Here is a 69,629-nt window from a genome sequence, read left to right on the forward strand (position 1 = left end):
CTGGGCTGGGAGCCCCGGTTTTCGGAGCACCTCCAAGCACCGAGCTGTCACACCACAGAAATGGTGCCCTCTCCTGGTCCACAGCTCCCTCCCCAAACACCCCCATGCTGGGCAGAATCGGGGTGAAACCACGCTCTCCAGCCAGCCCCCTCGAGGACACGCAGGGCTCACCCACCTCCCTGCATTGGCCACTGACCTGGGGCCCCGTGTGCATTCTTTCACGTGCTTGGAGAACACGCCTTCCCCACGTCCAGCAGAACAGACACCACAGAGAGCAGCGTGCTCAGGAGGGCTGGGTGGGCGGTGGGGAACTCGATCAGGTGCAGACCCCCACCAGCCCAGAAGAAACTCCACACACCCCTCTCACCCACCCCCAAAGGCCACACCGACCCTTGGCCCTTTAAAGGAGGTGCCGAGTGTGCCAGAGAAGCTGCCCGGGCCCAGCGCCCGCCTCCAACAGGATGGCTTGAGGTGACCCTGCCGGCTCTGAAGAACATTCCGGCCTTCACCCTCCTCCTGGACTGTTTCCTGGGGTGAGGTCAGCCACCTACAGCCCATGGGCTTCCAGAGTCCAGCCCCCCATGGGGCAGGGGGCAGGCATCTGCCCAGAGGACGCCTGGGAGAGGTTCTGCCCCACCGAGGGCCATCACCACCCACTGGGGATGGGGTGGGGGGCACTCAAGGTGGCAGACGGGCGGCCTTTGGCAGGCCGCCTCCTGTCCTCCAGTGCAAGAGGGACCCGGCAGCATCTCCTGCCTCCGGCTCCTCCCAGCCCCCCACGGGTCTGCTCTACCAGGTGGGAAATTGCTTCGGGGCCCAAAGAGCAGGGGTCAAGCCAGGGGCCAGCCCCCCAAGAATCCCAGCAACCTGAGGGGCCCCCCAGCTCTCCGGCAATCCCCGGGCCCTTCTGCCAGGTGGGACAGAGAGAGACCGGAACAGGAGGCCCAAGGCTGGAACCCCCAACTCCTGGCCAGGCCTGCCCAAGGACAGGGGCCCCCGGCATGGTAGTCACAAGCTCAGGGGTGGAGCAGACAAGATTTATTGCCCCCTCTCCGCATCCCCACAGCCACCCCTGGCAAAAGATTCTGAACAGACATACAAGAGGCCACTCTGCGCCTGAGGTGAGGGGGAGGTAAATCTGATGCAGACGCCACCCCGGCCGGGCTGGACCCACGGCCTCTGCGAGAAGGTCAGCCTTGGAGTGGACAGCGGGGTGGACAGTGGCCCACTGACCCCTGCATGTGAGGCTGGCCGTGCGCGTGGGACACGCCGTGTGAGGTGCTGCCAACCCGGCTGCCCGAGGACGGAGTTGTGCTGTGGGCCTGGCCAGGCAGGGGCCTGGGGGGGCTGGTCCAACAGACAGTTGGGGATGCCAAAGTGAGCAAGCCCGGTGGCAAGACCACCAGGGCAGGACAGAGTAAAAAAGTCTCCCGCACATTCCGACACGCACACGCGGGGCTGTGAGGAGGCCGGGGCTGCCGCTGCCCCTCACACCACACTCTGCTGGGTCAGCCGCTGCCCCTCACACCACGCTCTGCCGGCCCCCAGGCCCCACGAACTCGGCTGCGCCTGAGCCGTTGCCCCGGCCAAAGTCAATGAAGATACCTTCAGAGCCCGAGTCCGCCGACCCCAGGATCTGGTCCACCAGGTTCTCAGGGCTGGGGGTGGCCGGGGAGCCGTGGGCCGCACCTGGGCCCGGCTCGGTGGGCTGGGCAGGGGGATACAGTCTGTCAGACCACGGCCCCGAGTGGGGGGCTGGGGCGGTTCTGAAGGCCACGGTGGGGCCCGGACCCGGGGCCTCGGGGCAGGACGTCATCTCGGAGACGGAGTGCCTGCGGATGCCCGGGCCCCCGGCGGCCACGGCCTCGGCCTCGTGCTCCTCCACGGGGTTCAGCAGTGGCGTGTTGTAGCTCTTGGAGCGCACCACGGGGTTCTTGGTGAGGGTGTCCCCCACGCGGGAGCGGCGCAGGAGACGCTTCTCTGCAGGGTGGGGGTGGGGAGAGAGGGAGAGAAGGGGCGTCAGCCCTGGGGCCTGGGGGCCTGGCTGCCTCTGCCGCGGGCCACTGGGAGGTTTGCTCCTGCGCCCTCAGCAACCCCAGGGCCCCTGCGTGTTCCAGGAGCTTCCTGTGGCCGGATGCTGTCAAGCACTTCCATGCACCCAGCTCAGCAGGAAGGCCAAGCCCCCCAGGAAAGGCCCTAAAGGCCCCCTAATGTGGAGTCCCCTCAGCACCTGCTGGGGAAGCTTGGTGTGTGTGGGGGGGTGGCACTAGGAGAGGGAAGGAGGGGGGACAGGGGACAGTTTCGGCCCAGCTCTGGCCCCATGTGGCCCTGAACAAGTCCCTTCTGTCTCAGCCTGGACGGGGGGTGATCAGGGCAGTGGTCAGTGCGAGAGCCCCAAGCCCATGGCCTGGGCTCACGCCTCCCTGCCAGTTACCACCTGTGTGACCCTGGGAAGGTTATCAAACCACACCATGCCTCGGTTTCCCCACCTGTGGAAGTCGGCAAATATTAGTGCTCACTGGAGGCAGGCACGACCCCTGGCCTCATGGGGGGAGGGGCCCACACAGGTGAGTCAGTGTCAGGAGCTGCAAGGAGAGCAGGCAGGTGACTTGGGGCCACCCATTTACAACGAGTGAGGCCTGTGGAATTCTGGGTGTGGTAGGAGCCCTGGAAGGCAGAGCAGGGAAGGACCGTGGCCTGTCGGGAACGGCCTCCTGGGCCCCGGGGTGGAGGGCTGAGGGCAGAAGAGGGGGCCCGGCTCAGGCCCTGCAGTTCCGGAAGTGGCCGCCAGGTGGCAGGCGCAGCGTGGCGAGCAGCTCGGGGCTCTCCTAGGCTGGGAGGAGGGGTCCGGCGCCCTCCTTGCTGGGGCTGGGGTCCTGCATGGGGGACACACGGGGCTGGGCTGGGTGACACAGAGCTCTCCTTGGGCTGCCGGGCCGTTCCTGAGCTGATAGGCCCCGCGGGCAGACGTGTGGGTACCCAGGCGCCCCTCTGGATGAGGCTGCCCATCCATTCACTGACAGGCTTCAGCCCCCCAACTTAGCACCGGCCGTCCTCTCCCCAGGATGCCCCTCGCCCTTCAGCTCGGCGGTCACCTGTGTCACCTGGGGAACTTGTCCTGCCACAAACCATTCCAGGGGATCATCTGGGGACCGTGTGCTCATTGGCTGCCTCCCGTCAGACCCCCAGGAGGGGGCAGGCAGCCTTCTCCCACGGCAGGGTGGGCACTCAGCAGGTGCTCAGAGGATGAACTGAAGGGGCCATCCCCCGAATGAGCAGTGCTGGCTGGTTGCTGCAGACCCACTGGACAGCCTGGGGCGGGGTGGGGTGGGGTGCGACACCTACCCAGGATACAGGGGTGTGTGGGGGGCCCCTCGCTGGACGAGAGCCCGTAGGTGCCCAGGTAGGGCGACACCACCTTCTGGACGAGCGCCTCCAGCCGCAGGTAGTCCTCGCTCACGCCCCGTGACTCGTGCACCCCCTGTGAGGGAGGGAGGGAGGGTCAGCATCTCAGCCCCCCTCACCAGGCCCCCTGGCCCAGCTCCGAGACCACCACGAACCTCCTCTCCATTCCCACGGGGTCTTGGCCCCCCTGATGGTCCCACTGTGACCCCCTGGCATCCTGATCCCCCCTTCCCAGTGTCTCTCAGAGCCCACGGGCTCTGGGTCACTCCCCTGCTCCAACACCCATGCCCAGCAGCCTTTGTGGTTCTGGGGGACCCCGACGGCCTGTGGGAAAGGGCCCGGGCCGGATGGGGTGGGGACTCCGCGCTCTGCCCTGGGGAGGCCCCCGAGCCCTGGCTTCCACAGGCTCTGAGCAGCCCCGCGGGAGACGCCGGCTGACCCTGGCGACTTTGGCTTTCTCGCCCAGCGAGGGTCGGGGACATGGCCTGGAGCCCCTGCGCTCACCTGCTTGTCCTGCAGAGGCGGCCAGCGGGACGGCCCGGGGCGTGCTCCCCAGGGCAAAGCTCCCGTCCACCCAGCGCCATGCCCCCAGCCCCTCCCCTGCAACCCCACTCAGGGTTCCCGCTGAGTGCTTGCTGGGTGAATGAATGATGGATGAACAAATGAATGGGTGGAAGACAGCGCTCCTCCATCAGGGGAAAGACGCACTGGGGCAGAAGTTAAACGGGGGGACGACAGATTCTCGGCACCCACCCGGGCCTCGGCAGGTGGGGGTGTGGGACCCAGGGGAGGGGGGCCCCCCAGCACTTCCCCGGGGTCTCCTGAGCCCCAGTCTGCACTCAGCTCGGTGGCGGGATTCTGTGGGTTCCTTGAGAAGGTCTCCCCAAAAGCCCCAAAGAGGGTCCCTCCTCTCCCTGGAACAGTCTCTGCCCAAAGTGAGGTGACAGCCAAGGAAACCAGGGCCCAGCTCCCATCGGCCGTGCCGTGCAGGTGTTTTGTAGACATGGCGTCACTTTGTTCCTCAACCTTCCTCCTGAAGTCCTGTCCCTCCTCCCCATGGCTTGGGGAGGCCTGGGGCTGGGGAGCTGCGTGGCTGTTAAGCGAGGTCAGGACTCCAGACAGTGACCCCCAGAGAATGGAGCTGAGGGGGGGACCCTGGGGGCACAGCCGTGACTGTGGAGCCAGGGTCTGAGGGCAGCGGGGGCTGCAGGGGGCACCCAAATTCCAGCCCCAAAACCTGACATCTGCTTCCTCCACACTCATCCCCACACCCACCCCCCAGGTAAAATCGAGGCCCCTCGGCTGTGACTCCACCTAAAATCCCTCTAAGCGCCACCAAATCAGACCCGGCGGCCCGAGTTTGGTCCTCGAATGTCAGGACAACCACCTGCCCCCGCCCCCAGCCCTTCAAACTCCACACTCGTCACCGGTGGTACCTTCCCCGGCTACCTGTCCCCAGGGCCAACTCACAGACCCTAATTTTAAAAGGATTTTTGCAGAGGAGGGCAATTCAGAACAACAAATCGGACCCCGTGGCCTTGTCTGCTCTGGGCAAGTGTGGACTCTTCTTCCTGGCCAGTGAAATGGGGCAGCGGACGGCACCCGCCCCCTATCAGGCCTGGGGCAATGACCTGTGCCGGCCAACTGGGGGGCGCTCTGCCCACCACAGGGCTGGGGAATGGCCGGGTGCAGAAATGGCCAGTGTGCGGTGGGCGCTGCTGGAGGCCTGCGGGGTTCCTTGCCCTGGGCAGGTGCCTTCTCCCCAGACGGCTGAGTGTGGCTGTCCCTTCCCCAGAGCTGCCTGAAATGTGGTCAGAAATGGGGGTGGGGTGGGGTTGGGGCTCCCAGCCCCAGTGGCACCTGACCTACCCAGGGTACGAAAGCCCAGCCCCTGGCCCTCAAGGAGTGTTCTGGGGGGCCCTTCACACTGCTTGAGCTCCCTCTGGCATGAGGCGGAGGCTTGTTTTCTCCTGAATCCCATCTTTGTCTGGCTCCTTCCCTGGACCCCTTCTGCTTAGAGGCTTCTGAACGTCCCCCTCGATAAACCACGCGGACCCCAATCTTTGGCAAGGGCTCTCCCTCTGGGGTGTCCATCCTTGCATCCAGACACCGGGGTCAAGTGGCTCCTGCCCTTGGCCCTGGAGGCGACCCCTGCCCCCTCGGTCTCACCTGCGGCCCCGCCCTGCCCCCACTCACCTGTAGCACCAGCAGCATTTGCACGATGGCGGGCGGCACGCGGGCGTGGGTGCGGGCCAGAGCGTCCTCCAGCTTCACGCTGAGGGTGATGGTGTTCCGGAAGTGCAGCAGGGCCAGCTGACGCACCGAGGGCTCCTTGCCCTGCAGACACGGCGTCGCATGTGATCCTCACCCCCCTGCCCACCTCCCTGACAGCCCTGCACCCAGCTCCCCTCTGCGGGGCAGCACCGCGGTGGCCTCGCACCTGCACTGGGTAGAAGATGGCCTGCAGCATGGGCAGCACGTCGCTGAAGAAGAAGTCCCACGTCTCAGCCAGCGAGTCCAGCAGCTTCTGTCCTGTGGGCACAGAGAGCCCGTCACCGCTGTCGGGCTCCAGCAGACGCTTCTAGATCACCCAGGACACAGAAGCAACCTCCTCCCAGTGGGACCGGGCGTTCTGGTGGTTTGGAACTGTATGTACCCCAGAAAACCATGTTCTTAAATTTAACCCGTTCCTGTGCGTGTGGGCCCACTGTAAGGAGGGCCTTTTCAAGAGGATACTTCAGTTAAGGCGTGGCCCAGGGTGGCTCTTAATCCTCTTACTGGAGTCCTTTATAAAGGGGATGAGCACAGAAAGAGAGCAAGCCGGGGGAGGGGGCAAGAAGCTAAAGCAAGGAAACCCGGAAAAGGGAGACACCAGCAGACACCGCCATGTGCCTGGCCATTGGCAGAGCCAAGGATCACCAGCAGCCGGTCTTCAGGAAGAAAGCATCGCCTTGACGATGTCATGATTTGGACATTTTCCCAGCCTCAAAACTGTAGGCTCGTAAGCTAGTAAATTCCCATCGCTAAAAGCTAACCCATTTTATGGTATCTGCTTTGAGCAGCTTTACAGACTAAAAGGAGGGCGGAGGGCTCCGAGCCCTAGAGGGCAACCCCCAGTGCCACTCCTTAGGGCTCCTAACCTCCCCGTGCCCCGGCCTCCCCGTCTGTGCTGACCTCCCATGGGATGAAATGAAAATGGACCACATGAGGTGCCGAGTGCCTGGTAAATACCAGCTGCCAGTTTCAGTTCCCTCGCCACACGCCAGACCCCCAGATACACCCAACGAGACCTTCAGCTCACGACCTTGTCTCATCCAGCCCTCCTGACAGCCCTGGTGAGCAACTGGTTAGTCCACTCACCAGCCATCCACACCCCCACGCCGCTGTCAGTCCATCCAGCCACACACCCATCCATCCACCTATCTGTCCTTCTGCCCATCTACCAAATATTTCCAGAGCACTGTGCCAGACCCGATGGCTGGGACCCGGCAAAGCCCCAGCCAGCTGCTGTCCCATCCCATGAGGAGGAGGGAGGAGACTGAACGGCAATTACAAGATATGCCACATGGCCACTGGCTGGAGGCCACCGTGATAGCCAGGCAGAGCACTGAAGACACCTACAAGGTGTAAGGGGAGAGAAGAGAAGGTGGGGAGGGTCAGGCGGGAAGGCTTCCTGGTGGAGGCGCTAATCCGAGCTACACTGGGAAGGATGTGGTTTCTAGACATTTTCTGGCAACTACAAAAAGGAGGTACCCCTTGGGAAGACTGTTGCTGCAAAGGAGAGGTGAGGCCTCCCTATAATTGTGCCTAAGAGCCTCCTCCCGAATGCCTCTTTGTTGCTCAGATGTGGCCCTCTCTCTCTGGCTAAGCCAACTTGAAAGGTGAAATCACTGCCCTCCCCCCTACGTGGGATCAGACACCCAGGGGAGTGAATCTCCCTGGCAACGTGGAATATGACTCCCGGGGAGGAATGTAGACCTGGCATCGGGGGATGGAGAACATCTTCTTGACCAAAAGGGGGATGTGAAAGGAAATGAAATAAGCTTCAGTGGCAGAGAGATTCCAAAAGGAGCCTAGAGGTCACTCTGGTGGGCACTCTTATCCACAATATAGACAACCCTTTTTAGGTTCTAATGAATTGGAATACCTAGCAGTAAATACCTGAAACTATCAAACTACAACCCAGAACCCAAGAATCTCGAAGACAGTTGTATAAAAATGTAGCTTATGAGGGGTGACAATGGGATTGGGAATGCCATAAGGACCAAACTCCACTTTGTCTAGTTTATGGATGGATGAGTAGAAAAATAGGGGAAGGAAACAAACAGACAAAGGTACCCAGTGTTCTTTTTTACTTCAATTGCTCTTTTTCACTCTAATTATTATTCTTGTTATTTTTGTGTGTGTGCTAATGAAGGTGTCAGGGATTGATTTGGGTGATGAATGTACCACTATGTAATGGTACTCTGAACAATCGAAAGTACGATTTGTTTTGTATGACTGCGTGGTATGTGAATATATCTCAATAAAATGAAGATAAAAAAATAGCACTATTAACTGAAAAAAAAAAAAAAGAATACTTAGAAGGTGAGTTATCGCAGGAAACAAAAACATTTTAAATAACATTTACTTGAACTGAAGAAAACCTTGCGTGTACGGAAACAACAAAATGAGACAAAACGGGGGCTTAAGAGTTAAGTGAAGAATGTAAGTGAACGATGCAACAGCAGGATTTAGACAGCATTAGAAGCAATGAAGTGCAAAATTGACACTGTAGAAAATTGAATCAGTGACACGGAATTCAAAGAAATAAAAACACTTAAAAAAAAAAAAAAAAAGAAAAAAAAAAAAGGCGGTACCAGGCAAGCTCTGGGAGCACCACGACCCGCCCCACGGTGGACTGGAGCTGCCCCTGGGGAGACAGTGAGGCTGAGGCAACCCCAGGACGAAGGCCTGAGGCGCCCAGGGCCGAGCAGGCCCGGGCACAGGCCCTCACGGCCTCTGCTGCTGGGCGGGACCCCACCTGGGAGCCCCACTGACCTCCGGCTGGAGAAGCACTGGGCGCTGGAGGTGTCTGAGGGCCAAGAGGGAAAAACCCGCTCAATGGAAACCGCACGCTGGCCTGAGTCCCGGCACGGCACAGCTCAGGCCTGGGGCCCACCCCGAGGTTTCCATGGGAATGCAAGGCCGGCAAGGGCCTTCGTCTCTGTCTTCCTCACTCTCCTTGGGCTGCCCCCCACCCTGTGTGGGCGTGAAGGCACTGGGGGGTGGACTGGCTGCCAGCAGCCTGGGAAAGCCCCGTCCAGCCTGTCCCACCCCTACACCCCGGCCCAAGGTGGGGCCGTCCGGCCTCTGTGTGCGGCACGTCCATGGCCAGGCGGCTCCGTGCCCAGCTCTCTGCACCCTGGGTGCCCACACCTGCCTCGCGGGCATCAGAGGCCGCAGGAGTGCTGGGGACAGCCAGGCCCGCAGCCGGCCGCTCACCGGCTGTCTCGGGGTCGGATGACACTGGGTCGGGGCCCGGTGCTGCTCCTGGCTTGGGGGCGCTGGGAGGGGGTGCATGCCCTGCAGCTCAGCGTCACCCTCCGTGAAATGTGTCCCACGACAGAAGCACCCAGGAGATGGTGGCCGCTGCCACGAGGCTGCCGCGTATGCATGTGGCCGCATCTTGGCCCACATTCAGGAAATGGCAGCTGCCCACCCTCCACGGACCCCCAGCCCAGGCAGAAGGCCACCCCACCATGTCGGGCCTTGCCCCAGGAACGGGTCAGTGTCTGTCTGTCTGTCTTCCTTCAGCCTGTGAGTGCTGGGGACTGACTGCACAGGCCCTGGAGATACCAGACGGCACCGGGCCTGAGGCAGCTCTGCACCTTAGAGACAAGGCCAGGGGAGACCCCAGCAAGGACAGCAGCCAGTGGCAAAGCCACAGGCGGGCTAGGGGACAGGGCAGGGGGCCCAGCACAAGTGCAAAGGTGAGCACGTGGGGGCCTTCAGCACAGCAGGGCTCCCTCGGACCCAGCAGGATGCTGGGAGGGAAGGCAGGTCCCAGGATCCAGGGCTGGCAGACCCCTGGCCTTTTCCTCCAAGCTCCCAAGTCCCTGGCTGCTGGAGGCCAACAGCCAGAGACCACAGAGGGCTGGCTTTCCCCGGAGGGAGCCACCCTTCCTCAGGGCTGCTCCTCTCCCGGGAAAAGCTCTGCGTGGGAGTGGAAGCCCAAGGCCTCCCTGGAGCCTGGAAGAGGAGGGCCAGGCAGCAAGGTCCTGGGGCCACCCCGCCGCCACCCGTGTCCTCTCCAGTCACGGCTGAGGATGTGGATGGCTGCAGGAAGCAGCCTGAAGTGGGAGAAGCCTGGGGCTGTCAGTGGGACCCAAACCTGGGTGGGGAGGAGGGGGGAGGCACTGAGGCCCCCTGAGGGTGTGGGGTGGCCACGGTCCCCAAGCATGGGGCCTGAAGTGGGCCAGACGTCCTCCTCAGCAGGCCACGTCTTGAGGCCCTCCTCAAGGGTCACCTCTTTCGGGCAGCCCTCCCTGATTGCAAGGTGGGGTTAACCCTCTCCTCCCCAGGGCGGCCCTCCACCCTGTCATTTATCAGGCTGTCCTGTCACCATCTGGTCCCTGTGTCCCAACTGGGCTGTGAGTCCCTCCAGGGAAGAGCCTGGCTCTCCCCCATCTCTGGGTCCCTGCAGCCACCCCGGGCCTGACGTGTTGTGAGCACCCCATAAATCCTTGCTGAGTGCACGGGTGGGGGCGTCCAACCCCACAGTGCTAAGATGGGGATGCGGAGGCCAGAGAGGGGAGTGGTGCACCTGTGGCTATATGGGAACTGGACCCCCAGCCTCTGACTCCCTCCCGGTTCCCGAGGCCTCGGGCAACGCTGGGCCCCCAGGTGGGGCTGCCCCGGGCTGCCCTCTGCACCCCGCCGTCGGGCAGCACACCCCACTGGGAGGCCAGGCGCACACCACCGCTGTGGGCAGAGCTTGGCCAGGCCACACAAAGCTCCCCTTCTCCAGCAAGCCCAGTGCCCTGACTGGAGCTGTGGGGGGTGGAAGGTGTAGGCAGTGCCAGAATGTGCCGAGTCAAGAGACAGGCATGGGTGGCAGCTCTGCCAGGCGCCAAACCCTCACCGCATCCTGCCTGGCCCGATGCTGCCTCCTCCAAGCTGGGTCCCAGACCCCTGGGTGCCCGTGACCCCCCCACCCGCCACTACTGGCCGTGCTCGGGGCCCTTCTCCGGCTCCTGCCTTGGCTGGCCCACCTACCACATGCAGCAGCTGCCAGGACGGAACGTGGCCATGCAGCTCTGAGTTCATGAACTCATCCAGAACATTCTGGGACCTTCTTCAGGCCTCGGTTTCCTCCTCTGTGCATGGGCAAACACCCCCCTCTTCACAGGGTCAGAGTGGGGATGTGAGAAGGAAAGAGAAGGTGGAGAGGGCATCTCGGGAGCCAGGCTGCTGTGCCATGTAACACAGTGTGGCCTGGGCAAGGGACTTAACCACTCCATGCCTCAGTTTCCCTGTATGACAATAAAGGCATCTCCTTCAGAGAGTGGACGTAAAACACTCAGCACAGGGGCTCCTGGTGGTGCCTTGCACATGGTTGGGGCTGCAGATGTTCATGAACCTGAACCTGGCACATGGCTTGACACACAGTAGGCCCATAGCAAAGAGCGTGGGTGAGCGCGGGGCCCTCCCGTAATCTGACCGCCCCCTGGGCTGATCCACTCTGGTGAGGAAGTGTGCACTTCATTTGTCCCCACGCTCCTCGGGTGCCGGGACCCGGCAGTGTCAGCCAAGGCTCAGGGTGGGGGGAGGGAGAGGTCGGTGGGCTCAGGCCTCACACCCCTGCCAGGTCCAGGGCCTGCTGGTCACGGCCGAGCTGGCTGTCCCCCACCCGCTGAGGCCCGAGCCGGGCAGGGAGGCCAGCCAGGACCTCCTGGGCCTTGAAAGGGCAAAGTGCATGTGCTCCGGAATCAGGCAGACTGGGGTTTGAATCCCACCTCAACCCCTACCTGCAGTGTGATCAGGGACAAGTCACTTGACATCACCATGATGGATCCTATGGCTCACGGGGTGGGGGGCACAGCGCCCAGCCTGCTGGTCCCAGACCCCGCCAGGCCAGCCCAGGGCAGCAGCTCCCACACAGGTCATGGCTCCCAACCCTGCACCTTCCTGCGTTCCCCCAGGGCCACCTGCCACCTCTCCGCGGCTCCTTGGGAGGCTCACCCAGCTGGACAAAGCTCCTTCTGGGCTCACGGGAGGCTATTCTGGATCTTGGTTTTATGACACCCAAAATGTCACCGATGAGCCGTGATGCTGCCATCCAGGACTCCGAGAAACTCCCTCTAGAGCCCGTCCCCTGGACTGCCTCTGACACCGAGGTGCTCTAAGTGTCATCAAGGGCTTTCCAGGGGGTCCACAAGATGAGAACGATTTCCATTTGCATTTCCACTCTTATTCTCTCCTGAGTGCACAGCAGAGCTTTCCCGAGGCTATGTATGTGCTATTTTATTGCTCCGACAGCTAGTCGAATGCTTGCTTGTGTATTCTTGGGTTCTAGGATTTTCTAAGGCAAGAGTCTTAGTTTCCCAGCTGGTAAACAAATACCGTACAGTGGGTTGGCTTCAAAAACAGGAATTCATTGGCTCACAGTTTTGAGGCCAGGAAAAGTCCAAAGTCGAGGCGTCAGTGAAGCGACACTTTCTCCCCGAAGACTGTGGCGTCTGGGGCTGGCTGCCACCGATCCTTGGTCCTCGGCCTTTCCATCACCTGGCACTGCACACAGTGGCTCCCTCTCCTCTCTCCCGGTTCCCTTGACTTCCAGCTTCTCCTGCTACCTGTGGCTTCTCTTCCTCGACTTCCACTCTGCCCACCAGGGACTCCAGTCATCGGCTGAAAGCCCCACCTGAGTCCTTGGGGCAGCCCCTTAACTATAGTCACACCTTGAAGAGCTCTTACATACAACGTGCCCACATCCACCAGGATGCACACAGAACACGTCCAAACTGGGGTCACAATCTGATTCAGCACGGGAAGCTCTTTGGGGTCCTCAGCACTTCTAAGGATACAGTGGGATCCTGGAACCAAAATAGTTCAGAACTGCTGCTTTCACAGGGCAGGGCCCTGCCTCAGGCCAGGTGGCCGCACTCTGCTCCACAGGAAATCCCTTCCGGAACCTCTCCCTGCACAGCCCCGGGGGCTGGCCCAGCTTGGCTCCTGTCCGATTCCGGGCCTGGCTCTCCAGCGGCCGGGGAACTGGAGCGCTGTGATTCTGCCAACACTTACCTTTTGGCTTAGTTTACCAGACACCAGAGAGCCCTGATGGGTGCACCTTGCAGGCCAGGAAGGAGGCGTCTGGGCAGGGCGTGGTCCGGGGAACCCATGGGCTCCTGGACCTTGCTGCTACCCTCCTCCGAGGGCAAAGGCAGTGTCCTGCCAGCAAACCCTTCCAGAAACTGGGCTCCCACCCACCGCAGTCATTGGACCCTTCCTTCCTCCCCAGCCTGAGCCCAGGGCAATCTCTGCCCTAAGCCAGCTCTCCCGGGTCTTTGGAGACATTGATGGAACTCTCCCAAGTTGCAGGGACAGGATTTGCCTGGGCTAGAGACCCCCGCTGGGCAGCAAGGGGAAGCAGGGGCTCTCACACCACCTTGCAGTCCTCCTGGGCGCTGACAAGATGGCAGTGCAGACGCCCACCCCCAGCGAGGTCCCGAGTACGTGTCTCGGTCCTGCCTGCCCCGAGGCAGCACTTTGGTCCCCTCCAAGCCCTCCTGACTGGAGAGCCTCACCCCCAGGCAGAGCCCCGGGGCACCAGCAGGCACATCTGCTGGCCCTGTCCCCAGTACCCCGTGAGCCCCCAATGTGGGTGGCGGCCACATCCGGCCATGGGCGCCAGACTCACCCTCGTAGAAGTGGATCTTGTCACGCAGAATCACCATGCCTTTCGTCAGCAGCTGGTTCTGAAAGGTAGACGGAGAAACCCATGGGGGTCCCTGTGGGTGCTCCAGGCTGTGCTGGTGGGCGGGGCCTCCAGGAGCTCCAGAGGGGAAAGGACTCGCCTGGGGACCCCAACAACCGACCCAACCGTGGGGTCAGGGGTCAGGAGGTGGCCACATGGACATTTCCTGAGAAACAGGCTGATTCTGGAGCCTCGTCCCACAGGCTGAGCTGGGGCGGGTGGGCTGCCTGGGGCCTCCCACGGAAGAGGGGGCTTCAGACGGAGACAGGCCTAATGAGCGGAGGCCTGGCCTGTTGATCACGTCGCTGACCGAGGCTCGTCCGGCATGGACCCTGCGGGCACTAGGACGCCGTGTGGCCCCTGCACTCTTCACGACAGCCAAAACAGGGAGACAACCCAAGTGTCCCTTGACAGAAGAACTGACAAACAAATGGGGCACATGCCCGCCATGGGATATCAGGCCCTAAAAAGGAATGAAGTGCTGCTACACGCGGCAGCACACGTGAGCCTTGGAAACGTGATGCGCAGTGAAAGCAGCCAGATTCCACCGACATGAGATGTCCAGGTTAAGCAAACCCAGAGAAAGGCAAGGTCAGCAGTTGCCAGGGGCCGGGGGAGGTGGGCATGGGGAGTGACTGCTAAGGTGTACGAGGTCTCTTTATGGGGTGATGAGAATGTTCTGGAATGAGAGAGCGGTGACGGTGGCACACTCGGTGAATACATTAACCCACTGAACTGTACACTTAAGACAGGCAAGTTTTATGGTATGCGAATTCTACTTCTAAAAAGCTACTACCTTAAGACGAACAAACCAACAGAAAACTGTGCCGGCCAGGGACCCCAGCTCATCCAGCCTGTGCCCCACATTGCTGAGAGAGTGTATCCTCTAACCTCCGCAACAACCCGCCAGCTGAGGAAACCGAGCCACAGCGAGGACGCCCCCTCTGAGCCCAGGCAGATGGTGGCAGAGCTGGGGCTCTGTCACTACCGCTGAGGGCCTGTCCCCTCTGGCCAGCTCAGGAAGCAAAGCCAACATGGCTGGAGTGCAAAGGCCACCCACCTGCAGGTACTCGGTGAAGAAAGACCCCAGCTCCGTCTTCAGCAGCTGCCTGTTGTGGGGGGAGAGCAAATGAGAGCCGGAGTCAGAGATCCCACACACTGAAGGTGAGGGGTGGGCACGTCTGTGCTCCCCAATGGAGGCGCAGCATGTCTGTCCCCTCACCTATTTCACAGAAAAGGACACTGAGCGTTCCCAGGTGGCAAGTGAGGGTCTCCTCGTCATATGGCTTTCTTGGGGAGAACCCGCCAGGGCTGGGCCTCCAACACCCAGCTCAGCCCCTTCTTCGCCTGCCCAAACCCCACAGACCCAGGCAGCATCCCATAGTACTCTCTCCCCTGCAGTGTTTTCATGTGTGTTTCCTCCTTGACTTCACTCCAGAGAACCTCGAGCAATCTTCAGGGCAGGCATTGTGGGTGCAGGAGAGGCTCCGAGAGGTCAAGTGACTTGTCTAAGGCCACACAGGACAGTTCGGAGCTGGGATATGAACTGCATCCTTTGTATTGCAAGCTGAGACCTCCCCCCACCGCACCCCTCCAGGGGCTGGGGGATGGTGTGTGTTCTCTCCCACACCAGCCACAGACCAAAAACACGTGGGGCCCAAGACATCCCACCAACAGCCTCTATGTTCTGAGTTAAACAGATCAGAAACCTTAAGTTTTACGTTGCTATTTCCGTTAGGAAAACACGAACTGATCCGGAATTAGGCAGGCCTTTCTGCACGGCCATAGTACAACCGAGTTTCCTTTTCCACGGGTTTGTTAACTAACCGCTCCCCCAACAACATGGTTCAAATTTCAGTCTCCATGACATACAGCAGAGTAATTGCACTAAGAACCAGCTGGCCAATCATCAGTGGCCAATCATGTGGTTTCTTTCAAAGCTGGACTGTGATTTGTTGCTGCACACGTCACTCAGTTCATGCACAGACAGTAAAGCATGTAGTTGTGTCACCTCCTCATCTCCCACGGCTAACCGTATTTTACAAAAATGGATAATCGTGGAGGGACCTGGCCAACCACTGAGAGTGCACCAAAGAAATGAGAAGTTGTAATGCATCAAACAGGCTTTGAATGGGCAAAGACTGCCCAAACAATTTTTGGTACATTTTGACAAAGAAATAAAACATGTCTCAATGTTTCTAATGTTTTGAGTGTTCTAAATCAATACTCACTTGCTAGTCTCTTCCACTTCCCTATAGGTTTTAACCAACCCTGATGGAGCTTTTCAGGTTTGGCAAAAATTTGACAAAAGTAGTAAATTTTGCCCATCAATTATTAAGATCGCTTTGCCCGGTTTCTGTTTGCCTGGACGTTTTTAAGGTCCCAGCTTGCATTGTCAGGCCAAGACTGCTGGGGTTTCAAAAGCAACACACGGAAAGAAAACCCCAAATATGGTTTGCTCTCTGCACCTCGCCACGGTGCCCCCAGGGGCTGGAGGGTGACAAAGCCACACTCTCCTGCCACCAATCAGCTCTCTTGACCTTGGAGTTGGGGGTGGGGGTGGCAGTAAATTTCCATTTCCCCCACACTCAGCCCAAGCGTGCTCCGTTCCTCACAGGTCTTTTGGGGAAAGCTACGCTTTTATCTTCCTGGCAGAGGTGCAGGCTGAACCCCAGCTCTGGACTGGCTGCCCCCCACCAGCCCTGTGGGGACAGGGTCCTGGGGGCAAAAGGGAGCACAGAGAGGTCAGGGGGCCTGGGCTGAGGTGACCAGCACACTGGAGGGTGTGGGGGTGAAGAGCTGACCTGGGTAAAAGCTGGTGACGCCCCAACTGACCCTCCCAGGCCAGACGCCACCCAGCAGTCCCTCTACCCACCCGGGCTGTCCCCTGGGACCTGCCACCTGGATTTCCAAAGCTTTGGGCTGGTGTGTGACGCCTGGGAACAGAGTGAAGCCATCTGCTCCTTCAAGAACCCCACCATGACCTTGACCCCAGTGGAGCCCAGGCACAGGGTTGTCTAAAGGTCACCATATAGACAAGGTCTGAGAGGGGACGGTCTTCCTGAAGGCCCAAGGGTGGGCTTAGGGAGACCCCTCAGCAAAGTCAGGGGCCGAGGGCAGGGTTGGCACGCCGGGTGATCTCAGTCAAGACCCCCTCTCCTTTGTCCTGAGATGCACCTGCAGATAGGGTAGGAGGGTCCTGGGGTCCCCAGTGAGTGAGTGTGTGTCGGTGAGTGTGGGTGCCGGAGTGAGTGAATGAATGAATGTGGCCTTCAGGGCCGAGTGGATCCTCAGCTCACTGCGGCTGAAGGGCTGGAGCGGTTCTACCCGAGCCTGCCGTGGTGGGTGGCCCTGTCCCACAGCTGGCTGCCTGGGAACTCGGGGGGACGGGAGGGCCTTTGGCACCCCAGCAGCTGGCTCCCCCTGTCCTCAGGCTGCGCCTCCCAGCTGCCGACCAGGGGAACCAACATGCCTTCCAGCAGACGGGGGGCCCCCAGGAAGTGGCCTCCGATCTGCTTAGTGCGAGGGGCTGTGGGGAGTGGCCAGGTCAGGCCCCTTTGGCTGGGGATACCACCAGCCGCCTCCAGTCCCTCTCCAAAACCCCCACACAACAGGTGACGCCCACATTTGCTACGTGGACATGTGGGTGATTCCCTCAGATCCCATCCAGCAGCTGAAGCGCCTTGGAACCCCTTTCTGGGAGACGCCTGATCCCAGCCACGAGCACCCACGTAGCAGGCAAGGGAAGGTGTCACACACACTAACCCCAAATACCCAGAGCCCTTCATTAGACAGATGGGGAAACTGAGGCTCTGGGAGGGCTACTGATGAGGTCAAAGGCCAGGCTGGGACCCCAGAGCTGGCTCCTAACCCACGTGGATTAAAGGCAGACATCAATGCTATGGGATTTTATGGGGGGGGGGTTTGCCCAGGACAGCAGGGGACAACTGGCCCTTGTGAGAAATTTAAAAGTGGGGTGAGTTGGAACTTAAACCGACCAGCACCTCTGCCCCACAGCAGGGCCTGCTGACCAGCGGCTACGTGGCCATCCAGCCTGGACTGGGCTGACCCTGGGCTGCTGGGGCGGGGTGGGGGTTTGAAGGGACAGTCCCAAGCCAGCCCCCTGCATGCTGGGAATAAAGGGGACCCACAGATGGCCAGTCCAAAGGGTACGGCCTGTGGCCTAATTCCAGGCCCCCAGTCACCGCCAGAGGAGGGCTGCAGTGGCAATATCCTGGGGTGTCACTGCAGATGTCAGGGCAAAGAAACTGGGGGTCCCCCAGGGAGGGTCTGGTGGACACCCGGCCATGTTGCCCCGTCCAGGCCTGAGGGTTCCTGGGAGCTGCGGCAGGGCCTCCAGGCCCATGGGCAGGAGCTGGGGCCAGGGATGGACAATCTGCAGGAGCCTCTGGGCGGCCGAGGGCCTGCACACAAGCTCCGTCCCGGAAGGGCCCTGCGGCCTCCAGAGCCTACGGGCTCATCTGTGCTCCTCGCACAGGCCGAGGCAGATTCGGAGCAGACAAACTGGGGCTGGGGGAGAGGCCGCCGCAGGCAGATGTCGGGGCAGCCTCCTGCAGGGACAGGCAACACAGGGAAGGAGTGACACAAACAGCCACAGGCACCGGACGCAGCGTGCACGGCCGCCCGGGCTGCTAGCACAGGGCCACAGGCCTCGCACGGCCAGGCTCCCCGGCAGCGCCAACCGGGCGAGCGGGGCCCAGGTCCCGTGGGAGAAGGTGGGACGCTGACATGTCCTTCGGGGGCAGTCACCCAAGACAACCGAGGTTAAAAGAGGCTGCCCCATAACCAGGGGGCCCTCTGCAACCCGGCGTGACCTAGACAGACAGACTGGACGTCGTCAATGAAAACCTCGTGCGTCAAGACGGTAAAAAGACAACTCATGGAATGGGGGAAAAATTTGCAAATCATATATCTGATATGAGTGAAGGGTCCAGAATGTGTAAAGAACTCATACAACTCAACAATATAAAGACAAATGACCCAGTTTAAAGAGTGTGTCTGGATAGACTCCAAAAAGGATTTGAATAGACATTTTTTGGCATATAAATGGCAATAAGCACGTAAAAAGAGGCATGAAATAAGCCAGATATAACAGAACAAATGTTGTATGATCATGAATAAATGAAATAATCAGGTTATGCAAATTTAGAGAGAGAAAGTATATCATAGGGACCAGGGGCTGAAGGCAAGGGTTGCTTAATGAGTTTCGGGGTTTCTGTTTGGGATGATGGAAACATTCTGATGATGCCTGGTGGTGATGGAAACAAAACACTGAATATAATTAACACCACTAATTGTATACTTGAAAGTGGTTAAAACGGGAAGGTTGTGCAGCGTATATGTTACCACAATAACAAACAAGCAAGCAGAACATCACAAGAGATTGCTTCAGACTCACAAAGATGGCTAGAATTTTAAGAAACGGAAAATAAGTGTGGGTCAGGACGATGTGGAGAAACTGGGACTCTCATGCCCCGCTGGCGGGAATGTAAAATGTTGCAGCCTCTTTGGAAAATAGTCTGGTGATTCCTCAAAAAGCTAAACTCGGAGTTTCGACAAGACCCAGCAGTCTGGGTGGACGCGGGATCCTAGTGTCCCTCGACAGACGAGGGGAGGAACAAAATGTTGTCTGGCTACGCAATGGAATACTATGCAGCCATCAAAAGGAACAAAGTCCTGACACCTGCCACAACACGGATGGCCCATGAAGCAGCACGTTGCGTGAAATAAGCCAGGTGCAAAAGGACGGCTGAGGTCTGATTCCATCTATAGGGCAGGTGCAGAATGGGTAAACCCATCGAGGCAGAAAGTGGACTGGTGGTTGCCAGGGGCTGGGGGAGGGGAGCCTGCTAAAACTACGGGGGTTTTGGGAGGGCAACAGAAATGTTCTGGAATTAGACAGTGTCAATAGTGCCATAATCTTGTGAATATACTAAAACCCCCTGAATTGCACACTTCAAGGGGATGGATTTTCTGGTATGTGAATTACACTGCAACAACGACAAATATGTCTATAAAATGGGTAAAAACAAGAGTGCTGGCGGCCGTCTGAGTGCTGCTAGCATCCGCCACCCTGCCCCTGCCTGGGCATAGCGACGGCCCCCTGTGAACCTCGCTAACCAGCCTCATGAGCCAGTGTTGCCACGTGGCGGAGAAGAGCTGGGTGGGGGCTGCTCTGACAGGTCCACCAGCCCGGGGGGCAGGGACCCGAGTCCCAGCTCTATTTACTAGCTCCGTGAGCATGAGTGATTCTCTCTGGCCTTCTGTGCCTCAGTTTCCTGCCTGCAGCCGCCTTGGGCTGTAGTGGAAAGGGCATGACTTCAAGGCTTGGGAAGCCCTCGCATGCGGCTGGCACAGAGCAAGCTACAACAAAAAGACTTTGGGGTTACTCCCAAAAGATTCATTTTGTGCTGGCTAAAAAGAAATGGCCCTACATAACCTAACGCCCCAGAATCCCGAAATTTCCCTTTACCCCGGACTTCCACACATTTTCTTGGTTAAGTATGTGGGCTGCTGAGGGGGGAGGGCTGGGCCCCAGGGAAGTGTCTCTGCTCCCCCCACGCCCCCCAGCACATGCTCTGTGTCACCCCCAGGGTTGAGTCAGGCCCAGGCCCCCCTTTGGGGACAGGGACACATGGTCTGGGGTTGTGGTCCGTGGAAAGGAGGAGGGCGCTGAGAACCAGACCACCTCTGACTCTTTGCATTGCTGGAAAGGGACGGACAGATGGACGGATTGCTGGGTGTGTGTGTGTGCCTGCTGCTTTGCTCATGAATCATCAAATATTTCCTTTTTGTTTTTGGTTTCAACACCCAGAAGATTCTTTAGGCTTGCTACAAACTCCTATATCCCTAAGCTGAGGGCTACTAGGAGAACGGGGTGGCCCTATGGAGACCACTGTTGGCTCTGGGACCCAACCTCTTGGGGGGACAGATGAGCCGGAGGGAAGCAGGCCACGGTGACCGGGTTGTGTATTTGGGGCCTGCTCTTGTGGGACTTTGGCCTGGGCCTTCCACTCCCTGGGCCTCAGTTTACCCTTCTGTAAGGGCCTGTTCAGCTCCCACACTGGGGTGGGGTATGAAGAGCTGATGTATGAAAATCTGACCTTTATCCCAAATGCCTCGTTTTGAAAATTGTGGGAACATATACGTATAAAGAATTTGCCATTTTCACCATTTATAAGTCCAATTTGGTGGCATCAATTATATTGACAATGCTGTGTCACTGTCACCGGCACCCATGGCCAAGACCCTTTCCTCACCCCAAACGGAAACCGCCCCCATTAAACGATAACTCCCTCTGTCCCCCTCTCCACAGCCCCTGGTAATCGCTAATCCACTTCCTGTCTCCATGGATTCCCGTGTTCTAGAAACTTCATGTAGGAGGAATCAGACAACATCTGTCCTTCCGGGTCTGGCTTAGCTCACGCAGCACCATGTTCTCCGGGTTTAACCACATTGCAGTCTTTTTCTTCCCATCCTGCATCCCGATGAGGGGAAGGATTTACAGTCTATTTCCCCCGGATATTCTTGGACTCAGGGACAGGGTAATTCAGGTGAGGTTGGAGGGAAACAGTGGCGCTGGGGAACGCCTCTCAGCCTGTGTGGCTGCTGTGTGACCCTGGGCAAGTCTCTTGACCTCTCTGAGCTTTGGCCGCCCCTGCCACCAAGCCTTGCGGACAGTGCCGGGCTCCCGGCGGGGGCTCTGTGGGGGCTCGTCTGCCCAGCTCTCCTTCACCAGCGCTCACTTCTCAGCTGGTCACAGGAAAGGAGGATGCTTGGCAGGGCTGGGATCGCTTTTCCTGGAATGACACGCCCGTCATCAGGCAGGTGGGTCCTTCCTTTCTAACAGAATAAATATCCTCCGCGATGCTCTGAGCTGGCAGGGAACATGGGGTTATCTTGAGCCAGTGTCAAAATTCCACCGTTTCCTCGAAAGGGGTGGGGGCAGAAGGCCCACCAGGTCAGAAAGCCTGGACCTGGGATGGCAGGGCAGGCCACGGCCACGGGGCAGCTGGGGAAACTGAGTCCCGGGCGGTCACTGCCTCATCTGGCCTCACTTTCCTGCTGACTGCTTGTCCTGGCAGATCAGAGCCCGGCTCGGGCCACCCGACCTGGACACAGCCTCCCTGCCACTCGCAGCCCAGCCCAGGGTCGGGCACTCACCGCACGCCCTCGTTGAGGCTGAACAGCTCCTGGTCAGGCAGCCCTTTGCCCCGGAAGATGGCGATCACCCCGTTGTGGATGCTGCAGGCAGAGGGGAGAGGAGCGTTGCTGCCCGGAGGCCCCAAGCCACTCCCCAACCCCAGCCCCCCACACTCTGCTCAAGGAGCAAAAATGGGCCATCGGCCGGAGCAGGGCACAGCCGACCCCACCTGGCCCCATCCACGCCCAGAGTGTCAGATCCCGTCTAACCCCCAGGTCCTGCGATCCCAGCCCCTGAGGCCCAGGCCCGTGTCACCAGGCACCACCTGGTCACCTCTCTAGGACATCCTGGGTACCTGCACACGCCCTGTGGACAGACCTGGACGCGTCTGTTGCTTTCCCTATTAATTCTGCTTCCCTTCCCGTGTTCTTGAGCTCTCCCCTTGCAGGCCAGGAACCAGGGACCCCTCCACTTGTCTCTCCCAACATATCAGTCCGCAGCATCTCTTGCCCCTTGCCACTTTCCACTTGCACCGCCACCCCCTAATTCAGGCCCCATCACATCCTCCCTAGATGTCACCCATGTTTCCAGGCTGCCCCTGCGGCCTGTCCCCACGAGGTGGACTGGCTGCCACCTTACAGATAGGGAAACTGAGGCAGAGAAAGGCCAAGCCCCTGCCTGAGACCAGGGCAGGCAGCCTGGACCCCTGGGCTTGCCCAGCAGCTGGGCGTCCCCCAGCCAGCCTAGGAGGGGGCAGGGCAGGGTCACCCCAGGTGGGTAAAGGGCTCCAGGGGTGCGGGACGAGCCAGGTTCCCCCAGCTGGGGCCTGTCCAGCCAGGCCAGAGGCTGAGGACCAGCTTCAGCCAGGAGTGACGACAGTGTCCTCACCAGGAGCAGGTGTCACATGAGCGGCACATGACCCAGTGCCCGGCCCCCACGGAGCTGCAAGCTTGTGCCCTGTAGCCGAGGGGTTCTCTACCTTCTGCACAGTGGGGGCCCCGAGGGTGCCGCCCCCTGGGCCGCCGTGAGGATGAAGGTCAGGCTCGCCCACAGCCCGGTGCCTGCAGGCTGAGGGGCTCCCCACCCCGGGAGGAAGCCCCCACTCTGTCCCAGTGAGGCTGCTCTGCACGCCCAGACTGAAACAGACAGAAATCCCACGTGCGGAAGCTGGGGGGCTAGGGGCCCCCGGGAACCAGCTGTCCTGCAGTAGTCACCAGCTTGGAATCCCAGCAGCTGGAAATGTCCTCCCTGCCTTGTGGGGGCTGCTGGGGGGTGGGGGCCAGCCCCTCCCAGGCACCCTGATGTTCTCGTTCCAGGCTGCCCCATCCTGGGCCTGGAGCCCGGGGTGGTGTGGGGGCAGGGGGCATTCCTGGCACGTTCCCAGTGGGGACTGGGCCCGGAGCCAGGCCTTCCTCCTGGCGGCTGCAGCTCCAATGCCCAGACTCCATGAAGCAGATGGAACAGGGTGGACAGAGGCCCCAGGACAGGGAGAGGCAGGAAGGAGCCAGAAGCCCGCTCAGGCCCGCTCGACCCCAGCCCAGGGCCTCCGAGGCTCTCACAGCCCCACCCAGGCGTGGCCCTGCTGGTCCCCGGGACAGGCCCTCCCCAGCCTCCCTGTGTCCTTCCTCTTCAACCGCCTCCAGGACACCACTCAGAGGGGCCTGCCACAAACCCTCCGAGGGATTCGGCCCGGCTGCCCTCTTCGTGTCGCTTGCCCAAGAGCCCACCTGAGAGCCCTGGGCTCCAGCCACATTGGCCTCTCCTGGCCCCCTCAATAAGACGCCTGCTGCCTGCCTCAAGGCCTTTGTCCATGCTGTTCCCTCTGCCTGGACCCTCACCCTCCGCCTACCCGGTGCCTCAGCTCGAAAGGCCACTTCCTCCGAGAAGCCTTCCCTGATCACCCCGAGGTGGCCAGGTTCTGCCCCCCTCACACCTTCATCAGGCTGATGGTGTGACTAGGGTCTTGGGTTTTGGGAGGGGAGGTCTATTAGCTGACTACAGTGCACCCCCTTCCCCCGCCTTGGCCTGGGGCGTCTGATGAGGATTTGTCCATGAATGAATGAATGAATGAATGAATGAATACCAACTGCTGGAATCTGAGGCCTTCCCAGCCCAGTCTGGGTGTCACAGTGATGTCCTGGGTCCTGAGTCTCTCATCCCAGCAACCCCCTCCATCCCAGCTCCTGCCCTTTCCCATCTAGCTGGTTAAAGGTGTGGGCTCCAGGGCCTGTGTCTGAGCCCCAGCTCTGTGCTTCCTGGCTGTGTGCCCTCAGCCAAGTTACTTACCCACTCTGGGCCTTGGGGTCCCTGTCCCTATGGTGGGATTACTAATTACAGTGCACACCTCCCGGGGTTTTGGAAGATGAAAGGAGACCCCATCAAGGGCCCCTGCTCTGTGTGGGTTTCTGGCTCCTCCTTCCAACCACCAAGTGAGGGGGAAATGTTATACCCCAAGTTAGAGAAGAAAACACCGAGGCTCAGAGAGGTTCAGGAACTTGCACAAAGTCACACAGCTGGATACCCGGCAGAACCAGAATCCAGCCCTGGAACCCTGGGCCCACAGTCTTTCCAGGTCCCCTCCCTTGGATGGCCCTCCCCGTGTCCCACCCAATCCCCGGGGCGGGGGTGGAGGGGCACAAGCAGGCTCCTCCTTCCAGTTTCTCTCCAACTCCAGGGACTGAGGCTCCAAGTTCTTTTTATAGTCCAAGCTGGGTCAACAACTTGCTGTGAGCCACTCGGGGGGAGAGGGAGGGTGGGGAGGGTGGGGGGCCTCCCCTGACTAACCCCCACTGCACCCCCAGAGTAAAAGCGAAACCCCTGCTGCCCCTCCAGACTGGAAGTGGGTGGGTGGGGTCAGGGGGCCTCCACAGGCACCCTCACCTCCAGCTTCACCCCTGCCCTCAGCTCCAGCCCCTGCCCCATCCTTGAACCTCTTCTAGCTTCGCTCAAGGAGCACGGGATGAGACAGGGAGGAGGAGTGGGCCCTCTGGCGAGGCTCCCAGGGGTCCTGGGGCCCCATATGGCTCGGGGGGCCGTGGTGGGGCTGGGGGGGGGCGAGGCTGCAGTGCTGACTGATTGGGGGTTCCTGGAGGAGGAACCTGCCTTAACTGTGGGGCCCACCTGCTGCACAGGAAGCCCCAGCGGAGAAGCATGGGGCCCCACCCAAGGCCTGTCCCCTGGGAGCCTCTGGTGGGTCAGGCCAACGCCCCTGGAGATGACGAGGCCCCGGGGGGCACCTGGGGACAGGGGACACGTTCCCAGGCCCTTACTCTGCTCTGGATGCGGCTTCCGGTGGCCTCGGGGCTGGGGCCTGGGCACAGGTGTGAGGATACAGGGCCGGGGGCTCTGCCAGAGACCCCTCCTCACCCTCAAACTCGATAGGCCCCGTCCTCCCTCTGTCCCATCCATCCTAGCGCAGGCCAGGGCCCAGGTCCTCGTCTGCACACGGAGAGCTCATGCCCACCCGCGAGGTGAAGTGGGGGGCTCCTCTCGGCTCTGCCCCAGCCACCCCGGGAACAAACAGCGTCCAGTGGCCTCCTCTGCATTTCCGGCAAAAAGAGCACGCGGTGGGTGTGCTGGTTTCCTGTGGCTGCCGGCACAAAGCACCACAAACCTGGTGGCTGACAATGACAGGAGAACATTCTTGCCCAGGTCTGGAGGCCACAAGTTCAAAATCAAGGTGTCGGGGCCACGCTCTCCCCAGAGGTCCAGGGGAGGCAACCTCAGGGGCTCTGGAGGCCCCAGGGGTCCCTCGGCTTGTGGCCGCCCCCGTCCTCACTTCACCGGCTCCTCTGCATGTCTGTTTCAAATCTCCCCCACCTCTTCCCAAGGGGACTCTGGTCACTGGATTCGGGGCCCCCCAGATGACCCAGGGTGGTCGCCTCATCTCAAGATACTCTATTTATCACATCCGCAAAGACCCTTTTTCCAAATAAGGTCACGCTCCCAGGTGCCGGGGCCCAGGATGTGGGCCTGAGTTCCTAGGCTCCAGAACTTGGAGCCTCAGTAACTAGAGCCGGAGAGAAACTGGAAGGAGGAGCCTGTTTGTCCCTCCCACCCCCACCCCAGGATTTGGGTGGGACACAGGGAGGGCCACCCCGGGGAGGGGACCTGGAAGGACTGTGGCCCCAGGGCTCCAGGGCTGGATTCTGGTTCTGCCGGGTATCAAGCTGTGTGACTTTGTGCAAGTTCCTGAACCTCTCTGTGCCTCGATGTTTTCTTCTATAACTTGGGGTATAACAGCCCCCCCTCACTTGGTGGTTGGAAAGAGGAGCCAGAAAACCATGCAGAGCAGGGGTCCTTGATGGGGTCTTTTGGGGGGCCCCAATCAACCTATTATATGAACCAAATCCCACCTCCATTCTGGGTCTCAATTTGACCCTCTGGACAATGGGGGTCTGGGCTGAGCTCACCTGAGCCAACTAATGGAGCTTTAGTAAACACCTGAACTCCAGTTTCAGTCCATCCAGCTGAAAATCTCCCATCACCATCCCTGGGGGTCCTGGCTGAGCAAGAGGCGCCCCAGGCCCACCTCCAGTCCTCCCTGGGAACCTGGCAAGGACTTAAGAGACTCTCTCCAGAGGCTCACCTGCCCAGATGGGCAGGCACCTGACCCACTAAGCAAGTTCGGGCTTTGATTGGCTTGCCCCAAATAGGCTGTGGAAGGTGGCAGAGAAGTGCCCCATGTCCCCCCTTGGCTGCCTGCCCACCCCTCAGGCTGCTTCTGCTTCCCAGCCCATCTCCTGTTCCCACAGCTTCTGGTGGGTGGGGGTGGGAGGGGCCGCAGACTGTTCTGGAACCCTTGGCGCATGGCCCCTTCCTCCGTCTGCAAACGACATCACTCCATCTGTGCCCTCTCGCTGACCCTGATCCTCCTTCCTCCCTCTCACAAGGACCCCTGGGATGACCCTGGGCCCACCAGGGTCACCCAGGCTAACCTCCCCATCTGCAAAGTTCTTTACCATGTAAGGGAACATATCCACAGGTTTGGGGATGAGAACATGGACATCTTTGGGGGCCCACGTTCAGCCTCCTTGGGTCCTGTTCTGTCACCCCACCAGCCTGGGTGTGTTTTCAGGGTACACACCCCGGCAGCTCCAGCCGTCAGCCTGCCATATGCTCAGGAAACAACTTCTGAGGGTTCTGGTTTGGGGTGTGCAAGGGGGGCCCAGCCAGCTGGCTGGCCCTGTACCCACTGCTTAAGACACTTCCTGCACACCTATGGGATCGAAGTTTCCAGAGGGAAGAAAGGCAGGTAACGAGGGGCCGGCGTGCCTGTGGGAGGCCCTGCCTGTTTTCTTCCTGGCACTAAGTGCGCCAGGCAATTACCTTCTTCATTTACTTGTCTCTGTGTGGACTGCCCGCTCCCTCTGCCAAGTCTACGCTCCCGAGGCTGCCAGGGGTGTGCTCTGTACCTACGTCCTGAATGAATGAATGATTGGCTAAGTGAGCCCGTGAGTTCCACTCTCACGACACAGTGGGAGAAGTTTCCACCCGGATGTGCAAATGAGGAAGCAGGGCTCAGGGAATTTAGGGGACAGGCCCAGGGTCACCCAGAAAAAGGGGGAGCATCTTAAGAGTCAAAATGAGGAATCCAGAGCTCAGCCAGCCAGGACCTGCGGGCCGACACAGCTGTCCCTGACCCCACACCAGGCTTGTCCTGGGGGCCCCGAGAGGAGTGGTGTGTGTGTGTGGGGGGGGCGGCCAGGGACCAAAAGGGGCTCTGGCTCCCACTGCTTCTGCCCTGGGATGTGGCAGGGGGAGGTGCCCTCCCTCTCCTTGGTTCAGTTCCCACATCTGCCTGGGGCTCAGCTGTGGCCTACATGGGTGACCCCCTGGGCAGGTCTCTGGGTGCTCTCTGTGTCCCCCCATCTCTAAATGAGGGGTGGGGCAGTCATAAGCCCTTCCTTGCTGGGCTATGCTGGGGACAAAGTGAGCTAAGGGACACGAAGGGGCTGGCCCCAGGCTGGCACATAGTAGGAGCACAGCCAATGGCCGAGCCGTGGGTCCAGGGCCGGGAGGGGTGAAGGCTGTGGGGGCCGTGGGACCGGGCCGGGGCTCCCCTGCAGCCTGCCAGGCTGAGGAACACGCCAAGGTTCTAAAGTTCACTCTAAGTGAAAAACAGTTGAGGGACTCAAGTGACCTTCTCCCTGTGGGTGTCTTCCAGAGCTGGGGAAGACGCCCCAGGCCCCAAGGTCACATGGGGGAGGGTGGCATCCAAGCCCTGGGCACCAGCACCCAGCCAAGGCCTCTGCCTCTGTCGGGGAACCCCAGCTTTGGGATGGGAGGGAGTCACCAAGCTGCTGTCAGGGAAAGCTCAGGAACTGGCCCTGACTCCTGGGCTCACGAAATCCTGCCCTATAAGACACAAGACCTCACACAAGTTGTGGTGAAGAGTGTTAATCGTTAGGAAGTGCCTATTGTGTGCCAAATAATACACATCTTTACACTCGACTTCCGCAGTTGTGTGAGGTGGGCACCGTTAGCCCATTTGATGGACCAGAGAGGTTAAGTGACTTGCCTGAGGTCACACAGCAGGGAAGAGGCAGAGTTGGAATCTGAACTGGGTCTAGTTGGCTGTTTCCACCAAACCACGGCAGAGAAACGAGGGGGAAGACTCCTTCTACGTCCTCGATGCCACAGGAGGACAAAATGACCCTTAAGGCAATGTGCATCCTTGGGTCAAGCAGATGCCTGCACGCCTGCAAGCCCACCTTCCTTCCTCATCCTCACATCAGCCCTGTGAGGAGGAATGCTGAGCCCCACTGACTGGTAGGGAAACTGAGGCATGTTCCCGGCCCTCAATCTGCAACAGTGAATGGCTGTGTCCTGCCCTGAGCGCCAAAAAGGGTCTCAGGCTGGCAGCCGCCATGCCCATCAGACACTCTTAAAGCTTCCATGAACGGAATAACACGTGTTCCAGTGATGGCAGTTCTGGATGGCCAAGACCACAGCTGGACGGGCATCTGGCAAGACCCCACTGCCGGCGTCTAGGGGTGGGCAGCATCCCCAGCCCCCACCCCCCAACAGCCTGCCTCACTCTGCCCTTCCCGCCACTTCTCTATCTGGAAATATCTGTTTTTGAAACAGACGTCCTAAACAGACCCGCCCCGGGAATCCCACTAAACAAGCCCCTTCTCCAGATTCCAGTCTCGCTCTTTGAACAAAGCCGGAGGGGGGCGGGCTTCCCACGCCCCTGCCAGTGGGGTCCGCGGACCGGGCCCCGGGGGAGGGTCTTCCACGGAACACGCGGCAGCTGCCGCACCCGGGCTGACAGCTGGGAGCTGGGGAGGACGGGGCCGCTCAAGGGAAGCCGCCGCCCACCCTGCTCCAAAGGGGCCTTCCACCCAGAAACAGGAAGCGCGGCGACAACCCACCGCCGGGCCCGAGGCTCACCGCTCATCCGCAAAATGGGAAAAGCACTTCCTGCTCCCTTCACCTCCCAGGGCGCCGCGAGCACCGACGCGGCGGGGCGGCCCGAGCCCCGGGGGGGAGGCGGGCGCGCGGCCTCCAGCCCCTCCACGCCCGCGGTCGCGCTGGCTCTCGAGTCCCCGCTTCTCCACACGCGTTGCCCTAAACTTCCCTCCCGGCCCGCCCAGCCGGGACCCCGGCGGAGGAACTTCTCTGCAAACTGCGAAGTGCCGCGCGGCCCCTTTCACCACGCCCCGTCCCAGGCTGGAGGGGCTCCTTACCTGTTCCAGGTGGCGTTGGCGCAGGCCCGGCGCTGCTGCGTGCCCCGCTCGTCCGCGGCCGGCTCTCTCTTGCCCAGGTCACTGAGGCTGGGCGAACTCATGAACTTCAACCTGCGGAGAGTCCGCATGGTGACCCCCGCGCGCCCCGCTCCGTGGGCCCCGCCGGGCGCTGCGCCCTCTACCAGGAAACTTGGGCGTCCACGGGAAGCACCGGGCCCACCCGGGCTCCCGCCCCAGCCCCGCGTCGCCGCCCGGAGCCCCGCAGCGGCCGCCCCGCGGGACTGATCATTGCTCCGCGGCTGCGGCGTGGAGCGCCAGGAGCGCGGCGTTAGCGCGGACGGGAGCAAACGCAGGCCGGGGGCGGGGCGGGGCCTCGGGCGAGGGGCGGGGCCTCGGGCGAGGGGCGGGGCCTCTGGCTGGGGGCGGGGTCCGGCGCCGGGGCAGCAGGGCTGCCTCGAGAACCCCTTCCCCCACCCCACGCAGTGGGCTCCTCTGGGGGGTCGCGCCCGGCCCCCTCCCCTCTTCCGAGGACCACACGTGCCCACAGGAAAGCAACAGCCTGGGACCCGGAACCCAAGCCCCGCATTGTGCTCACACCGGCATGAGGCCCAGAGACCTCGAGACCCCCGATCTTCTGAGACTCAGTCACCCCCAAAGGCCGCGTCCACACCCGGACGCCTCAAAACCCCTCCACGCACACACAGGCCCTTCCCATGAAAACAGTGATCAGCCCACCACCACCTCCCGCCTACCAGGGCCACCCACACCACACTCTCATCGATGCACAGTGGGGGCCTTCAGACCCCTTGGGGGGACCTCAGACCAGGACCCCACCCTACCCACAGCTTGGCTTCCCCTGACACCCTCCTCAGGCAGGGATCTCAGTATTGCATGGCTGCTGGAGAGGCTGCCAGTTTGGGCGGGATGGGGGGATCAAGCCTGGCCTCCCCAGGGCGGAGACCAGCCTGTAGCCGGGGAGAGTGGCCCCAGTGAAGCGGGGTGGGGGTGGGGGGACACAGCCTCGGTCCTTCCTGGGCGCATTACAGAACACTGTCAGACTTGCTCTACGTGATGCGAGGCAGGAATTAGTCTCATTTCACAACTGAGGAAACTGAGGCTTCAATGGCTGAAATAACCTGCCCAAGGCCATCAACAAATGGTGGAGCTGGGTCTGAACCGTGGCTTCCTGAGCACCCCAAGAGCCTGGGGCCCCTCCACCTGCCCACACTCAAGGCTCTCTGCCCCCTCCATCAGACCAGCAGGCCAGCGTGGCTGTCCTCTCCTTCGTCTTATCTTCTGGAACTTTCCTGCAGCAAGGCCCCATCTTTCCATTAATGCTTCCTGAGTGAATCAGTGGTGAGAGGGAGAATCTAGCACGGAAGGGTTCCTTGGAGTGTTGTGCAGAGGAGGGAGCCGAGGCTCACAATTGCGGAACCAGAGGACCTGCACCGGGGAAAGGGCTCCCACACCGCAGGGGGGCACCATGTCCACCGAGGTCCACTGCTGCCACCAGCTGGGTCTGATGCCGTGAGGTCGGGGAGCTCATCCCCTCGTAGGGACACAGCCTCCGTGTCTCCACGCGGGAGGCCGTGGGCAGGGCCTGCTCCCTCCTGGTCCGGGGTGCCTTCTGCTAGATGACCCAGTCCGGACGGCCTGCCCAGGCCCAGCCGAGCCACCACCGGGCTGCCACTGTGAGCTGGTGGCCGGGGAAGAGTGTGGGGGGCCCGGCCAGGGGGATTCATTCGATTCCACCCCATCAGCAGTTGCAGGGTCCTCACCCTCATCCTAGGAAGGCAGGAGCGTGAACAGAAGCAGCCCCAAATCAAGGGGACAGAGACCGCTGGCTGCCACAGAGCCTGTCACCTCCAAGGTGAGGACCCACAGGCTCCGGGGTGAGCTGAGAAGCTGGAAGGCCTTGCTTGCTGCTTCGTCACTGACAAGGGCTGGAGGGAAACGGGGAGGCTCAGTGTCCTCATCGGGGCTTCGGACCCCCCGGGGCAGAGGCCGGCTTGGAAGTGCTTTACAAACTGTTCAGTGCATTGTCAGGGACCCTCACTCCAAGGAATAAGAGGGGGCTGTCTTGCACACTTTCCAATCACACCCTTGCACGGACAAGGCACCATATCTTTTTAGACTCCAAATCAGATTTCATGGTCAGACAAGGGAATTTTCCTGATCTTATAATTGAGAAAAAAAAAAAAAATCTTGTAAAAGTACCAAAGCAATTATTGAATACAATTGGGAGAATTTGGAGTTGCCAGGGGGAACCAGCAGCCCATGACGGGGTGGGGCAGCAGTCAGCGTGGCTTGGGGGTGGCCATTCCCTCCCGGAGCCCCTTGTGGGGGCCTCTGTGCCATCCCAAACAGGGGTGTTCTCCCTCTGCCACTTCTCTCTGAGCCTCAGTTGCCTCATGTGGAGAGGGAGGGGCCCCAGTCAAGCCCCAGTTCCTGGGGGCTTCAGCCCTTTATAAACCTTGCTTGACCCTGTGCGCTCTCTCCACCGCCTCTGCCGCCTCGTCGGCTCAAGCTGCCGGCATTTCTGGCCAAGACTTTACCAGACACCTGGCCACTCCATCTTTCTTAAACAGAGCTGACTACTCCCTGCTTAGAACCTTCCGGTGAGTCCCCACTGTCCTGAGGATGAAGTCCAGATCCTTCCAGACTCACCTGCTCTGTGCCTGCTCTCCCCTCCAGCCGCACAGGCCTCGCCCCACTTCCCCGCTGCCCTTGCCCACTTCGCTGGCTGCCCCACTTCCTGTGGGCTCAGGGGCTGCCCTCTTGTCATTTCCTTGGTGCCTTTTTTTTCCATCCCACGCTGTCAGCCAGGAGGGCAGGGACTGTAAAAACTTGTTCACTGCACACAGGAGGCACTTGACAAACAGCTGATTGAGTGGATGAACCCCCAGCTCACGGAAGCCAAGGTCAGTCAAATGTGTCCTAAAGGGACCACGCTGGGCCCAGGTGAGTTAGGATCAAGTCACTGGCACCAGTGTCAACGCAGCTGGCCAGACAGAACCGCGGGGTCTGCTCGCTCCACACTCTGGAGGAACGGGGTGGAAAACAGTTTCCAGGCCTGGAGGCGGCCTCTCTTGGGAGGGCTGGCCTTGTGCGTTCAGCAGATTTGGGTGGGAAAAGCTCGGCAGGGCGGGCAGGGCCTGGCTGGCAGGAGGCAGGGAGGGCGGCTCGGCTGAGCAAATGAGAGGGAAAATGGAGGCCCATGGTGGGGGGGCGGGAGGAGGGTCTTGGTGGAGAGGGTGCTGGGGACACAGCGAAGGAGGGGGAGCCAGCAGCGAGAAGCTCCAGAGTGGTGGGGCTGCAGAGGGATGGAACTGACAGCTCTCAGTGTTATTCGCTGCAACCCCCCCCATCCCTTCCCCCCAAGGACCTTCGCAAACCAACACCCCACAGCCCAGGCACCCTGGGGACCCCGGCCAGGGGTGGCGGAGGGCAGCCAGGCACCCAGCTGCAGGGGCTGCCCAGCCAGGGAGGCAGCTCTTCCCCAGCACCAGAATCCCAGGCCTCGGCTCGGAGGAGATGAAACCATCCCCGAGCCCCGGAGCAGGCGAGCAGGTGGGCGGCTGAGGGCTGAGCCAGCCCAGGTGTGCTCCGCGTGGCCTGCACGGCGCTGGGGAAAAAATTCTGCCCACAGCCAGGACCAACCACAGAAAGTCTTCCGTGGAAGCCCTGGTTTCTGGCTTCCCTGGACGCATCAGCTGACCAGACTCCTGGGCCTGAGGTTCCACGTGACGGCTCCTGGCTGAACAGCCGCCCCCGCACACAGGAACAAGGGCTCCTGCGGCCCAGAGACACTCCACCCACTATGGGGCCCTCCAGGCCCTACAAGGGGCTTGCGGGATTGAGAAATTATACTGGGGGAGGGGACCTGCATAGGGTCCATCTGCATCTGAGACCCCTGATGGGAGGAAATGGAGGACTGCGGGGGCTCATTCATGCAGCCCCCGAAGTTGCCAGAGGGACCCCCCCCGCCCCGCCCCATCTTCCTCTGAGAACCCAGCACCAGGCCCGATGGCATCAGCCACCTCCTCTCCTCACCCAGGAGCCAAACTGCATCCCAGAGATCCCCCGGCCAGCAAGACGTCAGGAGCTGATACAGGCCCTGATCGCTGAGGCCCACCCCCTCCACCGACGGGGACCCTGTTATTCTTGGCCTTGTCCTTCTGAAGGGGGAGTGAGCCCCAGGCAGGGCAGCCAGAGCTGGGGTCCCCCAGTCCTGTTGTCAGGTCAGGTGGCCACTAGAGCCTCCGTTTGCCCATCTGTAAGGGGGGTGGGTGAGGGTTGGGGCCGCTGCAGTGACCCCTCCCAAGCTGCCATGGGTGAGCGCGAGGGGCAGGGAAAACAGGAACCTCGAAAGCACTTTCGAAGCTGGAGGCCCCATGTGGACACGCAGGCAACACTGAGCAGTGTCTGACCTGCTGTGGGACGACTGGGGGCTGGGGGCCCTTTGGGATGGGGCCTGGCCCCTCCAGGAGGCTCAGAACTCCCCCAGGGTCGGGTCAAAATGCCCCCTCCCCGCCCCTTCTCAGCCCTGCCGGAACCCCAGGAGTCAGACCTTCGGGGGGCTCACAAGCATCACAGGGGCCTTTTGTGCACCCCAGTGTTGGCAAACCCCTGAGCCTGGCTCAGCCCCTCACTTTCCAGCCAGAGAGCTTGATGCTCAGAGATGGACGGGCCTGCCCAGGGTCTCGCGGCAGCTCTCGAACCCAGGATCCTGACCCGTCCACCGAGCCCATCCCAGGTGCCTCAAAGGGGCCGGGTCGGGAGGGGGCCTGGGGAGGGTGCGAGAGGCGGGTCAGAGCACACTGCCTCATCTAGTCCTCGCAAGGCTGCCTGGTGGGGATCGCAGGCACGTTTTACAGACAGGGAAACTGAGGCTCGGGGAGGCTAAGTCACAAGCAGCGTGTCAGAGAGCCGGCAAGGGGCAGGGCTGCAGGGGGGCCTGGGCCCACTGATGGGAAGGGAGCTCCCCAGCTGCTGGGCGGGACCCTCCCTCCCCGCTCCGTCCAGCAGGACCGCCCTGCCCGTCCCCCGAGCCCGCCCCCGCCTGCCCTGCTTCCCGGGCACTGCCCGCTCCGGAGAGGCTCTTCTGCCCCCTGATGGCGAAGCCTGGAGCTCCCCACGTGGAGTCCGACAGTCCCTTCTGGCCCCGGAGGAAGACCGGGTCATCAGCTCTGCACGGCGGGGCCCCAGACACCCAGCCAGGGCATGCGGAGCCTCGGAGGAGGGCCTGGCTCTGCCGTCTGGTCTGTGCCCACCCGGCACGTCCGCCCCGCCTCTGCCAGCTCCTCCACGCGGGGGATGAGTGGGCACTTGGCTCCCACAATTCCCTGAGCACATGCAAAGTGCCTGCAGAGCACAAGCAGGTCCCCAAGAGTCAGGGCTCTGGTGCAGGACCTGCCACAGGGACGACTCCGGCATCCAGTGGGACTGGGCTGGTCATCCCCACGTGCCCTTGGCAATGGCCGCTCCAGGGCAGCGTCCAGGGCAGGACGGGGGATGGGTGCATCAGAAGTGAGGCGTGGGGCATCTCATGAATGGGGGACCTCTTGGAGGCTCCCCCATGCCAGGCCCTGGGGGCAGGATGTGGGGGGGGGGCAAGTGCTATCACCAAAGGTGGGCCAGCCCCCACCTCAGCTCCCCCAGGAAATGTCCTCCTCGGGCCAGCAAGTCCCCGGCCTCAGACCCAGAACCAACAGTTCTCTTGCCACGTCACAGACGGGGAAATCGAGGCTGAAAGGAGGAGGTCGCTTGCTCAAGGGCTGTCAACTAGAAAGCGGTGGAGCTGGGATGCTGTGCTCTTGAGAAACAAAATCCACCTCCCCGGCCCATTAATAAACACTGCAGACATGTTTACTGAGTAGCTGCTATATGCGGGCACCGTTCCAGGGTTGGTGACACCACGGGGCCAATGGAGACAGGGTCCCTGCCGCCTGTGCCATCTAAGACTTGTCCGTGTCCTCCTTGGCTCACAGAACAGCCTAGAGGCTCAAAGACCACCGCCCGCCTTCCCATGACCCTTCTCTTTGGCAGCTGAGCTCTGCCCCCCACTGCCACCAGGCCCCTGCCCCACCCTGGTGGTCTCCATCCAATGCACTCAGAACCCGTTTTGGGGCAGGTGGAGGGGAGCTTCTGAACAGCAGAGATCCCTTGTCTTACACCCGACAGCCCCATAAACGCATCTGCCTGAGGGTCCCGCTCTAGCCTCAGTTTCCCCACCTGTACGCGAGGTTTTAAACACCAGTTTCCAAAGCCCCTTCCCGGGTGGGCATCTTCTAACCCTGATTCTAGTCCAGGAATAGGTGCTTCAGGGCACAGCAAGGCTGTGGTGACAGCGGGGCCTGGCACGGCAGAGACTTGGGAATCACCTACACTGGTGGTTGCCGCCCCTGCAATCCTTCCCTGCCAAGTCCTTTGAGCTCCCGGAGCCTCAGTCTCTTCGTCTGTAGAGTGGGGCACAAGGATTAAATGGGAGAAGGGTGATCCCAGCCAGGGCTCTCCGAGCTCTTGCTAAGGGCTGGCAGGAGGCAGCAGCCATCCTCTACTATCATCCTGGCTGGGAGGTTGGCCAGGGGACCCTGCAAGGGGCAGGGACTTGTCCAAGGTCACACAGCTGGGTCATTCCACAACCACACCCCGCTAATGAGCCCGTCACAGGCCTGCCAGGGGCCCAACATGGAGCAAGTCCTGAATGCACAGCAGCCACACTTGCCTTCCTCAATCCACGTCATGCACGGAGGTCCCATTGCTCCGGGGTCTCGCTGCCACACTCCACAGGTGCCAGTCCCTTGTGGTCTTCTGTCCTGGAATGGCCCCACCTGCCCTGGGGTAAGGAGCGTGTTTAGCCTCTGCAAGCTTGGCTTTGGGTCCAGAGAAGATGATCTGTCTGCCTAGCTGAGTCTGGGGGTCCCCAGACAGCTCGCCTTCCCCTAAACGGGGCCTGCCTCCCCCAGGCTTCCACCTCGAGAAAACCCCACTGCTGGGTGGGGAGAGGGCCTGCCCCAATGCTTAGCAACTCCAGACACCCCTTTCCCCCGTCCCCTGTTTTCTCCGAGAGAAAAACACAAACTTCAGGGGCCGGGGGCAGCAAGCAGTGACCTCTGCCCGATGCATCATCACGTGGGCTGGTGACTCCAACAGCCGGGCTGGGTGCTGCGCGCTTTCCTGGCTGTGATAGCTGCAGGGCTGCGAGGCCCGCCCTTGTCCCCACCGTGCAGACGTGTGGGCCGAGACAGGTGAGGGGATGGCCTGCCCGAGGTCACATGGTGGCAGGACTCGGCTCCCCGTTCTCCCCGGCGCACCTTCTGTGCCAGCAACCTTTCCTTAGAAGAATCGCTGGGAAGCCAGAATACAGACGACTCGGGATATCCTAATTCATGCTGGTAATGCAATGCCGCACCTGTCGAGCCCCAGGAAGGAGGCGCACGAGATGGCGGTGACCGCCTGCTCGGTGGGGGACTTGGGGGCTTACGGAGTACATTTTTGGCTTGCAAGCAGGTTATAGTAATTCTGGTGGGTAGGAAATGCCATTCCAGGAATTCAGAGACAGCAACAGCAGACAGGGAACAGTTGTGCTGACACCTGGCCGGCGTTGTTGACTTCATAAATAAAACCCAAGCAGCCAAAGGTGGGCGTGATTCCGGGTTGTTTGAACTCCACCAAGCCCCCCGCTTAGCTCGCGGCCCGGGGCCCCCCACCCAGGATAGAATTCCACCCGCTGCTGCAACCAAGTCATCTGCAAAGGAGCAGATGTCACCGTCCAGGAGACGGTTCAGAGCCCACGCAGGGGTGGGGTTGAGAGTCCCCTGGGCTGCGGGGGGGTGGTGGGTGTGGGGAGGGGGGCTGAGACAACCCCCGGCAGCAAGCAGGTGGCACCTTCTAAGCAGTTCTGAAATGAAGGAGACTCCGTTGGAGGAGGCAGGACAAGGGGCAGCTGCTGAGACCCCTGGAATGGCTGGGGGTGGGGGGGTAAGAGGAGGGGGGAGAGGGGAGATCCCCGTATCCCGAGAGAGTGGGAGGAGTCGGCTCCCAGTGTGCCGGGGGGTAGGTGCCCCTCACTGAGTGCCCACCTGCTGTATCGCTGTCAGCTGGACGTCCCATCCCCAAGCATCAGGCCATCTGCGGGTGTCAGGCTGAGGGGAGGCAGGTCCAAGATGGACATTGAGGGCAGCCCGGACCTGCCCCACCTGGGGCCCTCGCTGGGTCCCTGCTCACCCTCCCCAGCACCCACCAGGCCAGCAAACGGGCTCTGCCCCTGCCCCCCAGCCTGCCCACTCCTCTCGGCCTCCTTGGGACTTGCTCAGAGGCCACCGGCCCCCCGGCCTCACCTGCCCACTGGCCTTTGATAGTCACTTGGACACACAAACGCGGCCACTGCCCTGTTCAGAGGCTCAGGACAAGGCCTCTGCCTGCAAGATAAACCCTGAGTTTCCGAGCTTGGCATCCACGAGCCTCCGCGGCCTGGCACAGCCTTCCGTTCTGTTTCTGCGTCAGGGTCCACGAATCCCCTCCAGGCCCCCCCGTGCCAGCACCCACCACAGGACAAAGTGGCAGCCTGTTCTCCGCGCTCCCACCTGCCTCTCGCCCCCAGGCCCCGACCGGACTTGGCCCTTTGCCTGGACGCCCCCTTCCCTTTCCTCCAGCTGTTTGTTGTTTTCATAGCAGTCATAATAACGACCCTGGTGGGCAGTAGTGTGTCTGCATCCGAGTGTGGCCCTTACCCGGGCTGGAATCGCGGCTTCATCGCTGTGTCAGCAGAATCGTGGCCCCAGACATGCCCACCTCCTCGCGGGAACCTAGGAGCCTGTTATGTTCCCCGCAAAGGGGAATTAAGGCAGTGGATGGAACTTGGGTTGCTGGTGAGCTGACGGGAGGAGAGGGGTTAGCCTGGGCCCAAGGCAACCGCTGGGTCTTAAATGGGGACGAGGGAGGCAGGGGTTCGGTGACGCAGGGAGAAGCCCTAACCCGCCACTCCCGGCCCTGAGACGGAGGAAGGGGCCACGGGCCAGGAATGGGGCTGAAACGGATTCTCCCTTGGAACCTACAGAAAGGAACCCAGCCTGCCGACACCTTGGTTGTAGGACTTTCGCCTTCTGGAACTGTAAGAGAATAAACTTGTGTTGTCTTAAGTTGCCCAGTTGGTGGTAACTGGTTACAGAAGCCACAGGAAACAAAGCTGGGCCGACAACTTCTGTTCGCCCGTGTCTCAGTTTCCTCATCTGTGAAGTGAGACTAATGGCAGCTTCCTCGGCGACTGCAAGGCTTTAAATGCATCGACGCAGGAAAGTGCCTCGAAGGGGCCGGCACAGGGCAGGTAGCCCACCGACAGTCCCGGCCCCTCCTCCGAGCCTGCAGCTCCACGCAGTGACGTCCACGGAGCCCACCCAGGACGGAATGTCACTTGCTCAGTCCTCGGGCTCCCCGGGGCCTCCCAGGCTCAGTGGAGTTCTTTCTGCCCTGGACACAGCTCAAGGAGCCACCCCCAGCACCCCTCCCTCGGATCTCAGGCTGGGCCCTCCCTCCCAAGGCTGTGGCTCCTGTGTGCAAAGATGCAAAGACGCGTGGAAATGCCCTGCGGCCTCCTTTGCCCACTGACCACAGGCCCGGGCTGTCTGGACATCTGTGCCCCTGCTCTCCAAGGCCAGCCGCGCTCTGTCCTCGGGGCTCTGTCCACCCACACAGCCTCCCCTCTGCCCGCCTGGCTCCCACCTCCCCAAAACCTGCAGACCCCCTGGCCGTCCCTCTTCCCTATGCACCCCCCAGAGCTGTGGGAGGTCAGGCCCTGCACCCCGACCCCTTTGCCTTCAGAACACGCCCCCCACTCTCCTGCTTCCCATCATGCGCTCAGCACACAGACCTGCTCTGCTCTCCCCGACCCAGACCACAAACCCACCCTCAGCCGCCATCTCTCCCTCTTAGAGCAAAGCTTCTGGAAAGCGCTCCTGTCCCCGCCACTCCCGGCGAAGGCCCTGCCCAGGCCACGGTGCCCTCCATCGTGCCAAGCCCAGCGGCCAGTCCCAGCCTGCACCCTGCTCAGCCTTGGGCTGCCTGCGACACGCTGGTCACTCTGTCTCCCTGAAACCGGCTTCCCGTGGCCCCCAGGACCTGCCGATGCTGGACTTCCTACAGCCTCCTGGCAGCTCCTGCCAAAGTGCCTTTGCTGCCTGTTGCTCCTCTTGCAAATCTCTATGTGTGAAGGGGTCCGGGGCTCCATCCTCAGACGCCGCTCCAGGCCCACCTGCCATGCCCCGGCACAGGGGCCTGTTCCCCCTAAAAGGGGGGGGGCCCTGGGGAGCCCAGGGAAGAGGCTCTTCCTTCTGCACAAAGGGGAGCTGCAAAGAGGGGCCCTCGGGAGCCCGCGAGGGAGACTGTGCTTCTGGGGGAGCCCGAGAGGAGACCAGGGCCGGGTGAGTGAGGTGTCTGGGGTGTGGACTGATGGGGCCCCGGGAGCAGGCCCGGCACCGGGGGAAGATTCGGGCTTCGGCGTGGGACAGGGCTGGGCTGGAATTCCGCCTCCTCCGCCAGGCAGCTACCCCCGTCCCCTCATTCAGACAACAGCCGGTGCCAGCCTGCCGCTCTGTGCCCAGCCTTCCGCCGGCGTCAGCCCAGGCTGCAGTTCCGAAGTCCAAAGGAGCTCTGGAAACACTCGTAGTTTTCTCAGAGCTCATTCCCCCCAACTTTGGCCTGACCCGCCGTGAGCCTGCTCATAGTCTTTGTGTAAATGTTCCCGGTTCGCTGCAGAAATGTTCCTGTGCGTGATTACGGGGCACGCACCAGGGTGTCCACGTAACAGACCCGGCGTTTTCATTCTGAAATCCCTCCCCACCCCCCACCTCCAAATACAGAACTTCAACAACACGGCTGGCCCTGAGTTCAGCTCGGGGCCCAAGGATGTGGCGAGACAGGAAGGCGAGTGACAAAGCTGCGAGGTGGCCTGGTTGGGGCCGGCCGGACTCCAGAGAGGCCTTGGTTCATTAGAAGAATTAGAGGCAAAGGGCTTTGGAATGTCCCTTATAAAGTCATAATAAGTGCAGATGATTATTATTTTGTATTGACTACTTAAAGGTCAAGGGGCTAGACGAATTTGGAGAACGAGATAACCTGAAAATTCTCTTCCTATATGTCTCTTAGAAATGCTGGGTGAAAAAATATTAACATCTAAATGTATAACCGAGCTTGTAAGAAAGTGAGGTAAACCACCCAGGGCCAGGAAAATAAGGTAATGCCATTAATATTCTCGTATAACGTTGAATATTCATATCACTGATGGCCAGCATGACGCTTTAAATGCGTAATCCTGTTCACGGAGTGATGTTCTCGGTGCCCGCAGAACCAAGCCCTGTGACCCTGGCCGCCAGCCCCGGTGGTAGACACTTCTTCTGTCCCTGTTTCTCAAATGCCCACATGGCCTGGCCTGAGTCTGGATTCTTAACTAGTACACCCCACCAGTTATACTCTAACTAGTGTAATAGTTAAGCTGCAGGGACACATGGCGAACTGAGCACCGCACGAGTGAAGGTGTGGCAGGTGTTAAGATGGAGGCGGGCAGAGCCAGCGGTCAAGAGACAAGGTCCTGGGCAAGCGCGGCGCTGGGAGGTGGGCTGGGCTGTCCGCACAAAGCCAGGGGTCAGTCTGCCCAGTGACAAAGAGAGATGACAGGACATTTGCCTGTCTCCACCTGCACTTGAGGTAGGAGAAGACATGTCATTCTCCTGCAGATCTGTAGCCGTGGGTTTAGGATTGGATTTCCGTTGCCATCATGGGCTGGGAAGCCAAAACTAATGGACAGAAAAGTGGTCCCAGCTGGTGAGAGCCCTAGGCTGCCTGGAGGGGTAGTTATGAGAATGTTCTAGAGGGACGTGGCCCCAGGCCCGGCCTCCCAGGATTCTCACGGATCAGCCTCCCTAGAGGAAAACTCATCATCACAGATGACAAAACAACAAGGAAACAGAACACCATGAGGGAGGGAGAGCGAGTACCACAAACATCAGGATGAAATTCCTGAAAACTTCAGCCAAGAAACTATTGGAAAGGGACTGGAAAACAAATTTGCTTCACAGAATTCAAGACATAAAAGAAAGGAATTAAAAAGACACAGAACAGAACAAGGTGCTATAAAAGCCGGGTGCCTCGGGGGCAGCTTCTGGGTCGTTTCATCCTGGTGCCACATAAAGAAGAAAGCCTCTTGTCGTCTTTCATCATCAGTGTTCACCAATTCCTGACACTGGAAAGGGATGTTACTGGTTAAATTGCATCCCCCCAGAAAAGACCTGTTCAAGTCCTAACCCCAGCCCCTTGGGATGTGACCTTTGGAAATATGGTCATTCCAGATGGAATTAGTTAGCATGAGGTCACACTGGAGGGTGGACCCCTAACCCCATATGAGGAGAGAGGGGACACGGAGATGGATACAGGGAGATGAGAACCATGGGAGGGCGGAGGCAGAGGGTGAAGCGGTGCAGCTGCAAACCAGGGGACGCCAGGGAGCCCAGCAGCTGCCAGAAGCCGGGAGAGGCTGGAAGGAGCCTCCCCTCAGGTTTCAGAGGAAGCCCGGCCCTGCCCACACCCCGAGTCTGGGCAGCAGATGGTTTCCTGGGTTCCCCGTCTCCTTGGGAGGATGGCCTGGCCCAGCCCCAGGGATCCCCTCATGTGGATCTTCTCGGCATTTTCTGTTTTTGAGCAACGGAAGCCTGGCTCTTTTTCTCCGGCGATTCCCGGCGTGGGTGGCAGGGGGAGCTGAAGCGAGAAGGTTCTGCCCGGCGGCCCTCAGTGGCGGCTCTCATGACGGGCAATCTGTGCAGCTTCCCTGGCACCAGCTCAGCCCAAGGGATTTCCCCAGACGAGAGGGGCAGGGGGCAGAACGGGCTTCTCTGGGCTGCATCGCAGGGGTGAGGCAGGAGGGCAGGTGTGTGGTTGGAGGCTCCCAGCCCCTCGCAAGGGGCCCAAGCTGCCTGCTCCCTGGGTGTCAGAGGTCTGGGAAGGGGAGCCGGGTGCCCAGACCCTCCCCCTGGGCACTGAGGACCGTCCCCTAACCCGGCTGGCCTTTGCCCTGCCGTTCCCTCTGCTGGAATGCTCCTGCTGGCTATGCCTCCAGCAAACTCTTCCTGCTTCCTCCAGTGCCAGCCCATTGGCCCCTCCTCCAGGAAGCCCTCCTGGCCCTTCCCCCACCACGATGGCCAGCTGTCGGGTGACTCCTGGGACTCCCTCAGCCCCAGGCTGCCCCCTCAGCAGGGACCACTCTGTGTCATCATGGTCTGTCAGGGCTCCGTCCCCTCTGCCCCCCAACCAACCGGAACTCCTGCAACACGGGGGTATGGCCAACTCGCCTGCCCCAGCCCACAGCTGAGCTGAGGACATTGGTTAACAGAGGAGACAAGCAGGATGGCACGGCCGAAGCCTGTTGTCCTGCAGCCTGGCAGGGAAAGCTGGCTGCGCCCGTTTGCCAGATGGGGAAGTTGAGGCCCCCAGGGTGGCAGGGCTTGACCAGGGTCTAGAGTTATGGTAGAGTCCAGTTCCAAGCCCAGATGCAGACCCCTATCCACCAGGAGCAAGATGTTCCTCCCCAGAGCTGCTGCAGGCCTGGGGGTGATGACCATCCTACGTTCCCGTCCCAGAGACGCCCCTGCTCCCACCATGCTCCGGCCTTGAGGTGCTTGGCTCATCCCGGCACCCTCTGAGCTCATGTCTGCTGTTCTCTGAGTCCACAATCCAATGTCCTAAGTCCACTGGCCCTGAACACATGCCCCAAGATCCTCAGAGCCCACATCTGCTGTCCTCTGAGCCATCGCCCTGGCGTCCTCTGAGCCCACACCCCGATATTCTCTGAGCCCATGTCTTCTTGTCCTCTGAGCCCACATCTTCTGAGCCTTTACCTGTGGGTCCCCTGCCTGGGAAGGCTCCTCCTTTCTCAATCTGGAACATGTCCCAGGTGTTGCCTCCTCCAGGAAGCCACCCATGGTTGCCACTCCCCCTCCCTGTGGCCCTCCTGAAGCCCAGGCTCTCTCACTCTGTGCCAATACCCCGTCCTGTCCCCCAGAGCCCAGGAAAGGCACCGGCCTCAGAGCACACACCATGACACAACTGGTAGATGGGATGGCCCCATCTTTGCCTCAGCAGAGGTTAGGCTGGCAGACATTTGGGAAATGCCCCTGCTCGTCCAGAAGCTGCTTCCTGACATAGCCCACACATCCTCCCAGGAACCCTGTGCACCCTGAGCCCTGACCCCTCCGCATACCCGACAGGCTGAGCTCAGTGGGGTCAGGGCTCTGAGTTCAGACCTCGCCCGCTCACTGGCACGGGCTGACCCTGGGGTGGGAGGCAGGGCCTGGCCCCAACCCGGATGTGCCAGGGAGGGGCTGGGAGAGCAGAGCGGCTCGGATCCTGAGCCGGGTGTCAGGCTGTCCATCGGCCCCTCCGCGAGCAGCCTGTGGGCACGCCTGCCGCTGGCTGCTTCCCTGGCTGGGACACTTCCCTGGAGGAGGGCACTTTCCAGCAGGGGCTGGAAGCAGAAGCAGAAGCCCACCAGGTGAAGAGGGAGAGGAAGGGCCTTCCAAGCACAGAGAACAGCAAGGGGAAAGGCCGGGAGCGAGCAGGATGAGAAGACCTGTGTGCATGGGCTGGCAGTGAGGGGGTGCAACTGGGGGTTGGGGCGGCCCCAGGGGCCCACGGGGTCCCAGTCAATAACCTGCACGTGGCCCACTCCCTCTCACAGGCGCTGGCAGCTCTCACAGTTTCAGGGACCAGCGCTTCACTCAGAAAATCCGAGCACCTTACATAAAGCTCCCCCCTCCCCATCCAATCTGCAGGGCCCCCAGGCCCCCGCTCCAGGGCATTTCCTACAAAAGCAACCCTGTGGGTAAAAAGGTCCTCTCTGGAAACTGGAACCTGCTTTGGAAGCTGGCCGATGCACAGCTGGGATGTGCAGATGTGACAGAGAACAAGGACACGGATGCCAGCTGGCTCGCCATGAGCAACAGAGCTTACTGCATTCACAAGTCCATGGCAGAAGCTCAGAGAGGCAGGACCATCTACCTGAGGTCGCACAGCACAGAGCGGGGACCCACCCTGAACCCTGTCCTCTCCATGGACCCCAGGACCTAGAACAGCGTCCGCCTCGAGCCTGTGCACCCGGAGTGTGTTTTATGAATGAACAAAAGAATCTGAAATCCCTGCTCGGCCTCCCACACGCCGCGGCAGAAGGAAGACACCATCTGCTTCTGTTTTTTGTTGTTGCTGTGACTCTGAAAAGCCAAAGCACAAACCCAAAGTGGGAGTGCTGTTGTCGCACCGGCGTGGACCCCGGGACCTGGGTCAGCCTCTGGGGGGGACAGGGCGCGTGGCTCCTGGAGTCACACAGACGAGCGCCGGGTCTCTCAGCACCACCTCTGAGCCTCGGGGTGCCCACTGTGACATGGAGGTGCGAGAGGACCTGCCTGGCTGGTGGCCGTGAGGACTCAGGTGGTGGGACCAACCAGGGGTGGGTGAGGGTGGGACCCAGGTCACCGGGCTCTTCTCTGCTCTCTGCCCTCGGCCAAGGCCTGTGCCACACTAGGCGAGCTCCAGCACCAACCCCTCTGGATGCCCTTGGCTTACAGGTTAGGAGGTGCCCCGAGGTCAAAGGGCAGAGGGAGCCCATGAGGTTGCAGGTGGAGGCCTCCCCGGCTCCCACGTGACTAAGCAGAAGGCAGCCGGGGCTGGCAGCCCGGAGGGGAGCCGCCCTGGCCGTGCCCTGCGCAGGGAAGCCCAGCGACGGTGTTTCTGGTAAATATTTGATCACCACTCGTCGAGCAGTCCAAGGAAGGTGCAGTCCAAGGAGGGTGCCTGCAGCTTCCCCAGACACAGAACACCCCTCCCTGCCTGGCAAAAAGCAAGCAGTCGGCGGGGCGGGCTGGGGGTCAGCGGTACAGCCGGCTCACCCTGTCCCCCGGAGCCCACCCCCAGACGGACCCACCTGGCTCAGGCTGCCCCATGGACACTCCCGTCCTCCCCTGCACCCCCTTAGACCCCCCAGCCCTCTGCCCCCAACCCGGCCAAATCCCCCATCCTGTGGGCCTGGCCACCTCCTCCAGATGCACCCCAGGCTCTCTCCTCTCCGTGGCATGACTGTGGGCGGGTCCCCCACTCTCTCTGAGCCTGTTTCTAAAATGAGGTCGAGATAAGACTGGGCACTGAAGGGGCTCCCAGCACCTCGCCACACCAAAACTCATTGTATTTGGGGGGCATCAAACATCAGGAATCAAACCGGGAAAGGCTGGAGCTGAGCACCGTGGGGGACGCAGGGGCGTACAGCGCTGGTTCCCGACTGCAGGGACCCACGGTCTGCTGGGAGACAGGACCTAAGTCACAGTAATTCCTACAATGACAGTAGCAATGGCTGCCTCGGGTCGAGCCCCTGCCATGAGCCTTGTTTGCCCCTCCCAGCCACCTGTCTGCAGGGGAGACCCACAGGGAGCCCCCCAAGGTCCCACTCAAAGGGGGTGGTCCAGGTTGAGTCAGAGAATATCCCTGGGACAGGATATTTTGCAGCCACAAAACAATGATCACTGCCATTTAGGTAATACTGGACCATGAGAAACAGGAAAAATGCCTAAAATATGACATGAAGTCAAAAAATCAGGGTACAGAACTTTACGTGTTGTACGATGACACTGTAAAATCATTCTATGTCACAATTTATTTGTTGAAAAGCAGCTGGAAATGAATCCACAAAAACGCTGATGGTTGAGGGAGCAAACCTACAGGGGGAATCAGTGTCTATTTTCTGGACTTTAGACCACATGGCTGTGTTAGTTTTATAATTAAAATTTTTCCTTAAAAATGAAAGTTCTAATGACTGATCCGCCTCAAGGATTTCTCGACACGGGCTGCTGCCCTCAGGTGCCAAGAACTTTCTCCTCTCTCTGCCTTAGTCTGGTCTGGGGGAGGGATGAGATGGGTATGATCGTGACGGTCGCAAAGGTTGGGATATCCCCACCCCCAACCTCTCCATGGTGGGCATCTGGGCAGCTCAAAATTAGCAGAGACAAAGCAAGCTGAGGTCATCTTCCTCCCTGCCCTCTCCATGTGGAGTCCACTGTACCAGAGACCATCGCCATCTCCCCCATCACCCAAGCCCGAGATTAGCAATTGTCAGAGCTCATCAGGTAGTGAGCTCCTCGTCACTGGGAATATTCAAGTAGGGGCTACATGCTGATCCAACCAGAATTGGCTACAGTGACTGACTTTGAGTTGATCTGAATCAGATCCCAAACTCCAAAGACCCCCTCTGATGCTTTGGGTGATTTCCCTCAAAGGCAGCTGGGCAGTGGTCAAGGGCACGGTGTCCGCAGCCTGGGCTCAAGCCCCAACACTGCCAGCTGTGTGACCTTGGACAGTGACCTCTTAGGGCCTTTGGAGGTTCAAATGATGGCAACTGTGTACACTTCCCAAGTGCCTCCCAGGTGCATCGCCAGGGCTTTATCTGTTACTGTTAGTTCACATCTTTATCTCGCCCACCCCTGGGAGCTAAGCAGGACAGACATCAAAACTCCCATTCTACAGATGAGAAAACTGAGGCTCAGAGAGTAATTTCCCTAGACTCGGGGGAGGCTGTGTGTGTAAGTGGCAGAACCAGGACCAGAACGCGGGACTTCTGGGGCCCAGCAGTGCCGCCTCTCCCGGCATCCTGGTCTGGGTTCTCTCTGGACTTCAGGAGGGTTTGTTTGGCTGGAGAAACTGCTTTTGCAACACAGAGAAGGCCTTGCACCAGCCCCGCCGATGGCACAGAAACAAAAACCTTAGGAACCTTCCAGAAAACAAGCTGGACTTCCAAGGAGAGCGGGCCCCTGACAGCTCACATCCCTGGGGACACAGGAGCTGCTGCTGTGGCCCCTGATGGAAGCCCCCTTAGTAAGTCTCCTCCCCTGGAAAGCGGCCGTGCAGACCTTGTGCCAGAGGGAGGCTCTCGGGCCACCGTCGGCTCACCCGTAAGTCGGGATGGACGAGACCACTGCCCGGGTTGGCTGAGGCCGTGCCTGGGATGTCCTCGCACAGGGCCTGGCTCACAGAAAATGCAGCCCCTTCCTCTCGGAGGGAAGCCCCGCTCTGGAATCAGACCAAGGAAAGCAACCTTCTCTGTGCTAAGATGATCGACATACTTTTCCTTTATGGTCTTTCAAAAAGAGACCTGCTGCCCCCTCCCCAGTGGTCCCAGCAGGCAGTCGGTGACAGCACAACAGTGAACTCCACCTCCGTCCCACCCCTCTGGGGTGGGGGTACAAGGGGCAACAGCATCAGTGGTGGGCTGCCCCGGGCTAGGCACTGAGTGGGCACCATGCCAGTCTCATCTCCTGGGGCCCCTTCAGCCACCCCAGGAGATGGGTAGCAGCTCCCACATTAATGCAAACACTGAGAGCAGCACCAGTATAATGCGAAGACATCAAGACTACAAGACGGTGTCACTACAAGACCACATCACTACTAGACATGTCACTACAAGACTACACCACTACAAGACCACGTCACTATAAGACGGTGTCACTATAAGACCACAAGACCATGTCACCACAAGGTTATGTAGCTACAAGACTACGTCACTAGGAGAGCATCACTACAAGATTACGCCACTAGAAGACTATGTCACTATAAGATCACAAGGCTGTGCCACTACAAGACCATGCTACCCTAGAACCACATCACCGCGTCACTATAAGAACACGTCACTACAAGGACCATGTCGCTCCATCATGACATGACTGCTTTACAAAACTAACAGTGAACACTCTTAGCTAGACATTGTCCCGAGCATTTTACAATAAGTCACTTAATTCTCACACGTCTACGAGGTGCTGCAATTATCACCATTTCAGAGGTGAGACAGAGAGAAGTTTAGTGATCAGCTCAAGGTTACTGGTGACCTGATAAGTGGGGGGGCCAGGGTCCAAACTCAGGCAGCCTGGCTCTAGACCCCATGCTCATAATCACCCAAACTGTTTAGTGCAACCCGCACTTTTGCAAATGAGAAAACTGAAGCTCAGAGAGGTCTGCCCGCTTCTCCTGGTCACACAGCCACTGGATGGGACTGCCGTGGTTTATAGCCTGGTGTCCCCGATCTCGGCACCCTCTCTGGCTCCTGCTGACTTGTCTCCCCCAACCACCCAGAGCTGAGGTCTGAGAGCTGAAAGCCAAGTCCTATCAGCAGCAGCAGCCCCAGGGCTGCTCCTCCAAGATTTTGGAGTTCTAAAGTCACTGGAAAATGGGCTTGCACACAGACTTTGAAGCCTGGTTCCTCTAGTACTCCACCAACAAGATTAGATTTTGACATATCAAAGAGGAATGTGGTTAAAAGAAAGGAAAAGAAGGTTGCATCATCCTCGGAAGTCACCTTCTTGATCCACTGAACTTATCTTCACGACAGCCCAAGATTGTGCTTCCATTTTCCCGACTCTAACACGGGAGCCGGCCGGACTCCCGCAGTGCCTGGCAGCCTTTGGGCCACCCCAGGCTTAAGGATGTCCCGAGCCCGCCGTGTGGCCCCAAGGATGCGGCTGAGTCCAGCCAGCCTCGGGGCCTCCCCTTCTTGGGGGCCTCTGTCTCACTGGGTCCCTCCTTGCCATCTGAGGCCCTGAGAAGGCCCACGGGAACGTGCGACTGAGTAATGAATGAATGGCTTTCCCTGTGCCCCTGTGGTGGTCTCACAAGAGTGCAGCTCTCCTCACGAATGTCCCCGAAGACAATTTTGTTCATGCCCATGATCCCTGACCCCTCCACGTGCCAGGTTTCTCTATCCTCTCTCTGCCCCTACTGGCTCCTGCTCCCCTGACCTTGCAGGGGGTCACTGGGGAGGTGTGGCTGTAGTCACCCAGTGCCTGGTGGCCCCAATAGCCCCCAAAGTGCCTTTGACTCTGCCCAGGAGATCCTGCTGGCTGTGAGGCAGCTCCGGCACATCCGGCTCTTCAAAGCCATCCATTAGAAACGAGAAGCCCATTAGACGACTCAGGGTTCTGCCCAGAGTGCTTTCCTAGCCGAGGAGAAATTAAGTCCATGCGACCGTCCCCATTACCAGGCAAGTGAAAGAGCCATGCTACGCAAAATGTGCCAGCCACTCTCCGGATCGTTCCAGCTACACTCGTGGCATGGCTGTGATGTGGTGGGCGCCTTGCGATCCTCCCGACTGCCCTCAAGGGGGAGCATGATGATGAGCCCAGTGTTCAGGTGAGGAAACTGAGGCCCAGAGAGGTGAAGTCACTTGGCCTGGTCACGGTCTGGTCACGGTCTGTCTGGCTCCAGTGTCCACCCCACCCCCACCCCATCCCCAAATTTAAACAAAGGCCTCAGAGTCCCAGGCTGTGTGAGAGGAAACTGGTCTTAGGTCCCTCCTCTGACACCTTGGGGGCTTGGGCTCAGAGAGGGGCAGTGGCTGGCCCCGGGTCACACAGCGTGGCCACAGCCCCCTAGGGTGGGCCCCTCTTAGGTCTGCTCCATGGCGGCCCAGCCAGTGGGGAGTGTATGACCTTGTCCCCATCATCCAACGCCCCTGCCGGCTGTGCTCACACCTGGATGTGGTCAGGATGGAGAGGGGGCTTCTTAAAGTGCAGACTCCTGGTGCCCCCCCACACTGGCTCAGCAGGTAAGGACAGAGACCCAGGAATCGGCATTTTATCAAGCACCCTCATTAACCTGGGTCCAGGTGGTCCGGGATGCCCCCTCCAAGAGCCCCTAGCTTACCCTCCAGAAGGACTCTCTGGTTTGAGCCCCTGGCAGGAGGTCCAAGGGGGCCACACAGGGAGATGCCACCACCCCAGCCCCTGGTCCAGTCCAGGGAATAGGCAGTGGGCCTGCCCAGCCAGCCCCCCAGGAATGGGACACAGTCCACACCACCAGGCCACCCCTGGATCCCGAGCATCCAGAACCGGGGTGGCCATGGCCGTCCCACGCAGTCCTCACGGCAGCGGCACACAGATGTCAGTGCTGCCCCACGTCACAGATGAGGACATGGAGGCCCCGAAAGCAAGTGGCCCGGCTGGGAGGGCTGAGACCACACCCTGTGATCCCCAGGCCAGCACCCCTCCAGCACCCCTCCCCAATCTCCACCCCCCACTCCCCCCCCTCCACGCCCTTGGCTCTGCTGGGAAAGTCTTAGAAAGCGCCAGGGCCCTGCTCCGGGCATGTGGAAGGGCTCCAGGGATGACCTGGTTCCCCGAGAGGCTCCCACCCCTGCCGGTGTCCCTGCCAGTCACAGGATGGGGGGGGCGCCCAGGCTGGGACGGCGCCGACCCCAAGTGCCCCGCCCGAGTCCTCCGCCCTCAGATCTGCCGGCCACCCGGAGCGGCCCGCGGCTCTGCAGAGCCAGCTCGCAGCCAGGAAGGTGCCAGGAGGCCCAGGCCAGAGGCCAGAGGGGTGGGAGCGCGCGCCGCCAGGACCCGGCTCCGGGCTCCCTCCCGCGACCATCTTTGTTTGCCGTCAAGGGGGACAAGGGACAGGGAGAGAGAAGTGTGGCGGGCGGGGGAGGCGCCTGGGGAGGGAGATGCGGGGACGAGGCGGCCGGACGGGGCGCTGGGCAGAGACCCGGAGAGACGTTCCCAAGGGATGGAGAGAAACTGAGAGACAGAGAGGAAGGGGGCGGGGCGGGGGGGTAGGAGCCGGGCAGCGGGGAGACGGGGGGCGGGACAGGCGGGACCCCAGCGTCCCCAGGGGGCCTCCTCGTGCCTAGACCCATGTCGCCCCGACCCCTCCCCATCCCGCGCCCCCACACTCGGCGACACACACGCACGCGCGCGCCGCTCTGCCTGCGCCGCCCGGGAGCCCCCGCCTTCCGCAGGGGCGCGCGCCACCCCGGGGCCCGCCCGGACCCTGCCCCCGCGGGGCCTCCGCGACCCGGTCGCCGCCGCTCACCTGGCTCCCCGCGCCGCCGCCGCCGCCACCGCGCAGAGCCGGAGCCGGAGCCCGGGAGAGGGGGAGGGCCAAGGAGGCCCCGCCCCGCCCCGCCCCCCGGGCCCCGCGCGGGGGTGCCCGCCGCCGTCGCGCGTCCCCCTCCCGGATCCCGGCCTCTCCGCCCGCTGCGGGGAAGACCCGCCCGAATGCTGGGACCTCGGCCACCGGCGCGTCCACCCGCCGGCCCGCACCCGCGCACCCGGGCCGGGGACAGGCACCCGCCCTCCTTGAGAGCTGGAGATCAGGGGGGCGCAGGCTGTGGGCGGCGCCCTCCGGGGAAGGGGCTGCTGGGGTCCAACCCGGCGGCCTAGATCGTCCCTCTGGCCTCCAACTCCGGCCTAATGACTGTGTCCCCCCCCCCCCCCCCGCCCCCGGGCACCCAGGAGGAAAAATCAGATAATCAGACCCATTCCTGCCCCGGGAGTCAGGGTCCTGGACGGGAGGACGGGGGAGGGATGGGGTCAACAACGACCTAAATGACCCTCATCCAGCACCCCCATCCAGCACCCCACTTCCCACACCCCACATTCAGCACTCCCAGCCCACCCTGCGGTGCATCTAAAAGGGTTTCTTTTCATGCTCACTGTTAATATCCCCCCCCTGTAATGCGGTGTCCGTGTTGGCGGTGGGGTGGGGTGGGGTGGGGTGCCGGTCCAGGAATGCCCTGGTGGCTCAGGGCTGGGTGGAAGCCAAGAAGCCTTATGCCTGGGCCAGGCTGCCTGGTAGAGACCTTCCAGTGGTGGTGATGCTTACTGGTTTTATGAGTTTTCATTTGTAGCAATTGTTTTAAAGTTTTGAAATGCAGTTGTGCAAATATTTGCAGCTATTTTTAGTAAGTAAAACATACCCCTCTCCCCTTCATTGACGGTGTTGGAAGTTAAGCCACCCAAACTTCCAGAATCATCGATGACATGGGCTGGTCAGGCAGCAGACACTCCTGATGATGGGCCTCCAAGAAAGGGGAGTGGTCTGGCCGGGCCTCCGGGGTGCTAATGGGGTCTGCCAAGGCCCACCAGCTGGCCATGTGGCTGGGCACAGACCGAGCGATGCCTGGGGCAGAGGGAACAGCCCGGGCACACAGCAGGGGCCCACCGTGTTGGGGAGGGGTCTAGACTGGTCAGATGGTGTGGAGAAGGGGTGCTGGGGCGGTGTTGGAGAGGAAGTGGGAGCCCCCAGCTTGCAAACAGGCCTCCTGGCCTTGGGGGACCTTTGAAGCATCTAGTCCCACCTCTCGGAATCATGACTGCCAGGCCCCAGCCCTTTTTTCTCTTTTTTGACTAAACCTTGTCATTTTGAGATCATTGTAGAGTCACATGGGGTTGGAAGAAATAACACAAAGAGAACCTTGTATCTTTTCCCCAGTTTCCCCCAATGGGAACTTCTTGCCCAACCACGGTTCAGGATCTCCACTGGGATATTGCCATTGACGCCGTCGAGATACAGCACATTTCCATCACCGCAAGGATCCCTCGTGCTGCCCTTTTATAGCCTCACACCTACCCCTTCATCCCCTGGCAGCTGCTAATCGGTCCCCCATCCCTGTAATTTTGTCATTTCAAGAATGCTATATAAGGGGAATCATACAATGTATTACCTTTGGGATTGTTTTCACTAAGCATAATTCCCTAGAGATTCTTCTGAGCTGCATCCTGTATCAGTAGTCTGTTCCTTTTTTGAAAATCTGGGTAGTATTCCATGGTGTGGATGGACATATCAAAGTTTATTTAACCATTCGCTTGTTGAAGGATATCTGCGTTGTTTCCGGTTCGGGGCTGTTAATGAATAAAGCTTCTACAAACATTCCTGTACAGCCTTTGGTGTGAACATTAAGTTTTGTCTGGAGAAAAAATACCCAGGAGTACAATTGCTGTGTTGTAGGAAGCTGCCTGTCTATATTTTTAAGAAACTACCAAACTTTTCCAGGGTAGCTGAACCATTTTATACTCCCCCTAGCAACGTGTGAGTGATTCAGTTTCTCCACGTCTTTGCCAGCATTTGGCATTGTCATTTTTAAAAATTTTAGCTCTTCTGATGGGTGTGTAGTAGTATCTTATTATGGTTTTAGGTGGAATTTCCCTAGTGGCTAATGATGTTGAGCATATTTTCATGTGTTTATTGGCCATCTGTGTATCCTCTTCAGTGAAATGTCTCTTCATGTCCTTTGCCCATTTTCTGATTGGGTCATTTGTTTGTTTGAGGCTGTGTTTTGAGACTTCTTTATGTATTCTAGATCCTATTCCTTTGTAGGACACTTGGTTTGCAAATCTTTTCTCCCAGCCTGCAGCTTGTCTTTCCCGTCTCTTAATAGGATCTTTCTCAGAGCAAAAGTTTTCATTTTGATGAGTTCCAGTTGATTGAGTTTTCCTTTGATGGGATTATGCTGTTGGTGTCAAGTCTAAGAACTCATTGCCTCACCCTAGAATCCAAGAACTTTATCCTATGTTTTTTTCCTTGAAGTTTTATAGTTTTACATTTTACATGTAAGTCTTTGACCCTTTTTGAGTTAATTTTTGGAGTATGATGGGAGGTTTAGATTAAGGTTTTGTTTTTTTGTTTTTTGTTTTTTGCTTCTGCATGACCAGTTGCTTTAGCACCACTTATTGAAAAGGCTGTCCTGCCTGCATTGACTTGCTTTTGCACCTGGGCATATTGTGTAGCTCAGCATCTCTTATTTAAAGCAGTGGGCAGCCAGAGGTGGTAGGGCTGGAAGATTGAGATCCCAGGAGTCAAGCCTTGTCCCTGGCCCAGAGGGAAAACCTTTCCTAAGCCGTTTCAAGCTCCTGTCCAGCCTCCTACCAAAGAGCCTGGCTTGTCAGGGGCTCGGCCTCTGCCCCTCCAGGTCAGCACCAGTGCTGCTGGGCTCAGAGATGTGGCCAGATTGTTGCTGGCCAGGCAGATGACACGCCACTGAATCCCCCTAAGAACCTTCCAGTCAAGGAGAGGCAGACCCCAAGTACTGATTGTGTCCGGTGCTGTGCAAGGGACAGCGGAGGAGGTGACCCCTGCCGGAGACACCGAGGACTGCTCAGGCACAGCTGGGCAGATGTCACCTGCTCATTTGTGCTCAAATGTTCCTGTGTGGGGCAACTAAAAACACTGTCCCCCTGGCCAGGAGACCAGCCCGTCTCATTTGCTGCCAAGGCGTGAGGCCGTCCCAACTGGGGATGGAGGCCGTGGGCAAGGAGGAGCCGCCTCGAGCTCTGCCCATATGCATCACCCCTGCCTGGTAGCTCAGGGCTGTCCCTGCTTGGCCAGGTGGGAGCCCGCTGACCCCTGATCTCCGCAGGGAACGAAAGCACTGCACACAGAGGCTGCCAGCCTGGACCCAGCGGCAGCCTGGTTTCCCCCAAGGGCAGGGGCGGTGAGTCAGCATGGAGGGCCCTGCCCTGCAGCCTTATGCTTGAGGTCGGGACCGAGGGGCAGGGAGGCTTGGCCACCCCCCGAGTTCTCCCAGAGCACCCAGGAGTTGCCAGGGACCCCCTGCAACCTTCCCAGGGGAGAGTTGGGATTTCTTATTGTTAGGTGCCAAGGGCCCCGCCCATTGTGAGTTCCTAACCTAAGGACCGTTCATGGTGCCGGCGATGGGAACCGAGCCTGGGTCACGTGTTGGGGGCTTTGCAGTGAGTGCTTCATCCGCTGTCCCATTTGACACCTACGGGAGCCTACAGATAGGCCAAGGGCTCTGGGGCACAGAGAGGTCCAGTGACCAGCCCAAGAGCACACAGCTGGGAGGTGGTGGAGACAGGACAGGCCCAGTTCTTGATCCTGGGAGGCCAGCCAGGGTGACCGCACAGTTTATTGTCCAAACAGGGACACCTTTGAGAGGGAAAGTGGGCGAGACAGCAGCATATCTGGGCACCCTCGGTGGGCCGCCCGTGGGGGCATGCGTGGCTCCGTGTGTTCAAGGACGCTCTACGGAATCTCAAGGTCAGATTTCCAACTAACAGCCTCAAGGCCAAGGGAAGCGTTGGATCAATTCCTCGGTTGCCTGTGAGTGCGGTGACAGGGACGTCCCTTTTACGTCTTACCTTGCTCTGATTTGGAGATCGACCTGTGTTTTATCCTTGAAAATATTTTTTTTAAATCATCAGTAGTTCCTAAGATGCCAGTTTTAGCAGATTGGAATGTTTTAAAAGGAAACACATGTATCAAGCGTGTCCTGGGTGCTTCTAGGTGCTTTCTGTGTATGACTCAAATGGCCTCCCCACCCCTCTGTCCTCCCGTGCCCGGCTTTGCTTTTCCTTCCGGGAACTTGGACCTGGCGTTGTACTCTATTGTTGGTGATTTATTGTCTAGTTCCTCCACTGGGATGTAAACTCCCCAAGATAGGGGAGTTGGCTCTTTTCTTCCCCAAAGTGCCTCCAGCATTTTGGACAGTGCCTTACCCTTAGCAGGTGCCTGATGGACGCTGGCTGAACGAATGGGTGAATGAATGGCCCTGTCATGGGCACTGCTGGCCACTTTTCCTTTGTGTCGCACCCAGGTCCGTTGGCTGCCGGCTCCGGGTTTCCCACGGCTGACCCTGGAGGACTGCCTCCCCCTCTGGGGTCTGGGTAGGTTCCACCAATGGGAAGCTGTGGCTGGAGATCGGAGGGGGAAGGAGAGAAGATGGGGTCCTTTGTCCCCTCTCGCCCGCCCTTCAGCATCAGCACTGGCTTTGTCCTTCTGTGACCACGGCTGCTGCCCAGCGGCCCCTCCACAGCTTTAGCTCCCAGTGGCCTCTGGTGGAAACACTGTGTCCTCTGGGGCGGGGGGTGGGGTGGGGGTGCTGCTTCCTGCTCTTGCCCCTGGAGCCCACCAACACCTTGTACATGGTCCCTTTATTTAAGCCCCCTTGTTTTTTTAACTGCTTGGACTAAATCCTGTCCTCTGCTGGGCTCCTGGGACCCTAGCTGAAACAGGCAGATATCATTTTTTCCACTTTACAGAACTGGAAACCGAGGGTCAGAGCAGTTATAAAACCCGCCGGGGCCATGCAGCGAGCAATGACAGAGGCAGGATTTGAACCCAGGACTCCCTGGCTTAAAGACTGTACTCCTGGCTTTTGGGGGTTTTGGGCTCTTCTCTTCTGCGGGGCCCAGGGCTGGGGGGACGCGTGAAGGTGACCCTGGGGATCCAGGAGGCAGCTGGGGCCCCGGGAGAGCTCTGTGGCCTCTTCCTCCCAGCGGCCATCAGTGCTGACAGTATCAACGGGCCTGGCAGGAAACTCTAGTGGGTGCACCCAGCACCCCTGGGCCCATCTGGGGGTCACGTGAGGCCATGGGAAACCTGGGGAGTCTCAGGTGTAGCCCCTGCTCCACCCACGGGGTGGCCTGACCTTCCATTGCCTTCTCTTCCTGTCTGGATGAGCAGGTGTGGGCGAGCCCTGTCATGGGCCAGGCCTGTCCCGGCTCCGGGAGGGGTAGAGACCCAGGCAGGGTGGGAAGGGAGGACACACGCCCCGGGCTGGAGGGCCAAGGCTGACCCCTTTATCAGGGGACCTGCCCACTCCAAGACTTGGGTTCTATGTCCTTAACACGTGGGCAGGCACAGCTGCCACTTTCACAGGTGCATTCGTTCATTTACGTTGATGAACTCATTAAAAATATTTGACAAGCCTTTGCTCGTTGCCCAGCATGGAAGAAAAGTGCTTTGCAAATCTAAAGTCCCGTCACAATTTAGTTACGGGAGGGGTGAGTCCTGCCCCCTCCCACCGCTGCCCCGGAGGTCCTCCCCAGGCGAATCCTCTTGGCTCCTCCCAGACGTCCCCACTGGCCTGAGGCTTTGCTCCCATATTTGCTCCCACAGGGCTAGGCTGCGTTAGGTGATTTGGAGGGAGAAGAAGGGTTTCTGAGTGGCGAACAACATTTGCAGGCCCCGCCCGTGTGTGCTGTTGCTCTTGTGCATTGTAGCTGCTCGGACTTGACCCTCTGTCTCGGATGCTGTGTGCAGTGTCCCTCCCCGCCCTGGACGGTCCCTGGGTCAGCCGGCCTGGCCAGGAGGCTCCCGTGAGCAGGCACAGCGTCGGTGTACCTGGCCTGCTTCCTTCCGGATTCTCTCCCGCCCGCGTGCACAGTCCTTGCAGGCAGGAGCCTGGCTCTCAGCTCTGTGTCCCCGGGGGCAGCCCTGAGCTTGGTGCACAGCAGGTGCCAGGTGAGGGCCTGGTGACAGGTGACAGGTGATGTACCTTGAGGCTGCTGTGCGCCTTGGTGCCAAGAGGCATTTGGTGGGCCCGTGCGTCCCCTGTGTGTTATGCCTCTGTGTGCAGGCACAGGCTGTCGGGGGCCTCTGAGGAGCTGGCAGGAGGGGAAGGGCTTGGTCACCAGCTAGCCCCAAGGCCCCCACCCTCCACTGATCGGTCCGGGGCCCGTTGGGCTGGGGGAGCCTCGCCCACAGCTGTGGTCACTCTCGGTGCTGCCGGAAACCAGCCCGGGGATAGGCAGACCTGGTGGATGGGGGGCTGCGAGTCAGGAAGGGCTCCCAGAGGCCCCGTCTTTTCCCTTTTAGTGAGCTCAGCTGGGGACCCTGGACATCTGCCAGCAATCTGGACAGATGCCTTCTGTACCAAGCTGAAAGTGCCAACTCCACCCCAAATGATGCCCACCCCAGCAAGCTTGTTTCGAGAGGCTATTTCCATGTGACCCAACCCCAAATCTCTCATCTTGGGAAAGTCCCATTCTGCCCCCTGCCTGTTCTCCCACCCCCAGGACTCCTGGGACTTCCAGATGGCTCCGGGCTGCCTCACAGCCCGCTGCCTTGTCCCCAAGTCCCTGGGTCCCCAGAGACCTCGATGCAAAGCTTGCCACCCCCCACCCACAGTGGCCACACCAGTGCCCCCCGTGCAAGCACGCCGTGCACCAGGTAATTTTCCTGAATATTTGGGGAGCAGTGAGGGGCCCACATTCTCCAGCTCCACTTCTGCCCTTCTCAAGCTCTGGGGTCTCAGCTGCTCCCAGAGGGCTCAGCAAGGAAATTTCCCAGCAGAGGTGGGGGCTTTCCCGGGAGGGAGGCTCTCTGCAGCTGCCAAGACCTCTGCACCGCCTTCACCCCGTTACGCACGCCGGGGGATGCTCTGAAACACATTGTGTTTTAGCTTCTCTGCATTCGTTCTCTTAACGGCGTCTTCTTTTTGCTGGGTCTGTGTGTAGTGGCCAAGTCTCCTCTCGTGGGAAGGATGGTTTTTTGTGGCTGAGAGCATCTTGGGGCCTGTTCGCTTCCGTTCTCTCCCTCCTCCTGGCCCGCTGGGTGTCCCTGTGTAGGTTGTCGGCCCCCTCCCCACCCCTGCCCCCGTGAGGATGACGTGCCTGGGTCCACCAGGGGCTCATGGAACACGCAGAGACAGGCAGCACCCGATAGCCCCCTGCAGCTTGGCTGCTTGCTTGTGTTAAAATCTCTTACTGTCCTGACATGGAAAAATAAGCACGAGGTATCCACGTCAGCGTCCACCTCTTTTTTGAGTTTCCACAAAATCCCAAAATGTAGAAACCACTGATCCTGTTTATTCTTAACATTTTATAAATAAGGAAACAATTGCTCAGAGAGGGGGAGGAGCTGCCCAAGGCCACACAGTAAGTTAGAGGCCGGGTCAGACCGGGCCAGGCTCCCCAGGGCCACGCGAGGGGAAGACCCGGAGTTCTGACCAGCAAAGTGGGAGAGGGGAGAGAAAGGAAAGAGGCCCTGGGAGCCTGAGTGGGCTCCCCGCTGGGCCCTGGAATTCTCCCATGGAACGGGAACAATGTCACAGAACGCCAAGACAAGGCTGCTCCGTGACGGTGGTGGATCAAGAGAAAAACAAAACTACCCTGTTCTCGTGTCTTCTGCCCACACTTAGTCCCAGCCACAGAACCGAGCAGCCACCCCCTGTCCCGGCTGGCAGGAGTGACCACTGCTTCTTCATCCATTACAGCTTTAGCCTCGCTCCAGGCTGCCTTCCTTCCTAATAAGATTTATTAAGAGAGCCAGCCATAGAATTTGCCCTGCTTCCTGATGGCGTCCAATCCCTAGCAAAGCCCCACTTCCTTAAGCTCTCCCTAAAATCACCCAACATGAACCCAAATCCTGCAATAAGTCCTTTTGAAGCACCTGCTTCCTGAGGTGCCCCACACTTCCTCAGGTGTGTGTTCTCTGCACTGCAAGGAATGATGACCCCAACCTGTTCAGCTTAGGGGGGCTCCTGGGGATCTTTGTGGGGAGGTTGGCGGTGAGGAGCTTCTCCTGGGCCCACCAAGAGGGAGCCTCCTCCTTCTGACTCTCAGACTGAGGGGGAAAGAGTGAGAGAGGAAGGGAGAAGTGGGAGCCGAGTTGGGTGGCTGAACCTGCGGTGATGTGCCTGGGTGGTGTACCTGGGTGGTGTACCTGCAGGCTGACTGGAGGAGGTGACCAGCCACGGGCAGTAGGTGGTTTTGCCAGCCAGGGCTGGAGGGGTGGGGGCTCAGGCAGAGAGCAGCCAGCCCCCGGGCCTCCATCTGCTGGGTCTGGCTTCAGCAGTTGGGGTGGTCTGCTCACTGCTCTCGTCCCAGCTGAAACCCAGGCGTCCTCTGCCTCCCAGTGCTGCGGGCTGGGACTGTGGGCTGCTGGCACGGAGGGGCGGGGATGGGGCTGGGTCTCCTCACCTATACCAGGCCCTGATTTTGAGGACACAGATGGGAATCAGAACTGGGGCCTCCCCAGGTTCCAGGCTGGGGGCCTGGGGGAGCCAGACCTGGATGCCAGTTCGGCCACTCAGTGTGACAAGGGCTGAGACAAGTGCTGGACGCCCAGAAGGGGCCCTCTCCCAGCAGAAGCTTCCCTCAGAGGGCAGACCCAGAGCCCAAGCTTGGGACTCCTGGACCAGTGCTCTGTGCAGGCCCCAGGCCTCGAACCCAGAGCCTTCCATGCTCCAGGCCTGTTGCCTGCCCTGGAGGATCTCAACTCTGTCTAGGGCCTGAGTCCTGCAGGGGTGCCAGAGACGGGGAACAAGGCAGGACAGAGCCTGACAGCTTCCCGAGACCCTCGACCTGGGGCCCCTCTGGCTGCACACCTGCCCTCCTGTGCCCCGGGGCACAATTTGGGGATAAAGGGCTCTGGGCTGAGTTCTTTCACCCTGGTCCCTTCTGCAATGTGCTCTGTGGGAACCTGGCAGCCAGCCCCTGCACTCACCCCAAACGTCCTGGGCCAGGGAGGGCTCAGGGCTGAAATCCACAGCCCAGGCAACACCGCCAAGAATCCGTCTCCAGTCGCTTTCACTTGACCTCCACGGGAAGCCCAGGCCCAAGTCACCCCCAAATAACTGGCATCCATAGCGGCCTTCCGGGCAGAAGGGGTCCTTGCAGCCCCTCTCACTTTCCGTGACTCCAGGCCTCCTGGGGCTGCGCCTGGACCCCCGATTAGGGGCAGGGACCCTCCATCCCTCACTGAAGCCAGGCCCTCGGTGGTTTTTTTAGATTCTTTAGACTTTTCTACATAGACAATCACGTTTCTGCACAAGGGACTGGCTAGGGCCTCCTGGACAAAGGTGAGCAGAAGTGGGGAGGGTCACGTCCATACCTCGTTCCTGACCCTACGGGGAAAACATTTCCGGGACAAACCTTTCAGCGTTACCCTCAGATCATCCTCTGACGCCAAGGATGGGTGGGCCTGCAGCTTTTCAAGGCACACATGTGTTCCACTCACACAAGCCCTGCCAGCAGCTCTGTTTTACCCCCTGCTTTTATTTTACTGAACTTTTGACACTTGAGTAGAGGTTGATGTCTCCTTTTTCTGATTCAAATAAATACATCTTCTTGCTTAGCACTTGCAGGATGTGGCCTTCCTCCCCCAGGGGCCTCCTCTCCGCGTGGTTCCTTCCCACTGCCCCCTCTCCAAGGCCCTTCCGGCCCAGCCACTGGCTCTGAGCATCTGACACAAGTTCTCCTGCAGGAGGGGAAAGACAGCCCGGCAGCTTTGTGTGGATGTTCCGTGCTTGGGCTGCCTGAGGCTTTTGGACATCCGCTGCACCCATCTGTCTCCCGGCTTGTCACCCGCTCCTGACGGGCCCTGCTCTCTCACACACACCACTTATTTACCAGGAAAATCCAGGACGTGTAGGGAAAAGAGTTCAGCAGGGGGAATCAGGACAGACCATGGATTTCCATTTCTTTTCTGCTGCTCATTTGTGGTGGGGCCAGGAGCCAGTCGCGTGGCCTTTCTGGGCCCTGGTTTGACAGGAGGTTGGGCGAAGTATTTTCTCCTCCCTTAGGAAGCTGGGAGGATTGCAGGAGGGGTGGAGGCAGGAGCATGGGGCAAAGGTGCTTTTGAGTCCATGGCCCCAAGGCAGTGGTGTCACCAGGGAAAGTTGGGGTCTTCACCACCAGCAGAAGCCCACCAGGGGATGCAGCATGAGCCCTGAACCCCACCTGCAGCCGAGGGGGCGGGGAAGGGCTCCCCTCAGCCTAGGCCCAGAAAGCTCCAGGTGAGTCCATGGGGAGAGGCTGTGTGAGCTGCGGTTCTCCAAGGAGGCAGTGCTCCTGGCCGTGCCCTCTGCCCAGCCCTCTGGGTCATCCCTCACTGGGGCTCCCCCAGCTGGGACTAGATCCCCCACTGTCTTCCCCACTCCACCCCACCCCAAGAGACACGACCCCTGAACGGAGTGTGGGTGTGCAAGGAGGGACCTCAACTCCTCTCCTCTGAGAACCTGGGCTGAGGGGGTGGTGGGTGGTTGGCAGTGTGGGGGTGGAGTCCCAGAGAGGAAAAATCTCAGTGGGGGAGAAAGTTCTGTGTGGCCACAAAGGGCAGGGCAGGGCAGAACCACGGGGCAAAGGGAAGGAGGCAGAATCAGCTCAGGGGGAGAGGCAGCATCTCAAGTGGGGGGTGGGAGTTCCCAAAGTGTGTCCAACCATCCCATCAGCATCACCGAGGACTTTCATAGAAATGCAAGTTCTCGGGCCCAGACCTAGTCTTCAAGCTGTTTCAGAGCCGCTCAGGTGACTCTGACACATGGCTGGAGTTTAAGGAAAATCTTGGATCTTAAAGTCACGCAGATCTAGATGGTTACAAGACATATTTTTTAAAATGGGTGAAAGCCCGACTCATACAAATGTAAAATGCATGCCTGCGTTAAGTAAAATAGAATGGCCGCCTACATTGGGTGTTCCTGGGAGGGATCTACTTCTAAGAAGAGATTTTCCAGAAGGCAAAAACAATTGCCCTGCAGGGTTTCTGAGAAAATGGGACGCACCCTCCAGGGTTGCAGATAAGCAGCCCCTGGTGATGAGGCAGTTTAGGTCCAGTAGAGGTGGCTTATCAGGGTGGACATGCAGGCCACACAATTCAACGTGTATTGGCTCCCCACTTTGTGAGACCCCCATGTAGATGGAAACTTACATCAGCCGGTCAGATCACTTCCTCACCTGCTTCCACACTCATCCTGGATGAACTTCCCTTTTCCACACCCTCGGGGCTCCCTTCTACTTTCCAACGTTATTGTGCCCGATTCCTGAATCACTCGACAGAGCTGTGAGATCCTAAATTTTATGTTGTTGCAATTTTTTTTAACACCCCTGTGCCTGTTTGAACGCACTGTGTCCCCCAAACGCCCTGTTCTTTGATGCAATCTTGTGGGGGCAGTTGTATTTAGTGTTGATTAAATTGGAATCCTTTGATGGAGTGTTTCCATGGAGATGTGACTCAATCAACTGTGAGTGAAACATTTGATTGGATAATTTCCATGGAAGTGTTACCCTGCCCATTCAGGGTGGGTGTTAATTGGATCACTGGAGTCCTTTAAAAAGCCACACAGGTCCAGATGCTTGCTATGGCCAAGAAGGACACTTTGAAGAATGCACGGGAGCTGAGAGAGCAGCTGCAGCTGAGAGACACATTTGGAAGCTGACACTGACATTTTGGAGAACTCCATTTTGAAATGCAACCCGGGAGCCAGCAGATGCCAGCCACATGCCTTCCCAGCTAACAGAGGTTTATGGATGCCATCGGCCATCCTCCAGTGAAAGTACCCTGTTGCCTTGGACACTTTATGGCCTTAAGACTGCAACTTTGTAACCAAATAAAACCCTTTTATAAAAGCCAATCCACTTCTGGTGTTTTGCATTCCGACAGCATTAGCAAACTGGAACAACCCGTATCAAAGATTTTGTTTAACTCATTAATTAATGATGGAGCCAGTAAGATGTTACAATCCATTTGGAGGAAAATCTAAAGAGCAGACACGGGTATAGGCAATTAGCAAGGCTGAAATGAATTTGCTAATGGATGCAAAACTGGCTTCTTCCACAGGCTTAGGGATCGCTTGCACCCTCCAGCAGACAAAATTCCTTTGGTGCAGCATCTGGTACCTGGTGGTGAGTGGACGGGTGGGTCAGGGCAGGGGAGGAGGGGGACACCGTCACCCACAAATGCACCCTCTGCTGCTCCTGCCAGTCTTGGGGACAAGCCGGGCTGAACCCCTGTCCCCCGAGCATATGGGCCTGGCAGCAATCGACTATCATGACAATCTATTAGAGGAAGAGGTGTAGATGCCGGGGTGGGCGGATTAGAGATGCGGGTGAACTTTCTGTGGTCAGACGGGAGACAAGGGAGGAGAGAGCCAAAGGGTGCTGCTTTTTACAAAGGTGTTTTTGCCCCACTGCCCCAGTCCCCGACTGTTGAGCCGGGCTGGGGGCCCTCCATGTTATCTGACCTGACCCCACTCTGATGTCCAGAAGCTGGAAACCAACTCAGGAGGCTGAGGATGGCTGGGAGCTGGGTCAGCCAAATGGACAGCACTGCTTCTGACTCACTCTTGGCCTTGAGCAAAACCCACTCTCCTCTGAGCTATAAGAGAGAGGGCTGGGCCCATATTTTCCAGCTTTTGAAATTTTGAAATCCTTGGAACTTCTCTTCAAACAGTCTTCCATGAAAGTCTGATATGCAGCAATGACATGGGAACAGTTTTAAATTCTCTTATCAACTGCTGTAAAGTTTCCCTTACAAAGAGGAGGAAATTGCCACAGTGAGTCATTTGGGGCCCGACTGAGACCCCCCCATGGGCAAGATAAAGGCACAAAGATGGGTGGGTCTTCTGTCCCCTGAGCCAAAGTGTCATGTGAGTGTTGCAGGCGATTGTCCATGGGCTTCTCGTGCTTCTGCACGTCCTGCAAGCAAGGACCCGGCTGCTCTTGGTTCCAGGCTGACTTTACAAGGATCTTGTGCAGAGAAAAACCTGGCAAGATAGAGCTTCTTTCTCTCTACAGAGCAAAGGTGTGGTTGCTGCCAACTATAAAGGATTTAGCTTCCCTAACCTCAGGGAACACAGCCCTTATAACACAACCCACTAAGCCTGCAGATGCCTTCTAGCCCGGTTATGTTGCCCTGTGGAAGCCAGTGCTGGGGGAACAGGGGTGTGAAAATGCTGATGCTCTGGTTGCCACCACTTGGGCAGTGAGTAAGAACAGCCTCTGTGTCTGACCTAGGAGCTCGTGTCTTCTGGCAGCGTCCCTGGATCTGGCTCAGGCGCCCTTGTTTGCTTGCAAGTCGGGCATTGTCTCGGACCCTTCACAGTTCTTGGTGGGCTCGAACCTGTGGCTGAGTGAATGACTCAGCATGACACAGAGGAGGGGAGTGTGAAGATCATGGGGATGAAAGTCAAAGAGGAAAGAGGAAAGGAGTCAGCTAACCTTGGAGGGGGGAGGGCTGGGGAAGAAGTGTCCAAGGTGGCTTTTGAGCTGCTGGTTGTGGGGTGTACAATGCAAATTCCTCTTCGGACCTCCTACAAGTCCTCCAGGAGAGCTCACACTGCCCACAGAGGCTTTGAGCAGGTTGGATTTGGGGGCAGGTAGGGGCAGAGGGTGATGGGTGGGCAGGGCCTGGGGGACCCAGGAGCTGGATGACCAGAGAAGAGTTGGCATCTGGGCTACATCTGAAATGGCTTGAAATCTCCACCTGGTCCTCTGCAACCAGCCCGCAGGTACACAGCCACCTGGGAGGGGTCTTACTGACCCTTTCATGCCACCCGACACAGCCTCAGGATTGGAGCCTGTTGCAACAGTGTGGTGAACTAACCAGCCCGGAGCTCCCCGAGGGCAGGACCCTTGTCTCTTTCTTGTTCACCCATTCATTTGATCGTTCATTCATTCGCCCCATCACTTGTCATCTTCAGCCAATCCAGTGCCAATGCGACTCTCCTCTGCCATCTGGGGCTGGGCAGGTGGGGGGAGCTCGGGCCATCTGCATCCTGCCCTCCAGCTGCTCACAGTCTTGCCGGAATCCTGGGCCCACATTTTGCCCGCAGTGACCTCTAATTCCCATGACAATTGATTTGAAGGCCCAATACGAGTGGTGACTGTCCGGCTGGAACTGCAGGCCCTCGCCCGCCGGACCCCAACCTCAGCGGCTGTGGCTCCGTGTTGCTGTGTGTCCTTGCTCAGCCTCCGCTGCAGGGACAAGTTGTACAGATGACCCCTGCCCCGTCCCGCCCAGCCTGCCACAGCTACTTCCTGCATGGGCTGCCTGCCGGACCCGCTCCCCCTGCTCACTTCCCCGGGACAGGTGTCAACATGTCCCCGGCTGACCTGCCCCGTCCTCGGACACTTGGGAAATGGAAGCAGAACTTCCTGGCCTCCCTGCTGCCTCCCACTGGAACATCGGCCTGGCGAGAGGTCCAGGGCTGGGCAGACAGGAAAGCTGGGCACCCGGGGCCTCGTTTGGTTCCCACCAGTGCCTGGGCAGGTCTTGGCCTTTGCTGGGTCTCTGCCCGCCTGGGCCAGTGAGAATCTGGACTCCCACCTCTGCTATAACCCCTGCTCACCGACTCCCCCCCCCCTCCCCAAGCTTCTGGCTCTAACTTGGCCTGGGACAAGCTCACCAAGTTCTTTCACTATCATTCCCCCAGCCCAGATTATGGCACACAGTAAGTGCTCAGAAAATATTTTTTCAACACATGTGTGAATGTAATTCCATGTTTCGGGTGCCCATTTCTCCCTCCAGAGGCAGCAGCTCAATGGTTGGAGGGTTTGGTCTGATTTATTTCTCTGTCTCTAGGCCCCAGCCGAGGCCCTGACACAGAGGGTGTCAGCGAGTGCTTGTTGAACCAGTGAATGAATGGATGAGTGAATGAGTGAAGGCAAAGGCCACGGATCAGCCCCCTCTGTTGCCTCCCCAAGCTGGGACCCCACTCTCCAGCCAGGGCGGTGGACGCTCTCGGCTTCTGGAGTTGGCGAGCTCCCTGCTGGCCGGCTGCACCCTGGTGTCTCGGCCTGTCTGGCGGCTGGGCTGGTCATCCCCCACCGAGGGCCCGGGGCCTCCAAAATCGGGGGAGATTCCGAGCCACGTGGGCCTTGACAAACACCAGAGCCCCATCTGCACTCAGCCCCCAAACCGCGTGGCTGTTGGAGGAGACACTGAATTTCAAAAATGCTTCCCTAGTTAAATGAAAACTACTGCCAGACAAGGAGAAATAAATAAGCCCCTAATGGAGTCCAGGAGCCTAGCGCGTTTGATCTGCTGTTGTTCCAGGAAGCGGCAGGGGGAGCTTTGGACCTGGGGACAGTGCACCCTCCCAAGCAGCCCCGTCCGGCGGGCTGGTCAGGGTGGGAGGGATGCTGGCGCAGGGCTGAGCCATCCCTGCCCACCGTCCACCATGGCATCTCTCCTGCCCTCCCTGTGTGCCCACGTCCAGCGAGGAAGCAAGGGGCCAAGGGGCGAGGGATGGGGCTCGGGTTCAAGTCTGAATCTGGGCATTTTGCCAGCCAGGCAGCATCTGCTCCACAGGCTGGCTGGCCCCCGTGCAGTCCCGAGGGGGCAGCTCCGAGGGGCGGCAGGGACGCTGGCCGAGAAACCCATGCTGGGCAGGGAGGGCCCCTCCCAGTAAAAGTCAGCAGGGTAATAAGGGAACCAGGAAATGCTGGGATGTGTAACCCGGGGCACCAGCAGGGCCAGAGCACTTTGATACCTCCCGTGGGGACGTACATGGCTACGAGATTTCTGGAGGCCATTTCCGCTCACTCTATCAGTGAGCAGACTGAATAATAATGTGACCCAATAATCCTGCTTCCGGAAACCCATACCAAGACAACATTCTGAAATTTAGGAAAACCTTCATCCAGCTCATCAGGGCATTATTTATAGTAGAGGAAGACAGCCAGTGCTGTGAATGTCCATCAAAAGTGCCCTGGGAAGTTCTCAACCCCCTTTCTCTGACACGTCCATTATAACTAGGTGGATGAGGGTTTTTTAAAATACATGGGAAAATGCCTATGCAATCAGGGTAAATAAAATAAGTTTCAAAATATTATATGGGCAATATAAGATAATGTAAAATGCGTGGGTGAAATAAAAGAAACACTCTGTTGGTGGTGGTGATAATCTTTGGATGACAACAATAAGGAAAGTTTTGGATTCCAGTTTTCCAAATTAGCATTTTCTAGATATCCTGTAATAAGCTAGTGTTATTTTACAGCAAAAGGACATGAAAGTGCAATTACCCCATAGGCCAGTCATGCCACACATCAGATTAGAAGAATCCCTCGTCTTGCATCATCCCAAGTGAACTGAGAAGCATGTTAAATCTTTACTGCAGTCTCTTGCGAAAGCTTCAGGGCAAATGGATGTTAATAACCTGCAGCAAAATATTTTAAATGATTTCCTCATCGCTCCCATTCTCGTGCTTGTCCCCGAGCTCCGGTTTCCCAAGACGCTTCCTTCCCAGACTCGCAGCCCCCACCCCTCGGCCTGGGCCCCTCCTGGGCTCCCCGCTCCCTGTTTGCTCGGTTCTTCCCAGGCCACTCAGCCCGGCTTGGGTCTCCTCTACTCCAGCTCACAAATCTGGGAAGAGCCCAAGGAAGCCCAGAAGCTGCCCTGGAGGCCCGGGGGGAGGCGCAAATCGATTGCAGATAATGATATTGTACTCGCAGTTTCTTTTTTTCTTTTGAATTCTGGCCACCCCGAAACCCACCCTGCCCGACCTGCCTTCTTCGCCAGACTGAGGACTCGGCTGGAGCAGTCTGCTCCTCTTTCTTCTTTCCTCGGGCGCCAAGCCCCCCGCACATGCTGTTCCTCTGGGAGAGGGACTGGCTCCCCGAGTCTCCACCATGCCCCCTCCCTCTTACCTGGTACCTGCTTTTTACCCTCCGGGCTTCAGGGGCAGCGTCACCTCCCCTGCAAATCTTTGTACCTGGGGTACAACACCAAAGCACAAGCAGCTAAAGAAGCAATAGATAAATTTGAATTCATCAAAATTAAAGAGTTTTGTGCATTGAAGGAAATTATCAAGAAAGTTGAAAAGACAACCTAAAGAATGGGAGAAGATAGTTTCAAGCCGTATATTGACAAGGGCTTAATATCTGGAAAATATAAATAACATTTACAATACAACAACAAGAAAGACAAACAACCCCATCGATAAATGGGTGGACTTGAATAAATATTTCTCCAAACAAGATACTCAAATGACAAATAAGCACATGAAAAGATGCTCAACATCATTAGTCATTAAGGAAATGCAACTCAAAACCATGAGATACCACTGCACACTCACTAAGATGGTTATTATTTAAAAAATGGAAAATAACAAGTATTGAAGAGGATGCAAAGAAATTGGCTCTAGTGCCTTGTTGGTGGGAATGTAAAATGGTGCAGCCACTGTGGAAACCAGTGTTGCAGTTCCTCAAAATAAATATAAATGACTTGGCAATCCCACTTCAAGGTATATACCCAAAAAGAGTCAAAATAGGGTCCCAGATACTTGTATATCAATATTTATGGCAGCATTACGCACAATAGCCAAAAGTTGGAAACAACCCCAAGAGTCCATAAACAAATGAATGGGTGAAAAAAAATATGGTAGACTTCGAACGGAATATTACTCAGCCGTAAGAAAAAATGAAGTTACAAGACAGGCTGCAATGTGGGGGAAACTTGAAAACATTATGCCCAGTTAAATAAGCAATAAAGACAAACATTGTATGATGTCACTTATAAAGAGAAGTAGAAGTAGCAAATTCACAAATATAGAAAGCAGGTAAGAGGTTACGGCGGGGGAAGAGTGTGTGAGCACGTGTGAGATGTGTGCACGCACATCATGCATGGTGTGAGGTGTATGTGTTTGAGAGGCGTGGTGTGTATGAAGTGTGTGTGTGTGATAGTGTGAGTTGTGTGTGCACACACATATGCAGAGGGGTTGAATGTCGTTTCTCCGTGAGGCTCTCATCAGCTTAGCCCAGTTTGGCGAGCATCTGTCTTTTCTCTGGCCAGGACCTGAGTCCTTGCCTTCCCTGGCTTTGCAGAGAGGCCAAGCAAGTGCTGTCCCTCTGCCACCCCCGCAGGCCGGGGATCCTTGGCACCACTTGGCTTAGGGCAGGTTTGGCCTGTCTGCTCCGAGGCTGCTCCTGTGGGTCCTGCGCTCACCGCCTGTGCCCGCATGAGAAAGGCTTGGCCAGGCTGTGAAATTCAGGGCAAAGAGCGGCGCTGACTCTTACCCTCCTTAATTCACTTCATTTGGCCTGACGATCCCCTCCCACCACCCTTGGCCAGCCGGGGCCATTGGAGCCAGCAGAGAGAGAGA

General features: G+C 59.1%; 1 protein-coding gene across 2 annotated transcripts; it reads right to left on the reverse strand.

The window, feature by feature from the left end:
* Window positions 1-1,023: 1,023 nt before the first annotated feature.
* PRR5 (proline rich 5) lies at window positions 1,024-29,561 on the reverse strand. Of its 2 annotated transcripts, none has more exons than XM_037845042.1 (8): window positions 29,216-29,561; window positions 21,545-21,625; window positions 14,421-14,469; window positions 13,304-13,361; window positions 5,846-5,937; window positions 5,602-5,742; window positions 3,346-3,481; window positions 1,024-1,980 (listed from the first exon to the last, which is right to left on the reverse strand). In XM_037845042.1, exons 1-8 carry the CDS (start codon window positions 29,341-29,343, stop codon window positions 1,523-1,525), a joined length of 1,143 nt encoding a protein of 380 aa, XP_037700970.1. In that variant the 5' UTR covers window positions 29,344-29,561; the 3' UTR covers window positions 1,024-1,522. The 2 variants fall into 2 exon arrangements, with proteins under 2 accessions (XP_037700970.1, XP_037700971.1); XM_037845043.1 differs by lacking the exon at window positions 29,216-29,561 and adding an exon at window positions 28,920-29,120.
* Window positions 29,562-69,629: the final 40,068 nt, after the last annotated feature.

The sequence above is a fragment of the Choloepus didactylus genome, chromosome 8, assembly GCF_015220235.1.
Source record: "Choloepus didactylus isolate mChoDid1 chromosome 8, mChoDid1.pri, whole genome shotgun sequence".
Lineage (NCBI taxonomy): Eukaryota > Metazoa > Chordata > Mammalia > Pilosa > Megalonychidae > Choloepus > Choloepus didactylus.

Coding starts and splice junctions, on each gene's coding strand:
- PRR5 (XM_037845042.1), bottom strand. CDS start 29,343: ATGCGGACTCTCCGCAGGTTGAAGTTCATGAGTTCGCCCAGCCTCAGT. Junction 5,938..13,303: donor CAAGATCCACTTCTACGAGG/GTGAGTCTGGCG, acceptor CTGTGCCCACAG/GACAGAAGCTGCTGGACTCG. Junction 5,743..5,845: donor CCATCTTCTACCCAGTGCAG/GTGCGAGGCCAC, acceptor CCGTGTCTGCAG/GGCAAGGAGCCCTCGGTGCG.